Source organism: Magnolia sinica, chromosome 12, assembly GCF_029962835.1.
Source record: "Magnolia sinica isolate HGM2019 chromosome 12, MsV1, whole genome shotgun sequence".
Classification (NCBI taxonomy): domain Eukaryota; kingdom Viridiplantae; phylum Streptophyta; class Magnoliopsida; order Magnoliales; family Magnoliaceae; genus Magnolia; species Magnolia sinica.
The window spans coordinates 17,491,854-17,563,942 of NC_080584.1; the positions used below are offsets into that span (position 1 = coordinate 17,491,854).

Genomic DNA, 72,089 nt, shown 5'->3' on the forward strand with positions numbered 1-72,089 from the left:
AACTCATTGATAACTAAATTGAAATTGATCCACCAACTTGTGAGTCGGGCATGGTGGAATGGGACACTGTGTCTGAGCTGTCGACTTACGCTGGGCTGACAAGCCTCCCCATTGTGACCACAAGCGATCCCTTTTCTCTGCACTCCCCATGTGCTTAAAGTCGAAGATGGGGAACTCGACGGGATCAAGGATTGCGGGGTCCTGGCCTCGCACGTTGAGGGGCCTTGGCATCGCAACTAGTTGAGGGTATTGATACGTGGGGTGTACCAATTTTCCCAATCTGCTGGATGAACTGAACTAACTAAATACCCGAAAACATTTCTCATGCATTGCATTAGTTAGGATTTGGCGACTCAACAGTCGAGGTCATAATGAGGGAGTACTGGTCATGTGCGATCGTTAGACAAAGTCGCTCGAGGGAGTATTGTGGCGAGGTCATGCATCATATCATTTATCATGCATATGCATTAACAAGATTAGTTAAGGATTTATGAATGTTTGCCTTTCATTAAGTTCATAATATAATTGTTGTCTGATGTAACTTAAGACTAATAACACCTGCTGAGTTGATCACTCACTCCCACTCTGGGACGGTGTTTTAAAACACCACTAGACTCTCTCATAAATGCAGGTGACACAGAGTACGAGGAGCCTGGCGGCGCGAGTCTTCAGGAGGAGGATGAGTTGTCCTACTTCCATTTGATGGACAGTCCTCCATCGGCCTAGTGGACAGGTTTTGGATTGCTGAGTGGTGGACTCAGCGCACTACTCTTTTGGACTTCTCATTCTTTTGTGATTTTGTTGGGTAACGTCTTGGGCGACCCATTTACATTCTTTTGGACTTGTATATATATATTTAACCTCTTTCATTTCAGTAGACTAGTTGTGATTGTGTTTCATGTTTCAAGAAATTTCATGCTACGCATTTAAACTTGATTAAACGCAAACTAGTAAAAAATCAATATAAGTGATACCCAGGAATTTGGGAGTCGAGTGTATACACGACCCCCAATTTCAGGGCGTTACAGCTGATTTTACTCAAATTTCATGTCATCACTCTAGACATTCACACATCCTATGCACCCAGCTTGTGGGCCCAAATTGAGTGATCCTAGGCACCATCTTGGCTCAATATCTGCGATGGACATCAAGCCTAACAAGGCGGATACTATTTTATAGTTTCGGTTTTAACGGACCACTGTCGTGTAGGCACTTATGGGAGAAGTAAATCCTTAGTACTACTCACGAGCATCAGTTAGTGCTGGAATTAGCTAAGTTCACGACGTTAACACTTATGATTTGTGAAAATAGTTATTCGACCCTAAATATCCTAAATCCACTGATCATAACATGGTTTGTCATTTTAGTTTTTACTAGTATGGTCCCTTGACGGATTCACTCATGGACGTATTAGGGTTTCAATATGAAAATTTCCAGGACATTACAATATACCCCCCTTAAAAGCAAATTTCGTCCTAAGAATTTATACTTGCTCGTACTCCTCGAATATTTATAGGTAGTTCTTCCTGACATCGGCTTCAGTCTCCCACGTAACTTCTTCCTCAGTGCAATACGTTCACAATACTTTCACCAGCGGGATGACTTTACTGGAAGCATTTTCTCCCTCTTGTCTAGGACACATGTAGGCTGTAGGACATAGGTAGCATCTTCCCTAAGCTTCACCTATTCTCAATAGATGACATGTGTCGGATTAGGAACGTACTTCTTGAGCATGGATTTGTGGAATACATTATGCACGCTGATGAGCAGTGTAAGTAGAGCAAGATTGTATGCCACAATACCAACACAGTTCAGTATCTGGAATGGTCTGATGAAGTGCGGATTAAGCTCCCCTTATTGTTAAATTATAACACTCCTTTCATTAGTGAGATCTTCAGAAATACGTGGTCGCCAATCGCAAACTCTAAATGTCTTCTCCTCATGTCTACGTAACTCTTCTACCTGCTCCGGACTGTCGACAAACGAAGCCGGATGATCTCAATTTTCTCTGATGTCGCTTGCACTAAGTCCAACCCGACCAGGCTTCTATTGTCGATTTCAACCCAACAATGCAGAGCCTGGCATAAACGCCTATACAAGGCTTTGTAAGGCGTCATACCGATACTTGTCTGAAAGCTGTTATTGTACGTGAACTCAGCGTGTGGGAGGCAATGATCCCAATTATCCTTGAAGTCGAGTACGCAAGCTCGCAACATGTCCTATAGTACCTGGTTCACTCGCTCGATCTTCCCGTCGGTCTGAGGATGGAAGGTCATGCTAAACTTTCACACCCATAACATCTTGAATTCAGGTCCAGAACATAGAAGTGAATCGTGGATCCCTATCTAATACAATCTTCAAGGTACGTCATGTAGCTGCACTATCTCCTTGATATATACCTTTGCCAAATCATCCGTGGAGTTATAAATGCGGATTGTGAGGAAATGAGACGACTTTGTCATCCATTCCACGATCACCTAAATCGAGTCATTCCCATTTCTCGTCTTCGAAAGCCTGGAAATGAAATCCCATTTTTACTCAACTATGGGAATGGGTTACAAAAGGCCCAGTGGTCGACGATGTTCTGCTTTCATCTGCTGAAATGTGAGGCATCGAGACACATAATTCGTGATTTGATTCTTCATATTGTCTCACCAATAGGTTCACCTCACGTCTTGATACATTTTGGCACTACCCAGATGTATCGTCAACTTTGAGTTGTGGGCGACGTCGAGAACTTCCTTCCTCAACTCATGGAGGTTTGGAATGCACAATCGATCGTAGAAACGTAAGCCGTTATCAGTACCAATCCTCCTGTCTGAGTCCTTGTCATTGCTCGCTCGTCCTTTCATTCTTGACAGGAGTTCATCCTAACTTTGGGCCTCAATGATCCGATTGTCTATCTATACACGGAGGTGGGTTACGCTCTTGAATGGTTCTTCAATAATCAGTTTTAGTTTGAAGTCTCAGACGAACTCTACCATGTTCCATTCTTCCACTATCAACGGGGCCATAAGTTTTTGGAGCTTCTTATGGCTCAAAGAGTTAACTGCTAGTGTAGAGCTAACACTAGCTTAACTAACTGTCATGACCGATCTCAAAGGACCTGAATGACATGGCCCGGACACACAGAGTTAGGCACCCCATCAACGAATGGAGGATGCCCACAATTAATGTAAGAGTCGTCACTCAAACACAAGTGTGGAACGGTTGCGGTATCATTCCAATTTTATGTACTAGGCTCATAACCTTTTTTATTGTTCATTAGTCACTATGGGGAGGCTCGTCACTTTGGTATAGGCTTACAGCTCAGACACGATATCCCATACTACCATGCTCGACCCATGAGTCTTATGGATTGCACCACTAACAGTAATACATACACTCATTCAATGGGAACGAAGTATCCTAGATTATATTTGTTGTTGTCATACATCGTAAACATAAGCGGTCATTCGACTTTTATGCAGGCTCGATCGACTTAGAGCACTTTGGCTTGACTGGCATTGGGTGCGAGCATCCCGTTTAGTCCAGCTAGGGGTGTACACGAACCGAGCTAGCTCGGTTAGCTCGCTCGACTCGAAAACGCTCGAATTGACTCTGTTAGAAGCTGAGTTCAAGCTAAGTTGAGCTGATTTTTTGAGCTCGAAAATGAGTTCGAGCCGAGTTCAAGCAGGCCCCAGCTCGACTCGACTTAAATTGAATCCAGCTCAAATCAAACTCGGATCGAACTAGTTCGGTGACTCGGTTACTTTGCCATTGATGTTGCTCACCAATTGTTTGATAAAATGACTCAATGAAATGTGGCTGATGGCAAGAAAGGTTTGGCTGGTGGCAAGGAAGGTTTGGCTAGTGGCAAGGTGGCAATGAAGGTTTGGCTGGTGGTAAGGAAGGTATGTACAGGAAATAAAAACCTTTTTTCTCTTTGTTTTTTTTTTTTTTTGGTTTTTATGTTATTTAGAAGGTGTTTGAGAAAATACTTGTAAAACCATTGCCTCTGTTTGTAAAAGAGTGAGATTTTAAAGTTGCAATTAAGGTGTTTGTGGAAATGCCTCATTGGCGAACTCGGCTCGATCTTGGCTCGAACTTGGCCCGAGCTGCTGACCAAACCAAGTTGAGCTGGCCAGTCAGGCTCGAGGACCAAGCTGAGCAGAGTTCGAGCTGAGGTCAGCCACTGTTTGAGCCGAGTCGAGCGGAGGCCAGCTCGACTTGGTTCGACTCGATGTACACCCCTAAGTCCAGCTACTGTTGGTCGTCCATGTTCGATATGGATCGACCGAACAAGCCTAGGGTGGCCAACCTAACTTGGGCCACCCCTGTAATTCTGGCGGTTAGCTAACCGACCCAATATCGTAGCAATCCTAAGTATTGCTATGGACTAAACAATATGTCACACAATTGTAATATAAGTTCCATTGCACAATCACTTAGGCATTTCATCAAATATATGAGCATTCATAGATAAACACATTCACTAAAGCATTAAATCAAACATGTGAGCATGCATAGAGTAGTACGATCACTTAGGCATTAAATCAAGCATGTGGGCATCAATAAGCTACATATTTCACCACTTAAACATTTCAATAAACATGTGAGCATCCATATCCAATTAAGAGTATAGATTATCGTTAAATCAAGATGTAGACATACTAGCATACACACACTCATCTACAAACAACTAATCACTGACTGAGATCTTCAATAGTCGATAAAAAATAACCTAGATAATGCTTCGCACCTTTACGACGAGTCGTCCGAGTTAGTGTTCTTAGGGTTAGGGTTTCAAGGGAAATCACTGAGACCTATGCAATACAAAGGGGCTTATAAGGATTTTAGAGAAAAAAATTCTAATTGTTTTAAGGTTTGGGATTAAGGGTCGGATTTTACCTTATTGCTACCGGGAGGATCCAAAAAGGGTTCCGATTGCGGCACAAATAGCGACAGAATGAAGGAAGTGTTAGGGACCTTGCACAAAACCTTAGGATTTAGCCTCCCAAAACAAACCAAAATATGGGATAATAAAGCAATGAAATAAATCAAAGAACAAACCACACGACATAAGAGATTTTTACGTGGAAAACCCTCTAAGAGGTAAAAACCACGGGACCTTGTCCAAATCAACAATCCACTATGAAGTAGAACGTTACAACCTTCTTCACTCATGCAGGAGTGGATAAACAATAAGAGAATAAAAGAAAAAATGGAGAGATCTCACTGATTATGAGGACGTAGAAGCGCTGAGATGTCGAGTGCACAGTAGATCACCTCTACGAGCATAACCTCCCTTCTACAAGCTTCCTCTCTCTCTCACCTTCGATAGCCCTAAACCCTTTAGAAAACCCTTTTGTATTGACTAGAAAAGCCCTAGGCACCCCTATTTATAGTTTAAGAAAATCCCTTTCGCACCCCTTGCGAAAGGGCCTCGAATTTTCGCTGTCCACATAAGATCCGGACTCAAATCTGCGTAAGTTCGACTGGTCGAGCCAAGTCCTCGACCAGTCGATCAGCACCCTCGACCGGTCGAGCACATCCCACGACTAGTTGAGCACCTCGAAAATCCAAAACCACAACTCGCTGGAAAACAAGTCGAGCTAGTCCACGACTGGTCGTGCACCAGCCCTCTCGACCGGTCGAGCATGAGGAAAAAACTCCATCAAAACTCTTCCTTTTTTACCTAGGAGGGATTCACATTCTTCAAACCAACCAGGTTTCTGCAAACCTCAAACTTACCATTGAGCAAAGCCTTTGTCATCATGTCTGACTCATTATCGTCTGTATGGACCTTCTCAAGCTGTAACACCTTCTGTTCCAAAGTATCTCTGATCTAGTGATACTAAATCTCTATGTGCTTCGACTTGGAGTGCTGACTTAGATTCTTGCTCAAGTGTATAACACTTTGACTATCATAATAGACCACGTGCTGCTCCTGCTTTAGGCTAAGTTCCTATAGGAACCTCTTCATCCAAAGCATCTCTTTACATGCCTCTGCGACTGCAATGTACTCGGCCTCTGTCGTCAACAATGCTACGACATTTTATAGCTTGCTCTGCCAAGAAACCGATCCCCCAGCAAATGTGAACATGAATCCCGATGTAGACTTCATGGAGTCTATGTTGTCTGCCATATCTGCATCTGTGTAGCCCTCTAACACAGGTTTTCCGTCACCATGACATAGGCTCAACCTGGATGAGCCTCTTAGATATCGTAGTATCCATTTCACCGCTACCTAATGCTCTTTACCAGGATTGACAAAATATCTGCTGACAACACCAACCGTATATGTTATGTCTGGGCGTGTACACACCATAGCCTACATCAAACTTCCTACAGCTGATGCGTAGGGTATCTTCTGCATCTCCTCCACCTCTGCCTTTGTCTTAGGACACTGCCCGTCGCTCAATCTGAAGTGACCATCCAGTGGAGTACTGACCGGCTTCGCTACATTCATATTGAACCACTCTAGGACTTTCTCAATATACCACTTTTATGACAGTCAAAGCTTCCTGCTACTTTTATTACGGGTTATCTCCATTCCTAATATCTGTTTAGCCGGGCCCAAGTCTTTCATCACAAACGACTTGCCTAACTCCTGTTTCAGCCTGTCAATCTTCTTGATGTCTTTTTCCCATGATGAGCATGTCATCAATATATAAGAGCAGAACTAGAAAATCACCATCTGAGAACTGGCGCGTAAACACACAGTGGTCCGACTTCATTCTGTCATACCCATGCTTGAACATAAATAAGTCGAACTTCTTATACCATTACCATGAAGCTTATTTCAGCCCATACAAGCTTTTCCTCAGCTTACACACCATATGCTCTTTGCCCTTGACTTCGAACCCCTCTAGTTGATGCATGTAAATCTCTTCTTCCAGGTCACCATGGAGGAAGGCAGTTTTAACTCTAACTTGTCACGCCCCAAACTTGGAAACCGGGCTCACAAAATTTCTGATTGCCGAATCTGGCGCCGACAACCTCCGTAGAACCCCATTCTCGACTCCCAGCGCCCATTCGCCAGGTTCCGATCCTGGGATGCTACAAGGAGGATTTTCAACATCAGTTTGATTCGTAATAAGCATAACCAAAGGCATAACCCACAAACAACAACCAAAAACTCCATCACATTTCCACTATAATCAAAAAACTTTTACAAGTACAATGAGCATAAGGGAAATACAATGATGATAGACCAAAAGCTCCAAAAGAGATCAGCTACGCGCCCAAGCCTCAGCGCTGCTGCGATCCTACGTCACCTGCACGCAACGGTCGTGCATAAGCTTATGGAAAGCTTAGAGGGTGGTGAAAGTATATGCTCAAGGTGGTAATGCAGCTATGCAGTATCAGAGTAATGCAGAACATGCTGATGAATGCCAAGAATACCATTAGCCGTACCAAGGCCATGCGGTGCAAGGAATGATGTCGGCCATACCAAGGCCATGCAATGCGAAATGCAACTCAAGTATACAAATCCTCATCTAAGTCCACATGTCAATACAGCTCAAAAATCTGGAATATCACCGGGGTCTAGTACACTCCAAGCCAGATTGCCGCCCCATCGCGCGCAATAAGGTGAGTGGAAAAGACCTCACTATCCGCCTGCCAATATCGGGCTCGGCTCGTCAATAGCGAACCCATTCCTCGAGCTAGTCAGACTCAGCCTAGCATTGCCCCCTACTCTCGGGCGGGTAAGGCCGCACCCCCTTCCAACCGACCACGACACAGTGGAAAGCGCAACCGTCTGGTAATCGGCACTCAGCGCTCATGCATCCACTCGGTTTAGACGTTGGAGCAACCTCCTGGTACCATAAGGGTTTAGGGACTTTCACCCAGGGATATCTATCGCACCCCATGTAGAACAGTATTTCCGGTATCCAATCCTGCCAACCACGATACGTCTGTGGAGGCTACGGCCCTGATGTCACTAGGGCGTACAGTAACCATATCACACAATGCGAATGCATGGACCACACTATCCAGTCATGCGGCAATCCTGCGCGTATCGTGCGCTCATGTAGGGCAACACCCCCTGTACGGGAGCCCCTAAATCATCTGTCCGAAGGCCTATGCTATGATCAGTCATTTCTCATATCAAGCATACGTATGATGCATATGATTATGAATCATGGAATTAAACATGTTATATGGGATGGATGATAATCATAACAAAGATGGGCCTAGACGGCCTACACATTAGACGTACGAGCCTAACAATGGGCCCTAGGGAAAGTCATAATGCAGACATTTAACCACACTACACTTGCAATGTGGACGTCAAACCAACATTGCTCCCAAGGCACGACTGCCACAATTATCATTACATAAATCATATTGGGATTACACATTGCAATGGACCTTAGGTATATCCCATTGGGCCTTCAATATATCAAATGGGCCGTATCATATGGGCCTCATATTCATCAAGTGGGTTACATCAATGGGCCGCACCAATGGGCCTTATGTGCATTGCAATGGGCCATAACCCGTGGGCCTTAGAATGCATCAGATGGGCCTAATCTCATGGGCCTTATGTGTATCGAATGGGCCACACCAATGGGGCCCCAAATGCACATCAAGTGGGCCTCAACCCATAGGCCCCAATACGTCTTAACGGGCCTTAACCCATGGGCCCCTAACACATCAACTGGGCCTTACATATAAATCAAAGTGGGCCTCTATCATGGGTAAATTGTATATAAAACAATATATATATCTATATATATATATATATATATATATATATATATATATATATATATATATATATATAACATATAATATTATATATAATATAATACTATATATGTATATATATGTATATGTATATAACAGATAATATTATATGTAATATAATATTATATATATAAATATATATACACACACCAACACACACGCGCCCACACACACGCAGACGCACGCACCCACCCACACACGCACGCACACACATCACAGTGGGCTCCACGTCCACTGTCCAAGCGGGACGGTGAAACACATACATCATTGTGGACTCCATGTGGGGCCCACCGTAATGTTTGCTTTCCATCCAACCCGTTGGTGAGGTCAAGTATACCTAGATGGAGGGTGGGAACAAATCTCACCCTGATCCAAAACTTCTGTGGGCCCCAAAAGGATTTCAAAGGTAAAGGTTCAATCCCACTGTTTCCTACGGTGTGGGCCACCTGAGTCTTGGATCAGGCTGATTTTTGGGGTGGGCCCACTTCAGGTACTGGCCCACCCTATGAACGGATTAGATGGCGTATAAACATCCAGGTGGGGCCCACGGCTACAGCCGTGGGTGGCTGTGCGAACGTCCGTCCGCCCGGACGCCGTGCGCAGGCGCTGCCTGCTGCGCTTTCTGACACAGCAGCAGTAGCTGCTGTGTAGTAGTTTTTTTTTTTTTTTTTATTTCTAGTTTTTCATGGATTTTTGCAGGTGGGGTCCACATCTTGCAAATCCACTCCGTCCAATGGCTCTCCATGCCTCACGACAGTCAAAACAAGTCCAATATTGGGCCTATTTCAATGTATAGAAGTAATAGGGGATGTTTCAATGGCATGCCCATTGTTTGCCATGTTATGGCCCGCCTGGAAGTCTGATTGGTCCCATTTTCTGGCTCAACGCCTAAAACCACCTTGGGAAAGGAATGGACGGCATGGATTTAATACATACATCAAGGTGGGGCCTACATGAGTGGGCCACCCAAAGCTTTAAACCAAGCTAGTGTTTGTGTTTTCCCAAATAAACGTCCAGCGTCCAGGGACGCTGGACGGTCTGGCATACAAGGTGGGCCTGCTCAGGTGGGCCACCATTGATGAATGGTGAGGGTACTACACATATAAGGTGGGCCCCACTTATAAATGGTTTGGATAAAATACCTACCTCAAGGTGGGGTCCATTCAAGTGGGCCACACAAACTCATTATCAAAAAAAATAACAAAATAAAAATAAAATAAAAGAGAGAGGGATAGAGAGATAGAGGGTGAGATCCGCGTGATGGAGGGACCCCGGCACTATGGGCCCTCCCTTGCACTAAATCATACATCAAGTGGGTCCCATTACAAGTGGGTCCGTGGAATTGAAATCCAACGGTGGAGATCCCTTCTCCACTAAAATAAACGGTCTAGATGACCCTAAGCATACAAGGAAATAAACATCATGATGGGGTCCATGGAGAATGGCCCCATCATGGAACGATCATGATGATCCAAGTGGGCCATTGGCCACACCTTAGGGTCCAAAGTGAGATCCAAACCATTGATCGGTTGACCTCACTTGGCCCATCTTAAAAATACCAAAATCTACCCTATCAAGGCACCCACCACTTGATCTTCTTGCTCCCTTGGCTTCCTTAGCTCCTTGTGCTTCTCTTTGATGGAGGGAGATGAGGAATGGATGGTTGAGATGAGAGATCTAGGGATGGGAAGGTGGGCCACACATGAAACTTGGGAGAAATGGGAGAGGGCTCATACGTATGGAATTTGCTATGGGAGAGTTTGAAATGAGAGAGACTTGTAAGGGAGAGAGAGAGAGAAGGAGTGATGGGTGATGGAGTGATGGATGGGAGAGAGGGATGGGTGTAAGAGACTTTTTGACTTTTTTGGCAAAAGTTGTAAGAAAGGGTATGGGGGTTGTAAGAACTTTTTGACTTTGGGGGTTGCTTGGGAAATGGTGAAAGTTGATGTGTACTTGACATGATGAGGCTGATGGGATTGATTAATTGATGTGACACCTTGTAGAGATTCCCTCGAAATTCGCACGCGCAGCGTTTTCTTGCACCGAACGCTGGCCCACAACTCCCGACCAGAGCATCGCATCAGCGCGCGAGTCGCGGCATCGGAACCGCGGCGACGATGCGGTCGCTAAGGTATAAGTCCTGAGTTGAATCGACTCGGGTTGTCGGCACGAGAATCCAGGTCGCGCGCAAATACCGATTAAGGGTCGAAGGTTGCCGGAATTCGACCGGGAAGACCGCGGAAGCCTATGGAACGGTACGGTCTAGGATACGGGGCTTACATAACTGTTCTATCTCCAGATTCATGTTAGCCGCCAACCCAAGCAACACCCATATGGATGTCATCTTCACCATTGGTGAGAATATCTCCTCGAAGTTTATGCCTTTCCTCTGACCAAACCCCTTCACCACAAGTCTGGTATTGAACCTCGTCTGTGAATTCTTTGCTCATCCTTCTTTCTCAACACCCACTGGTTGCTCAAAGCTTTCTTGCCTGTAGGCAATTTTACCATATCATAGGTGTGGTTCTTATGCAAAGATTTCATCTCCTCTTGCATAGCTTTCAACCACTCCCCCTTATGCTCGTCGGCTAGGGCCTCAGAATAATCTTCTGACTCTCCCCCATCAGTCAACATAATGTACTCATGCAGCGAGTACCTCTTAGACGACTGTCTATCCCTAGATGACCTCCTCACCTATGGCTCAACAGGTGGATCAAGTGGGGGCTGATCCCCTGGTCCATCTTCTGTAGGAACTCCTCGTCCTCTGCACCTTATTATACTCCCCCATTATCAGGCACCATGGGAGGAATAACCGGATCCATATCCTCTAGTTCACCTGAACTAGGCTGGTTCTTCTCTAGCTCACCAATGTCTTTTATACACTGATCTTCAAAGAAAACCACATCTCTACTCCTGACGAGCTTTCTCTCGATCGGATCCCACAATCTGTAATCAAAATTTTCATCACCGGACCTCAAGAACACACACTGCCTGATCTTTATATCAAGCTTGAACCTCTCGTCCTTTGGTACGTGAACGGATGCCTTGCATCCAAACACCCTGAGATAAATGTACGATGGATCATGTCCAGTCCACACCTTCTCAAGCACTTCTCCATTCAACGGGGCTGATGGAGACCTGTTTATTAGATACACTGTTATGTGCAATGCTTCTCCCTAGAACGTCTTAGGCAATTTCGCATGGGATAACATGCATCTAATTCTCTCTACAATGGTGCAATTCATTCGCTCAGCCACACAATTATGCTGGGGGTCTTAGGAACCGTCTATTCATGTCATATACCCAGGGACTTGCAATGCTCATGAAAGTCACCAATATATTCACCACCATTGTCAGTGTAGATGCACTTCAATGATCTACCTGTCTCTCTCTCGAACATAACAAGAAATAATTTAAACACACCAAAGACCTCGTCCTTGGATTTTAAAGCATAAACTCAAACCCTCCTAGATGCATCATCTATAAAAGTGACAAAATACAATGCCTCACCCAAGGTTTTTGTCCTTATAGGACCACAAACATCAGAATAAACCAAATCTAATGCATGCACTTTATTGACATGAGAAACAAATTTAACAAATGAAACTCTATGTTGTTTCCTTGATAAACAATCAATACAGGTTTTGAGAGGTATACCTATCATGTTTGGAAGGAGCCGCTTCCTCGCTAATACCTGAAGCCCTTTTTTACTCATGTGGCCTAGACATCTGTGACACATGTCAATAGTTGAATCTTCCGCTACGTTCAACCCATCCTTGCACACACTGACACTTGTCTTGTAAAGGGTGCAACACTTCTTTCCTCTAATTGTGATTAACAAACCCTTGATGAGCTTCCATCATCCACTAGCAAACTGGCTTTTATAGTCATATAATCCAACCTTCCCGTCGAAGGTCTGGGATATGCCTCACATCCCTGAGAACCAATGTGCAGTCCACATCAGTTCACACAAATATCACCGACCCCTACGATCTTCGATACATCAAAATTTTCCATCTTCATGGTGCCAAAGTCATCTGACTTGTAGCTTGTGAAGAAGTCCTTGCGTGGAGTCGCATGAAAAGAAGCTCTCGAGTCTATCACCCAGTCGGTGTCCTAACTCGTAGCTGTGAGACATACATCATGATTTGCTGAAAGAATAACTACAATGTCGCCATCTGAAGCGACCGCAATGGAATCTGATTCATCTTCCTTCTCCTTTTCTTTTCCTTTCTTGTCGTTCTTTTGACCACAACATTTATGCTTGTAGTGGCCCTTCTTGCCACAATTCCAACATTCAACATCCTTCCTGGTGTTTGACTTGCCTCTTGATTTATCTCGGGCCTTCCCGCCCTTCTTGTTCTTTCCTCTCTTCTGTTCTTATGTCACAAGGGCCTCTTACTGAGTAGACCCCTGAGACTTCCTCCTTGTCTCCTCATTGAAGAGACAACTGGTTACCTGTTCCATGAATATCTTTCCATCTGGCGTGGAGTTACTTAGAGACACCACCAATGTCTCTCAACTGTCAGGCAATGAACTAAGCAATAGCAAAGCCTGCAATTTATCATCCATGACCATCTTCATAGCGGTGAGCTGCTTCACTATATTGCTGACCTCATTCATGTGCTTGGCCACAAAACCACCATCTTTGAACTGGAGATTCACAAGTTGTCTTATCAAGAAACTTTTATTACCGGTTGTCTTCCTCTCATACAACCCTTTCAGTTTCAGCCATAGGCTAGCGAATAAGGTCTCTGTAGACGCATGGTGGAATACGGAATCGTTCAACCATTGTCTAATAAACCCCACCCCCTTTTGGTTTATCTTCTTCCAATCATCATCAGAAATATCCATGGATTTTGTTGATATGCCTAAAATTGGAGAATATAAGTCCTTGCAATAAACCAAGTCCTCCATCTTAACCTTCCATATGGTCCAGTTAGAACCATTGAGGCTGATCATCCTTGATGAGCCACCTTCCATAATTCAAAACCGATCCCACTCTGTTCAATGAACTTAGCTCTGATACCACTTTGTTGGGGGCCTTGCACAAAACCTTAGGATCTAGCCTCCAAAAACAAACCAGAATTATGGAATAATAAAGCAATGAAATAAATCAAAGCACAAACAACATGACACAAGAGATTTTTTACGTGAAAAACCCTTCAATAGGTAAAAACCACGAGACCTCGTCCAGATCAACAATCCACTATAAAGTAGAACGTTACAACTTTCTTCACTCACGCAGGAGTGGATAAACAATAAGAGAATAAAAGAAAAAACAGAGAGATCTCACCGATCACGAGGACGTAGAAGTGCTGAGATGTCGAGTGCACAGTAGATCACCTCTACGAGCATTGTCTCCCTTCTACAAGCTTTCTCTCTCTCTCTTTCTCTCTCTCTCTCTCACCTTTGATAGCCCTAAACCCTTTAGGAAACCCTCTTGCATTGCCTAAAAAAGCCCTAGTCACCCCTATTTACAGTTTAGGAAACTCCCTTTCGTACCCATTGCGAAAGGGCCTTGGATTTTCGCAGTTCGCACAAGATCCGGACTCAAATCTACGTAAGTTCGACTGGCCGAGCCGAGTCCTCAAGCGACACCCTCGTCTGGCGAGCACATCCCACGACTGGTCGAGCTCCTCGGAAATTCAAAACCACAACTCGCTAGAAAACGAGTCGAGCCAGTCCACAACTGGTCATGCATCAGCCCTCGACCAGTCGAGCGAAGCTCACGACCGGTCGAGCTTGGGGAAAAAAACCCCATCAGGAAGAACAATCTCTACCGATCGACCATTCTCTCACACTCCTTTCTCCTCTCTCTCTCTCTCTCTCTCAATTTCAAGACTAGGGCACCAAATTTGTGTAAAGTGAGTGAGTGTAAGATAAGATGGTATTTATAGCACCAGCTTGTGCCTAAATGGCCCCAGTGGCACTTCGTCCATCATACTAACCATAGGGTAGGTCATTTATGACTAATAGGGTCATACATGAAGTATATGAGGAATTCTACGCCCTTGGATAGGTACCCCATTAAGGGATCTATGATCTGACACAACCCTCCGATGATTGAGTGCGCCAATCAACCAAGAGGGCCTTGATTCAAATTTGGTCGTCACCCAACGGTCAAAAAGCTACAACTTTGCGATTGAATGAGAGGTGTTGATTTCAATCAAATTTCAAATCATCACTCCAGACATTCACACATCCCATGCACTTGGCTTGTGGGCCCTAGTTGAATGATTCTATGAACCATCTTGACTGGACATCCGCGGTAGATATCAAGCCCAACAAGCCGAACACTATTATATAGCTCCGGGCTTAGTAGACTATAGTCATGTGTGGTCTATATATAATATGGTGAATCGGGGCACTTTCGGAAAAAAATAAATCCCAATACTAATCATGGATTAGATAAGTTTGCGAATTTAATCGCAATCCGACGAAATGGTTATTTGACTCTAAATATTCTAAATTTGTCGATTCTTGCATCGTTTGTCATTTTAATTTGACCTGATGGCTCCACTTGTGTACGTATTAGGGTTTCAGCACTGAAATTCTCATGACTTTAGCGTACCCCCGCGTCAAAGCTACCATACGACGGGCTGTTTCCACCGTCGAATGGCAAACTTATCATAAATCTTCGCCATTTATTTAGTGTATATTGCCAGCCTGACATTTGTCAAAATTCAGGTCCGTACGCTCATCAATTGAGCCACACGTGTGCATTGAATCAGGACCCTTGTACCTTTATCTTCAAGCATCCATTTTTCCACGAGAGTGTGATCTACCTCATCAGGGGACCCTTTTTTTTAAGGAGTGTACATAAGCTAATGAACGGCTGATCTCTGACATGCAGACCATCCAACGGTGGGAATCAGGCCCCGAATGACGACTCTGATGCGAGGGCCAGTGTTCTACTGTAAAACAGTATGTAAGATTATGAGAACTGACACAGATATGAGTGGGCCCCACCAGCTAGATGTACGGTATGGTCCCAGTGTACTTGATTAATGCGAGTGGGCCAGCATATCATGCAGGTGCTCTGCTCGATAGACGAGATATTTCTCCTAGTAACCGGTTCTCATGAGAAACCATGAGACCTTTGAGAACTCGTATCATTTGACGTTTGCACAGGAATCCGAACCGTTCACTACGTAAATCACCTCACAAAATTCCTTGGAACCGATAGTGAGTCTGATTAAAAAATCATGTGGACTATAGAAATGTGATATGAAATTTTCACCGAAATTACTACAAAACAACGTCAACCCTTCATTTAAGCTAAATAAAGAGCTCATATGACTTAGAATGCACATACATATCACATGAAGTGAGTTCCTAAAGACTGCTCATGAGAGTCGATTCTATATACACACACACACTAAATAAATGGTGTATGCCATACAGGCATGTTTCTCTTCCATGACTGTTCATAAAATAGTGCTAGCTCGTTTGGTATATGGTATTAAGTAAGATTAGTTGATATAAAATTACATTTGACTCTATGCAATTTCATTTTACATTTAAAAATGAATCAAAGGATTCGATCAATCCAGGTCATATTATCTAGTGCAAACAGCAGATATGCCCTTGGGCTTTTTTGATAATTTAAAATTCATTACATTTGTAGGCCCCATGTTGATGCATGTGTTTTATTCGTACTGTTCATCTACGTACACCCTTTTACACTGACATTCGAGTTACATCTGTACATTGGCGGCCAACATCAGTTGTAAAATCTAGTTTATTAATTAAATTGCATTAGTTGTAAAATTAAATCTAATCATTTGATCGCAATTCTATAGTCTACCAAACATAAGCTTCACTTAATATTATGTTTTTTTAAATGAAGAATTTGATCCCAAACATGACATTAGATAGCTAAAATACCATTGTATTTATAGCCATGCAATCATCTTAAAATAAATCATCTTAATTCCATTTAATACAATTTTATACCATTTAATCCTGCAACCTTCTAAGATTCATATCCCACATTGGTCTCGAGCTTTGAAAAAAAAACAATCAATAAGCTAAATCCACAACTCAGATGAGCCACATCGTATGGAACAATGCAGTTTAACCATAGATTTATACGTGCACCACCCCGAAGTGTATCTTTCATCAAACCCGGCAGGGATTTATGAAGAAAAGATGCAAATATCAGCTTATTAAAAAACATTAATAAATCTTGATATTTTGGGAGCAATTTAGCATTATTTTCATTATTGTGATCCATATGAATATTTTAATGAACTGTTATTTTATATGCATGATTCAAATAATGGCACTCACCTAAATGGACGGATTGAATTTTATATTAACAACATGATGGACCCCAAAATATTACACGACACCTCTTCACGTGAGCTGTCCACCAAGAAGATAAGTGAAATCTTAATTTTAAATAATTATATTTTCAAAATTTTAAATGTCTTTTCACATCCCTTAAATTCTGGCCGTTGGGTTCCTAATCATGGAGCAAAGATGTCCCCCATCAGTGATATAGATTGATTATTATGCTAAACAAGGATTTGAAATCTTAGTAGGGACGATTTATATAGTAATGGCATATAAAGCGCTATTATTATGTAGAAATGGGAACAGTGGTTCAAGTCATCCAGACCGTTGATCTTATTTTTTGTGCTGCTGATGAAGGATTTTTTATTTTTTATTTATTAGCTTTTTATATATAAAAAAATGATTTCCAAGATTCGAGGTGTCTAGTACTTTGATTAGTGGACCACGTAATGAATGGTAAAGGAAAAAGGGCAAAGATCCAGAAAATTGTCCAAAAGATTTGATGGATAGGATCTTTTAATCTGGGAATTTGGGTCGTGGCCTACCTGCAGATCCAAGAAATTCAATGGTGTGGATCAATCAACCGTTGGTCCCACTTGTACGAAATGTGCGCATCAGGACCAAAAAAATGTATAGGGAAACATTTACTGGGACGAGCTTTATTCGTAGTGGGTCCCACACCTTCAGCGTCTCCATCTCCCAGTCGTGGGCCCACTTGTGGAAAATAGGCGCATCAGACTATATTCATTAAGTTCTGTTGTATACGTACCTCATACATCCTCAACGATAATTCTGAGGAGTTATCCTCGGGCAGTGTATGGCGCTGTGCAGGAGTCTTACACGTGTAAGGTGTACATCGACTCGAACCGGGTCCAGCTGATCTCAGCTCGAACTCGGCTCGAGCCTGACTGGCCGGCTCAACATGATTTGGTCAACTCGAGTCAGCTTGGGCCGAGTTTCAGCCAAGATTGAGCTAAGTTTGCCATTGAAACTTTTCTACAAACACTTGACCCATAACTTCAAAATTATATTGTTCTACAGACAAAAACATACGTTTTACCTGGTACTTTATACAATACCTTCTCAACAACATAAAAATCAAGAAATACAAAGAGAAAAAGAATATTTGTTTCATGTAAATACCTTCCTTACCACCAATCACATTTCTTTGAGTTATTTTATTAAACGCTTGGTGAGCAACATCAATGGCAAAGTAACCGAGTCAGCAAATTAGTTCGATCCAAGTTCAATTCGAGAATCCTGATCCAAGTCAAGTCGAGTTGGGGCCTTCTCAAACCTGGCTTGAACTCATTTTTGATCTCAAAAAATTAGCTTGACTCGGCTTGAACTCAGCTTCAAACGAAGTCTAATCAAGCTTTTTCGAGTTGAGTCGAGTCCAGCGAGCTAACCGAGCTAGCTCAGTTCGTATACACCCCTACGGTGTAAGTACATCGAGGACCTGGATGAGAGTGGTTGCGTATTGAGTATCTATACTCTTTAGTTTACTGAATAAACTCTGTTGGGGCCATTATCATGTATGTATTTTATCCATTCTGTCCATCTATTTTCACATACCATTTTAGAGGATGAGGAAAAAATTTAAATATATAGAGATCTCAAGTGGACCACACCAGAGGAAACAGTGGGAATTGAATGCTTACCGTTGAAAAACTTTTGTGGCCATAGAAGGTTTGGATCAAGTTGATATTTATGTTTTCCATTCATCCATGTCTCTGTGACTTTATGAACAGGTTGGAATACCAATAAACATCACTGTGGGGCCCAAGAATGTTTCAACGGTGCACATCACTATCCTTCTGTTTCCTGTGGTGTGGTCTATTTAAGCTTTTGATATTCTTAAATTTTTTGATAATTGATTTAAATAATCTAATGAAACGAATGGACGGCTTAGATAAGACACATCATAAATTTATGGCCCACAGTATTTACTCAGTAAGCTAAACCGTACAGTGTTTCGTGCCCAGTCCGCTCTCTCGTTGTGGATTGCGTTGTGACACTGCCACCACTGACATCCGTATATGTGATTTATCCAAGCCGTCCATCCGATTTGCTAAAAAATTTTAGGCAATCAGCCTAAAATTAAGCATATCGAAAGATAAATGGACTCCAAATCAGGAAACAATTAATTCAGATAATGACATCCACCGTTGAAATCTTTGGATGGTCTACGGTATTTATTTCTTATCCAACCCGTTAATAAGGCCACGCATGCCTGGATGAAGGGAAACAAATATCAGCTTGATCTGAACTTCAGTGGCCCTCAAGAAGTTTTTAACGGTAGGCATTTAATCACAACTGTTTCCTGTGATGTGATTAAGGTTTTGATATGGTTTTTTTTTTTTTTTTTTTTGGGCTCCATGCATAAGGATGAATGGCGTAGATAAAACAAATACATTAAGGTGGACCCCACCGAATCGTGGTGGCAGGGTCATCACGCAATCTGCGTTCCCGTGGAAGCCTTATGACACTGTTATTGGCTGGTGTACCACACACCACCAAGATGGCTGGTGTGTTGTCATGCGTATTACATCATTAGGTATTTGGTATATCAAAACGGTCAGTACATTTGGTGAGCTCGTATTAATGTTTGAGCAGAAAAATAAGACAGATTCAAATATCAAGTGGACCACACTGCAAAACGTAGCAGGGGAGGGAACGTCTACCATTGAAATCATTTGGGTCACATAAGTTTTGGATCAATATAATATTTGTTTTTCCTCTTCATTTAGCTATATGTGATCTTATGAATAAATTGGATGGAAAATAAATATTATGGTGGGCCTACAAATGTTTTAACGGTGAGAATCCTTGTCTCACGGCTATTTTTTATGTGGTCACTTGAGTTTTGGATATAATTCATTTTTGGTTTCATAGTCTAAAATAATATCTAAAAATGGATAAATAGGGTAAATATTATAAATACATCGTTGGGTGGCCATGTAACTTTCCTTTGAACGGTTGGTACAATTGGGAGCTCGAGGGGAAACCGGTTGGTTACTCCCCCTCCCACCACCCTGTGACTGATGGTTGCTCTGTGGGCCCCACCATGACGTATGTGTTTCATTAATTCTATTAATCCATTTTAACAGATCATATTTATGGCTTTATACTGAAAAAATAGTGATTGGATATCTACCATTAAAATCCTCTTAAGGCAAAATGTACTGTTTATTTGACATCCAATTTATTGATTACGTGATAAAAACATAGATGAAGGTTAAATACAAATATCAACTTATTCAAAACTTTTATGGCCCCTAAAAAGTTTTTAATAATTGACCCTCATTTAGCACTGTTTCCTAGAATATGGTCCACTTGAAATTGGGATATACCTTATTTGTGGTCTCATACCCTAAAATGATATATAAAAATAAATGGACGAAATGGATGAAATAAATACATCATAGGGAGTAGCCAATCGGTTTCCAGCTCGAGGAACGTCAGCACTCGTTTCCGCACGACACGTACCGACACCAGCCATAGTGGTTGTGTGTACGCTTCCCGGATCCACCCACCAAGGTCGGTGAAATTCCTGAATGTCCGCCCACCTCAATGCAACGATGCATGTGTCTTACATCAATACCGTCCGTGCATTTCGCTACTTCATTTGGAAGCGGATTGGGTGGTGTACCACACACCACCAATACGGCCGGTGTGGGCACGTGTTGTGCGAAGACAAGCACTGTCAACTTCTCGAGCTCCAAGTCGTACCAACGGTTCAAATGAGATTAAAGCCAGATGGCCACACAATAATGTATTTATTATATCCATCCGGTTCATGCGTTGACTAGCTCATTTTATGACTTAATTTTAAAAAAATGAGTCATATATAAAGCCCAAGTGGACAACACCACAGATAACAAGAATACAATGATTCTCACTGTTAAAATCTTTATAAGGCTTCGTTTATTTTTCATCCAATCAATTGGTAAGGTCGCACATACCTGGACGAAGATTTCATCTAAAACTTCTGTGACCTCCAAATTAATTTAACTGGTTCAATGCCCACTACATTTTGCATTGTGTCCCACTTGATATTTGAATGCTCAAATTGCATCACCTGCCCATCTCTAGCCAGGAACAGGGCAGTTATGTGGGTGGGCCCACTGTGATGTATTTGTATATCCAAGCTGTTTATCTCTTTTCTCGTATCATTTTAATGCACAAATAAAAATTTGAAACAGTTGCAACGCTCTCAAGTTGACCACACCAAACAACAAGCTTGGTTGCATCAAATGCGAAAAGCATTAACTAGTTACACTAAATGTAAAAGTCATTTGTGTTTTGGTCCACTTGAGCGTTTGATTTACCTTGATTTTTTGTTAATGCCTTAAAATGATCCAAGAAAAGGGATGAATGACTTGAATATACGGATACATGGCATCTTGCCTGCTGTCATAATTGAGGATAGAGACTGGCAAGGTAGCACACAATCCAGTTCCCATGGTAAGATTTTGGGGTCGTAGATTGGCTATGACAGACTGAGTGGCAAGATTCCCTACTGAAGTGATGTCACAAGTTTTGTGGGTCCCTCCATGATGTATGTCGTATCAATACCATCCATCTATTTAGAAAGACCATCTAAAGAATGTGCCATATCCAAATTTCTAGTGAACCCCACCACAGAAAAAAAAAAAAAAAAAAAGAAGTGGGGAGAGTGACACCTACCATTAAAAACTCATAAGAGCTACAAAAGTTTTTGATCACACTGATATTTGTGTTTTCCCTTCTTTAATGTACCTTTTAACTTATTAACTAGCTGAATCTCAAATAAACATTATGGGGGATATTAGAAAGGTTTCAATGGTGGGTGTTAGTATCTCCATTGGTCAACTAAAGCTTTGGATTTGCCTTATTGTTTGGATCGTGCTCTAAAATGATCTTTCTAAATAGATGGACAGTGTGGATACAACATATACATCATGGTAGGACCCATATAACTTATTGACGTCACTACGGTAGCAAGTCTCGCTACTCAACCTGTCAGTAGCTAATTGGAGTCCAAAGTTTAGATATAACACAACTTATGATGTACCCACGTAACTTATTAGAAAAAATTAGCACCATAAACACTTCCTTTTTATGCAGTTAGTTTTTGAACGGCTGAAAATTTATGTTAACAAAGTAGATTTTTCAAATATAAAAGGAAGATTTTGGACAAAATTACTCTTAATTTCAGGTAAAAACAAATAAAAAAGTAGAGTTTTTTTTTTTTTTTTTTGGAATTGTCTGAACAAATAGTAGTATAATTTGGTTAAATAAATTTTACTTGGATATAAAATAGGCAGATGGATGGAAAGTCAAACCTAAAGTAAAAAATTATCCAACTTACTAACGTCAACACACCAGCCATATAAATTAGCATATAAATTAGCGCAGGGTACACCAGCCAATCCGCTTGCATCATTTTCGGGCTCCAGCCAGTGGACCATCTCACATGAAAGAGTGATGATTGATCATTAAAAACTATCAGTGGGCCACAAGTTTCAGAACAAGATGATATTTATGTGATCCAGATCCATGTGAACTCATCAACAGGATGGATGGCTAATAAACATTCCGTTGCCCTCAATAGTTTTAATGGTGGACATTCAATCACCACTAATTTATATGGTGTGGTCCACTCGAGATTTAAATCTGCTTCATCTTTAGAATTTCAAAGTAAAATGATCTCAAAAAACTTATGGACGGCGTGGATATAAGAAACATATATCAAGGTGGGCCCACAGTCAGGTATCTACCGACCTCGTTGGATCCGGGACGCATCCGATGCTGAGAATGATATATCAGGCAAGCGTAATTTTCGTTTTACGACAATTTCGACTGTTAAATTTGAATTACTTGTATGCCACACGTGCAATTTCACATCGCACTACGCCAGAATATCAAAATCTCTCTGATAATTTCATGATCAGAACCGTTCAGATTGAGGACCCCACCATGAATGGCCTAAGAGTAATTTGGCATACCCCACCATATCCTACAACCTGTTCTCTGAGTATAGACATTCTACATGCAGATATATCTTTTAAGTGGATTGGCAGGATGATACACTTGTTAGGATTTTGCACTATGGACACTACAAGATGGGCCCCACCAGATGGACGGCTCTAGTGGCAAGATGGCTACTAAACCCATCCCAGTAATTCTTTAACAGATTTCCCTGGTCAATGAAAGCACTAAAAAAGAAAAGGACTCATATCTGCCTGAAATAATATAAAAAATAATAATATTTTTTCCCTCTCACCTGAAAAATAAAAAATAAAAAATATTAAAATAACGACTCTCTCTCTCTCTCTCTCTCTCAAAAATCTTGTCGTTGGTTCAGATAAAAACCATAAAAATTCTGCAAAGACCGATCCTCTCTCCCTGCAAATTTTCATGTGTGTGTGTGTGTGTGTGTGAGAGAGAGAGAGAGAGAGAGAGAGAGTTTCAACTTCCAAGCTGTGGGAATTGCCATTCCAATGTCTCTGAAACCACTGTATCTTTAATGGGTTTCCTGGATTTCCATCATGCACTGCTTCTGTGATTGTAATTGACTTTTATTTCATCCTGTCTCTATCGAGGAATCCAGTTTCAGAGAGTAAAAAAGAAGAAAAGATAAGGAAAAGATTCCTGATTTTCTTTGTGGAGGGAATCTTCTGATGCTTTTTTGAGGTGGGTTTTTGTTCTTGGGTGGTTTTAGCATTAAATGATAGTTCGAATTTTTTGCTTTTTTCTATTTTCTTTTCAAAATTTCTGTTTGGGAGATCTTTTTGTTGCCTTTTTTGAGGTGGGTTTTTTTTTAGAGAGATTTGGGTTTTTCTTTCTTTTCTTTTTTATTTTGTAAATTCTGTGGGTGTGTGTGTGTGTGTGTGTGTGTGTGTGTGTGTGTGTGTGTGTGTATATATATATATATATTTTGCTGAGGTGGGTTTTTGTTCTTGGGTAATTTTAATTTGAAGTGTTTTTTCTTTTAAAAATCAATTTTAGCATGGATTTATCTTCGGATTCCTTTTCTGAGGTGGGTATTTGTTTTTGGACTGTTTTTAGGATTAGATGTTGATGGTAGTTTTATCTGAGAGCTTTGAATTTACTGCTGTTACCAAGTGGGACATCTTTCTTGCGGTTTTTTCTGATTTTTTTTTACTGTTTCTGTATGAACTGGGAGCTTTGAATTTTACTATTTCTGTAATGGAGAGAGAGAGAGAGAGAGAGAGAGAGAGAGAGAGAGAGAGAGAGTTTTCTTTTTTTGGGTTTGTGGTGGAAACTGAGAAATCGGTTTGTTTTTCTGTCACTGATTCTTCTGAGGTGTCGATTTTTTTGTTTTTTTCCCGGGTTTAACTTTTAAGCTGAAAGCTTTCAAGTTACTGTTTTTCGAAGTTGGGAGATGCCATTAAATTATTTTTTTTTTCTTTTTGAATTTTTGGTTGGGTATTTTTTTTCCTGAGGTTGGTTTTTGAATTTTACTGATTTTACCATTTCATTATGATCGAAGCATGGTCTCAGAGCTTTAAATTTACTGTTTTTCCTCATTTAACAATGTTTTCAATCTTTTTCCAAGATAGATTTTGATGGTTGGATGAGTCGGGAAATCTGAATTCTGTTTTACAGCCATTACTGGTATTGTCTTTTTCATGTAAAGTGAGATTTACTCCTTTTTTTTTGCTGCTTTAAATGAGGTTAGGTTTGTTATCTCCGTAGTTTTCTAGATTGCGATGGTAGCATCCGTCGAAAGCTTCAAAATTTACTGTTTTCTCAGCATTTCGAGAGTTTATGAGGAGTTTCTTCCTCAAGTAGAAAGTGGTTAATTCTTGTTTGTTTAGCCAAAAAGCCAAAAAATCGCCTGTTTTTCTCCTTGTTTCATGGGTTTGCTGATTGAGAATCGCTGTATTTTTGTGGGCTAGTAATAGAAAGCTTAACTTTTCTGGTTTTTTTTTTTTTTTTCATCTCATCAGTCTGAAGCATTTTTGGTATGTTTTCGTAGTGGAGAATTGATGGATTTCTTTGTGGGCTTGGGGTTTCAGTGATCTGCTATTGATGTTGGGATTTGCTTCGATTCAGGACGTGGTTGAGTGGCCAGGTATCGGTGTGAATTCCTGTTAATTTTGGGATTTTGATGGCGTTGACGCTGCCCGAAGATGAGAGTAATAAAGGGAGCATGTGGGTCTTGGACCAGAAGCTTGATCAGCCCATGGATGAGGAGGCTGGGAGGCTGAGGAACATGTATAGGGAAAAGGTGAGATGTTTGGTTTTGATTTTTTGAGAAGATTCTTATTCCATCTTTTGTCTGAGTCCAGACGATATGAGATTCCATGTTTTCTGTAACTTACTGTTTTTGCAACGTAATCTTCCTCCATCAATACAATTCAGTTGGATTCTTTGATTAATTGGGTAAAAGCAATAGGGTTTTCTTTAAGACTATTATTGGGTGATTTATTATCTGATATTCTATGGTTGTTGATTGGGTGATTTCCATAAAGAGATCTTAACATTTCTTTCCTCATTTCAATGCCTTTCCAAACATTCTTGTTAATGATTGTTGTCTTATCCATGTACTTCTTCACATCGTTAATGATAAAAAGAAAATTTCTTGAGCATTTATTTTCTCATTTTGAATTTTTGCATCCAAGGTTAGAAGCACCTCTCGTTTGTGAACATTTTGAAATGATCCCTTTGCCTTCTTTAGCCCATGCAGGAGCAGATTTAGGAGTACGGGTTGCTTTTGGATGTTGGTTTTAGGCAATCAAAACTATTTTTACGGGTAATGTGACAATTGAACCATATGTATGTACTGATTTGTTTCATTGTTTGTGCAGAAGTTCTCATCATTGTTAGTTTTGCGCCTTGCATTCCAGAGTCTTGGGATAGTCTACGGAGACTTGGGGACATCTCCTTTATATGTCTTCTACAACACTTTCCCTCATGGAAAAATTCCTGATCCGGAGGATGTGGTTGGAGCTCTCTCATTGATTATATATTCTCTTACACTTATTCCACTCCTCAAATATGTATTTGTGGTTTTGAGGGCTAATGATAATGGACAAGGTATGTGGTGCTGGATCCAAATTTTCTCTTAGCTCCTTTTTCTTTTTCTTTTTCTTTTTCTTTTTTTATTTTGGTAAATTGGTCAGAAGAATAGACGAAAATGATAATACAAAATTGGAATTTGCATATAGCCTACAAGAGACTCAAAATACCAACCGATCCCAAATTTACAACAAATGTGAAAAACATGGTTGAAAGAAACAGGAAGGTCCCACAATGATCCAAAATCTCCTCTAGGACTTTTGTCAATCTTCAGCTGAATGCATGCTAGGCGGAATCCTCTTTCTAACATTGAAAATAATTATGTTTTCGACAGATATGACATTTTCTGCTTTTTGCAAAAACAAAACTTCTTCGCCGTCGAAATTGACTTTCATTTCCACAGTTTCCCTCACAAAAGATCGATTTCCATTTCCTTATAAAAACCTGTTAAATGGATGTCTCCACGTTTTTTGAGAGACAATTCTCACTTTTTGACCATGAACCTTTTCACATTTCCATGGAAATTATGTTTGCTGAAACAAATAGGTTTAGACTTTAGTTGCATTCTTTTCCGCAGACTTCTATTTCCACAGATATCCTCAGATGTTATGTTTTCCTTTTCAAAACTTCCTTTGGATTCCACCAATCCAAACAGGCCTAGGACAATCCTCTTCCATGATTGATGGGCCCTTGAGAAAAGATATAAAAACATGAACTCCATAATGAAGAACTATTTCACCTTTTGATTGACCACTAAGTAACCGATTGGCTACCCCGAGAAAACCATCGAAACCCTACCTTCATCATGAATAAACCTGGAGACCTGGATTTCCAGGATTTCAGATTTCAGCTTGAGGAATCAATGGGAGATGGCTTCCGTCTCTTAATAACCTTGTTGTACGGTCACTGCATTCCTCCTCTGCTTTCCAATTTTGCCTTGCATTCCTTGTTTATGCATTGGAAACTTTTTTTTTTTTTTGGAATGCTAGCATTCCACTTTCTATCCACGAGTTGTAGGCTGATCCAAATTGCTCATATGTAAGGTCATGTTGGACGGCGGACCCCCCAAAAAACTCCTCCATCAGATGACTGTAATCATCCAGTTGGGCATTTATTAATCTGAACCATTTCTTGCAGCTACACATTTTCATTGGATGGCTAGGGTTATCTGATAGGGGAGATATTGGGGCATGGTCCCACCAAATAAGTGATTATATTACCAAAAGGTATGCCGGCACTTGATGATTGCTGAAAATGACACTGCTTCTTTCAATCTAAGCATCATATGGTACCTCTTTCTTTCAGTTGATGTATTTTTCAGTTTTACTTAATGAAGTTAAAAAGAAAACATGTATGTTTGTCTAACAAGTAAAACGATGATCCTCTTCTAATGCAATACACAGTCTATACATTTTGCTTGTGCAATTAGTGATCAAATCCTTATGCAAATTCCAAAAATTAAAGCATTTAAAGCAGAAAATAGGGAGCTACAGTCTATTCCAAAAACAGATCTTTATAAAGTCTATTCCAAAACCAAAAACAGATCCTTATACAGTCTATTCCAAAAACAGATCCTTAGACACAGTCTATTCCAAAAATTAAAGCGTTTAAAACAGAAAATAGGGGTTTGGAAAAAAGAGGTTCTTTTTGGCTGAGAGGAGGAAAATGATGAAATCCTTATGCAAATTCAGAGGTTAGATTCCAAAGAAGAGGAATAGGATCTCTCGGAGGATGAAAAAGCTTGGAGGGAATTTTTCAGAGCTAAATACAATGCTAGGTTGAGGGAGGAGGAGATCAAATGGTGTCAAAGATCTAGGGCAATATGGCTGGAAGCGGGAGATAACAATACCAGGTTTTTTCATGAACGGCTAGTGTGTGAGCACGTGTAAATAAGATTTCTTCGTTAGTGGTGGATGGTCAAAGGATTGAGTGGAAGTCAAAAATTTGCGACTCGGTAGTCCAATTCTATAAAGATCTATTATCAGAGGACGGGGGAAGTAGGCAGACGCTTGATAATATGCATTTTGAATAAATTTCGACCGAAGAGGCGAACTCCTAGGAACAACCATTTTCTGAAGATGAAATCAAGCAAGCAATGGCATATTTGGGGGGTGATAAGGCCCCTGGGCAAGAAGGTTTCCCGATAACTTTTTTTTTTTTTCTAGAAATTTTGGGTGTGTGTGTGAAAGGTGATGTCATCAAGTTCATGCAAGAATTCTTTGAGAAAGGCTTAATCCCAATTCAATTAGGAGCTACTTTTATTGCCTTGATTCCAAAAAAGGAAGGAGTAGAATGTTTGAAAGACTTTTGTCCTATCAGTCTGCTAGGGGGTCCGTATAAGATTCTAGCAAAGGTTTTGGCTTCTAGATTCAGGAAAGTGTTGTGCAATGTTATTTCAAAATCTCAAGGGGCCTTTGTGGATGGAAGAAAAATTGTAGATTGCTTTCTCTTGACCAATGAATGCGTCGACTCATGCCATTTGGGGGGGGGGGAGGGATGATGTGGCCCAAAATGGCGATTTGGTATTCGGATTTGTGTCAGTTTGGCAAAATTCTCCATATTGGTAAATGGTTAGCCAAAAGGTTTTTTTTTTTTTTTTCTTTTTCTTTTTTGCAGCTTCACATATATTGCGGCAAGGCGGTCCTTTATCCCCTTTCCTCTTCATCACAAGATAGGGGGTATAGGTGAAATTGATTAAAGGCTTTGGGGTGGATAATACGAATTTTCAGATTTCTCACATAGTATGCAAATGATACACTCTTATTATGTAAGGCGGATGACTTTTTTTGTAGAAAATCTACGTTCCATCATGGTAAGCTTTGAGGTGGTTTCCGATTTGTAAGTCAATATTTCCAAAAGTGAGATGTTAGGGGTAGGCATTTCCAAAGAGAGGGTGTGGGCGTTTGTAGAGGTGTTTGGGTGCAGGGAAGCTTCTTTTCCAACAACGTACTTGGGGCCTCCGTTACGTATAGGGAGACTAGCGAAGCACATGTGGGACGAAGTTATCAAAAGGTGTTAAAGAAAGATCTAAAAATGGCAGTTGAGGTACTTATCTATGGGTGAGAGGACGGTAATGGTTAAATCATCTATGTCGAATCTTTTGGTATATTTTGTCTCTTTTCAAGTGCCCAAAATCCATTATGAAGGCTCTTGAGAGACGAAGATGGGATTTTTTATGGGAAGTTTTGGGGGAGAAGCACAAGTTCCATTTAATGAAATGGGATGGAGTTTGTAAACCAATGGTTCAAGGAGCAGTGGGGATCTTAAAGTTGGAAGAGATGAATCTAGTTCTATTGGGGAAATGTGTATGGAGGTTTGGGTCAGAGGGAGGGGCTAGGTGGAGGGAGGTAATAGCGAAAAAAATACGGGGTAGAGGAAGGGGGTGGTGGATGAAGGCTTCATCCCCATATTGATGTTCTTACTTGTGGAAATCGGTGGCATCCTTGAATGAGAGAGTGTGGATGAGAGAATAAGCTTTCATTTGAGGGATGGTAAGTGAATTAGATTTTGGGATGATAGGTGGGCGGGAGAGGTTAGGTTGAGTGAGAGATTTCCATCTTTAGCAAGGCTAACTAGGGAGGAAGTCACATGGATGCCTATTTTAAGAAGGAATCTTTCAGATGGGGAATTTGAAGATTTGATGCTTTTGCTTGAGTGGTTATCAACGATTTCTCCTATTTCATCAGAAGTGGATTCCTTGAATGGCTCAAGTCCAAGACATGATCTTTCTATAGACTCTTGAGTGCGTTGGTCAAAAATTCTGAGGTGGCTGCAATGGCTTTCCTATGGCACTACAGTGCTCCGTTGAAGGTGGCGGCTTTCGGTTGGCTAGTAGGAAGGAACAAAGTGCTAACGATAGACAATCTTTGTAAGCGGAACATGTGTCTCCCAAATGTTTGCGTGATGTGCTTCAAAGATGCTGAATCGATGGATCACTTATTCATTCACTGTGTATTTGCTAGGGACGTGTGGGGTCTTCTTCTTCAATTCTTCGGGGTTCTATGGGTGTTCCCGAAGACAATGGAGGAATTTAGGTATAGGGAAATAAAGGAAAAGGGTGTGGCGATTAACTTTTCTAGCCACCCTTTGGGCTTTATGGTGGGAAAGAAATCAGTGCTGCTACAACAACAAAATGAGTGGGCCGGTGCAAGTTTTCAATAGGGCAATTCTTAATTTGAAGGATTGGGTCAAAGCTTAGATTTTTCCATCTTTTCTTCTTGCGTTTGAGGGGCTTTTGCTGGGGGGGGGGGTGTGTGTGGGGGTGGTGTACTTTTGTATATTTGTATATCTATATGCTTTGGCTTCAGCCTTTTTATAATATATCATCATTGTTCAAAAATAAAAATAAAAATTAGTGATCAGATTCTCCAATGGCTGTTTAAAGTTGTTATCATTCCATGCTTTTATTTAATTGATTTCATTATCCAAAGCTCACCATTTTTCCGTTCTTCAGGTGGAACGTTTGCCCTTTATTCGTTACTCTGTCGACATGCGAAAATAAAAACTATCCCCAACCAACACCGGACGGATGAAGAGCTAACAACATACAGTCGTCGCACATTTGATGAGAAGTCGGTTGCGGCGAAAACCAAGAGATGGTTGGAGGCATATCTACATCGGAAGAATGCACTTCTCATTCTTGTCCTTGTTGGCACTTGCATGGTGATCGGGGATGGGATTCTTACTCCAGCCATATCAGGTCCAGTGTCCTTCTTGCTTTACATTTTCCTGTAGTTTCTTCTTAACATCGGGAATACCAAGTTTGCTTTCTAGTCCAACACCCGCCATGTGTCCTTGCTATGGTAGGAATCACAATTCTTTCACTTAGTTTCTCTTTCATTGTTTGTGTTTGTTCATTTTGTGTGGAGTTATATGTTACTCAAGCTGCGTATGACGTTGGATAATCTGGCACTCAGAAATTGTACATGTGGCATGTATTAACTCAAATAAACCAACTAGATTGTGCATCCCACTTTCTCCAATTCACAAATCCAAGATCAGATTGGTTAAACAATCCTAACCTCTGATTCATGGACACTTTTTCGTGGAAATAGGAATGTTGGATATTTTTCATTTTTAACTGTCCAATAAATGTCTACCATCCAATAGTCAGATAATCAAATAAGCTTAACTTTTTGTTCACATACATCTACATTGGTTATCATAATCTGGATGGTTTAATTTGATTAATTGTATGCCATGCATGCAATTTCTAAGTTCATGTGTATCATCCATCACACTCTGCCAGAGTATCAAAGTCTTTTGCTTTTGTGTGACTTTTATTTTATTTTTCTCATCTGTTTTATATTAATGACATTTCTTAGAACTATTTGTCAGAGCTTTGGCCATTGCTGTTATTGTTTGTGGCATCTTCAATCTTCATTTAACTAAGTTCTGTATTCTACCTTTGCACCCTCACCTGTGCTGACTTGGCATTTTTTCTTGGCAGTTCTGTCAGCTGCTGGTGGGATCAAGGTGGACCACCCCCAGATGAGTAATGGTATGTCCTTTCCCTGAAATTATAGATTCTAGTTTACATTATATGTGCATGTGAACGCATGCGTGTTTGTATGCATGCATGTATTTCAGTATATATGTACACTGACACAGATTCAAAGGGAAAATCCCATGTATTCCTTTCAAGCCCATCTTTTCTACTTATCTAAAAGTGCGAAGTATCTAAACTACAAAGGGTTTTTCAATCCTCTTCAGTCTTCATGTCGCTGACCACTTGTAGAAACGTCAACCGAAATACTATTCTGCTTGACAGTAACTGGGTCTATCATTGTAGCGTTGTCTTGTTCTAGCCTTTTGGGGTTGGCTTTACAAATCTTATTGCACTGATGATTCATAAGTCTAAAAGGATTAGCCTTGGTAGGTGAAGAAGTCTTCATATCTGTTGGGCGTCTTTGCCTGGTCATAAAGAGATATGCCGGGGTTGGATCCCGCGCTCGTGGAGCATCATCTGGTTTTGGCTGAAGGGGTCAAACCAGTCGAGAAAAAGCTGAGAAGATTAAGGTCATCTTAGGTCTTCTCCACATCCTCTTTTCAGACTTCTTCTGTAAGCAGAGTTCCCGCCCTTACCGGGTATGTCTCTGTTTTTCATTGCATACAGGTGGAACCATCTCAATCTGTTCCTCATTTTCCATTGCTTGTTGGTGCAATTCTTAGGCTGCTTGATATGACCACATTTTTATTTGATCCTTATTAGTTTTCCCACATATCGATTGTGAAATCCTCACCTGTGCAGCTCATCCGCTTCTCATGTTTCTTCCTAAAGTATCCTATGCAGATACTATGGATCCACACTATTACAGGTTTTACACTCAAATTGAAGTACCAAAAGCAATATGATGCCGATATGCTGTCTATTTTGAAGTATCTGAGTTTGATAGCTCCTAGTTGCTCAACACCTATCTATATACCATATCCAGTCAAATAGCTGGTTCCTCTTAGCACCTTTCCTTTGTATTTAAAAAATTCCATCACTATCCACATGCATGAGATCACTTTGTGGCAAAAGGTAGTCCTTGGTGGCAAGGTCTAGTTCATCAGGATGTAAGAGACAAGTTAGGTAGTGAGGTATCTGTAGACACGCCACGTTGCTGAAGGAGATAGCATATGACAACATGAGAAGAAGATTTAGGGGAAAATGCCTAGCTTTCTCTTTAAGTCACATGACCGCTAGAAACCTAGGATCCCCTGATGCCTATATTATAGTTGCATGAAGTGTGAAGTGAAGAGGAAACAGATCGGGTTCAGGTGCCGAAATCGTCTGTTTCAAAATATTATTGACTATGAAAGGCTTAGAAGCAGGCAAGTCTGAAGCGTGATTCGAAGTGGAAGAGACACCTAGTTAAGAGGATCCTACAACTGAGGCGTGTATATAATGGCCAAGTCATGATGTAATTATGAAGCCGTCACTTTTTTTTTTTTTTGGTCATAAAAATACTACAGAAGGAATTATTAAAGAATTGTATGATAGGGATTTTCTAAAGCCAATAGTTCTGTTGAATTTTGCATGATGTAAAGAAAAAAGCCCATTACTTAGTTTGACAAAACTGAACTTAGGGCACATTCCAACCATGGCCGTGGATTGTCCCTGCATTCCTTTGCTTTGCCTGTCAAAAATGCAATTAAGGCAGTGCCTTCCCAAACATGACATAGTTGCAAATATACCCTTTTAGTTCTTTGGAAAGTCTATCATGTGAAAATATTTCCTTTGTTCTAGGCATTAGTGACTTTGATCCCATAAATGTGGAACACAAGGCTGGTTTCGTTCATCCAGTTGACCCAAGGTGTATGCGCCATAGCCTAAAATGTAAAATTGCGCCGATTAATGATCCTAACCATTGTTTGGAGACTGCAAATGGATAGTCAAAAGAGAAAAATGACCGACCATCTACAATTTTTGGAAGACATCCAGTCTGATGGTTAGGATCCTCAAAGGGAGAGACTTTATAATGTAGGGGCATTTTCACACTGGGCTCAAGTGGGGTCGCCTGTGGGATGTAGGGGCACACTCGGGATGGGTGACCCATGTGATTTGGGGCCCACGGGGTAGGTCTCGTGTTCGAGACTCCTCACCAGGGGTGATTAATGCGCATTTCACACTGGGCTCGAGTGGGGTAGCCCGTGGGATGCGGGGACACACTCAGAGTAGGTACTCTAACAATTCGAGCTTTTAGAGCAAGTGGTTAATTATCTTGCATCAAATGCGGGGACACACTCGGGGTGGGCTATGAGATAAATGGATTAATTCGCCATACTCTAACAATTCGAGCTTTTAGAGTAAGTGGTTAATTATCTTGCATCAAATGCAGGGACACACTCGAGGTGGGCGGCCCATGTGATTTGGGGCCCACGAAGGGGGTTCGGCTGAGGTCCTAAACTCAAGAGATGTGAGGCCTGGGCTATGAGATAAAGTGATTAATTCGTCATACTCTAACAGTTCGAGCTTTTAGAGCAAACGGTTATTGTCCTGCATCAAATATTAATGCAGGGGCATTTTCACACTAGGCTCGAGTGGGGTCGCCTATGGGATGCAGGGGCACACTCGGGGTGGGTGACCCATGTGATTTGGGGCCCACGGGGGAGGTCTCGTGTTCGAGACTCCTCACCAAGGGCGATTAATGCGCATTTCACACCGGGCTCGAGTGGAGTAGCCCGTGGGATTTGGGGATACACTCGGGGTGGGCGGCCATGTGATTTAGGGCCCATGAAGGGGGTTCGGCCGAGGTCCTAAACCCATGAGATGTGGGGCTTGGGTGATGAGATAAAGGGATTAATTCGCCATACTCTAACAGTTCGAGCTTTTAGAGCAAGTGGTTAATTGTCCTGCATCACTTTAGAAGGTCAATAGTTGGATGGTTAGGACTTGGGATAGAAGATCAACATGATTCTTTCAAGCCATGGGCAATCCAAGCTGGGGCCATATGATGGAGGCCCAGATCAGCGTTCTAATTGTCATATTTCCTGTGCAAGTGACTTGCATTGTAATATGATGCAAATGAGTTGCACTTTGTCATTTCCCTATTGGGCTTAGATCTTTCTGTACAAACAACAGCATAGCGATGGCATATACTAGTGTATATATTCTCTAGGCATTCAAGAAAGCATATGCTATATTCTGACTAGAGTTGGTTTTGCTCAACCTAACCTCACTACATTTTGGTTTTTCTCGAGGGAAATTGCTTTTACGTCATTTCTTTAAATTTACGAAACTTATTTCCTGGTCAGGGGTGTACTAAAATTATTCATGTTATTCAGAGCTTTGCTAAGTGCACACTTGTGTGCAGTAAAGCTCATGTACACGCCACACGTGCCAGTATGGCACATAGGTGCAAGATCCTATCTATCCATCAGGTTGGTCTGAACTTCTACATGTTTTCTCAAAAATAAATCTGGTCCACTAAGCATGTGGATCCCAATATTGGAAATTGGTGGATGGGTTACAAAACTTTAGCCAAGTTTTTCAGAGCCATATGTTTATTTTGCAAATTGTGGCCGCCTAATGAGTGGATCAACCTAATTCTTGGGCTAGGTCATCAATATAGTGGTTCCTTTCTGATGGATGGATTGGCTTTTAGACCTATCTTGACAGGCTGGCACATGTGTGGTGTGTACATAAGCTTCTTGCACACGCATGTGCACTTAGCAAAGCTCAATTAGCTTTAGAAAACTCGAACTTGTGCAGTCACCTTGGTTTACCTGCATTTGAAGTTATTAAACCTGCATATGACTAATTGCTGTTCCATTCTCAATGTCCCAGATGTAGTTGTCGTTGTTGCCTTAGTCATCTTAGTTGGTTTATTTAGCATGCAACACTACGGTACAGACAGAGTTGGATGGCTTTTTGCACCCATAGTGCTCCTTTGGTTTCTCTTAATTGGAAGTATTGGAGCTCTCAATATATGGAAATATGATAGTTCTGTTCTGAAAGCTTTCTCTCCAGTTTATATATACCGTTACTTGAGACGAGGAGGGAGAGAACGATGGGCATCCCTCGGCGGTATTATGCTTAGTATCACAGGTACTCTCATTTAGGATTTCATTCATTTTCCTTACAACCATATCTGTGAATCATTATGTTCACTTACACTCGAACAATGTCATTGCAGGCACAGAAGCACTCTTCGCGGACTTGTCCCATTTTCCTGTATTGGCAGTTCAGGTAAGTTGAAAGTCATCCATTCAAATGCGAATCGTAAGTTCCATGTATCAGAACATTTTTTAGTGTTTGGATCTGCTCAGTCTGTACATCAATAGGGCCCTCAGATTTGGTGATCTAGACTGTTGATTTCTTGGGCCCCATTTATTTATTTTTGGTAGGTAAACTGGGCTGAAACACGAGACTTAAAGTGTTGATACATACTTTTTCTACCATTGAGCTTCTTGATGGGGATGTTGAAAAAAAACTTCTAGATAGGAAGATCATAACCGTCCAAGACCATGTGTTTCTTTTTCTTTACTGCCTACCTGTAGAGAGGCAATTGAAGGATTTAATTATGCCTTCAAGTCATGGAGGTTTTTGAGCATGTGGTTATGAATATCGGTATTGGGGTGTGTATTGCTCAACCACGCCCGCCCCCCCCCCCAAAAAAAAAAAAAAAAAAAAGGAAGAAGAAGAAGAAAAGATGATAAGATACATTGCATAACAGGTTTGGCCCTTATTGGACCGCATCCATTGAAATTTTATTTTAAGCCAAAGAAGGGAAAAATATCAGAAAATGGGAAAAATGAGATATTTAAGAATCTATCTTTTCTTTCTTTGTTTTTTTTTTTTTTAAAAATGTATTTTTGAAATGCATATAATTGTCTATAAGGCCATTTTGATAAGAATGTTGTCTATCAGCTTGATATGTTGAAAGTCAATCAAATGGGTCCTAATTGACTGCAAATCAAGTGTGATTTGGTGAATTAGGGCGCATAACATCGAAATACAGCAAAGAGAAGATGAAAACATGAAAAAAAAAAAAGATAAAAGAAGCGATGGTTTTACCCTTTTTTTTTCCGATTTTTCTCATAATGGTCCACTCTGCTTCAAGTCATTGAATCCCACTCAAATCCTTTTGTTCTGATCCCAAAAGTAGGTCTAGATATCATCAAAAATGACTTTCTTAGCTTCCTCCATGGTGACATGAAAAATTAGAAGGAAAACAAAAGAAATTTGAAAAAAATAAATAAATAAATTCAAGTTTGGGCATTTATGGCCATATCAGCTATATCGGGCTTGTGTTGGTGCTGACACGTCTTCTATCGGCCATACGGCTTGATATGGGCCACTATGGCCAATGTTTTTTGGTTGGGCAGATTCGTTCAGGTGTCACATATTGTATAGTCAACATGGATCCAGTATGGCCAGATCTGCTGATATCTTATAGACATTCAAATCTATGTTTTTAAGGCATACCAAATCCATTGTAGGAGCATCAGATTGATGGACCGGATTATCAAACCATGGGCCGCACCTGTATGGACTTGTGCATGGGAAACTTTTCACATTGTAATGCATTGGGGCACTACGGCTCCTTTCTAAACATTAATTACTGCTATAATGAAGTCTCTCTTCTACACTGATATATAAGAGGATGTCTCTCTCTAGTTCTCAAAATTTCTGTCTTCTCATGCAGATAGCTTTCACTGTAGTAGTGTTCCCTTGCTTGCTTTTGGCATATTCAGGACAGGCTGCTTACCTTATGAAGAACACGGACCATGTGTCAGATGCTTTCTACCGCTCCATTCCAGGTGAGTGTCTATTCTTCTCATATTGTTTCCTAGAGGAATTATAGGAACCTCAACCGAGGCTATGCACAACATACTTGATTTTTCAGTTTGTGCAACTGGGGCCATGGTTCAATGGTCCACACCATTTATTGGATGGGAACCCAATGGATGGACCACACACCAAGAGATTTCCCAATTATAAGATCCTTGCCACCAGTCTTTGGCCCTTTCTTAGACTTCATCCCTTGTCTATTTGCAGGCCACAAATGGAAAGGGCCTTTCTTCAGTCATACTGGTGTGAGTTTTGGCATGGTCCAGCCAATACGGGTTCCAACAGATCAATGGTTTGGTAACTTAACCATGGCCTAGACTTGCGCAAACTGGAAATCTGACTACACTGCATATCCTTTACTAGAATTTCTATAATCGTCTGTTTCTCATTCAGAAGTTGTTATTTCCTCTTATGAGTGTTGTCAACACCCCCTTCTGTGTAGATGGAATATACTGGCCAATGTTTATCATTGCAACAGCAGCTGCTTGTGTTGCTAGTCAGGCCACCATATCTGCGACGTTTTCAATAATCAAGCAGGCTCTTGCACTCGGTTGTTTTCCACGGGTCAAGGTCGTTCATACATCGAAGAAGTTCCTCGGTCAGATATACATACCGGATATCAATTGGGTTCTTATGATTCTTTGCATTATTGTTACTGCTGGATTCAGAAATACCAGTCAGATCGGGAATGCTTATGGTGAGTTTATCCATGACATATTTCATTCAATTCCTTTGCTTTATACTCTGCTCATAGTTCTAAAGCATGGTGGTTTGACTTGAAACTCAGTTGAGTCAACTCAACTTGATGGGATTACGAGCCGAGTCTCTTGGAGACTCGCTGGAGCGCTTGACTCGATTGGGACTTGATAAGACTCGTTGAGTCTACTCGAAAACTTGGTTGACTTGATTTGTCTCTGTGTTGTTTGACTAACTGACTCGCAAAGTCAACTTATAAATGTTTTGCTTTCAAGATAATTCAAACAGTAACCTTTGCTCTAGAAAGACAGTGCTGCTACCACCACCCCATTGACATCAGCTTTGTTTTCTGAATATTTTACCATAGCAACTTCCAAGAAATTTAAGATTTTCTCACCTATCTACATACTTTAAATTTGATTGTTAAAATATTGAGTCGAGTTGAGTAAAGACTCAGTTGAGTCTTTGAGTTGACCCCACCGGGCTCGACATCAAGTCCAATCAAGTTTTTGAACTATGCTTCTGCTTTGTTTTCTCCTATTTCTGCAACTAGTTATGATTTGGCTAAAAACTATTGTCGTAGATATGTATGCCCACTTACCATGTTCGCATGATATTAAGCACATACCTTTTTTTGTGGAAATCTACTCCCTTTCGCTAACTGAATGGATTTTCTTGTTTTCTCCTTATTTTATTATTATTATTTTTTTTCTTTCAAAAAAAATCTTCATTGCAACTTTTATCTATGTATGGGCCATAATGATCAGGAAAGTGGTGGAGAAAAAATAATAATAAAATCTTGCCATGCTGTTTTGCTTTTCTATAGCCATGGAAGGTTAGCTCCTCGTGGAATCTGCAAAGCTAGTTCACCTATTTGAATCTCCAAATCAAGTTGACTGGATTGTAATATCCAACTTCTAAGCTCACCATATCTCTGACTTTGGCTGCGGAAGTGAATCGGATTTTGAACATTCAGTTTACTTAAGAGAAATGACAGAAAACTAAAGATGTTTCCTGGTACTCATAATTGGGATGTACAGGTACCCTTGAATCGCAGTCATATTTTTCTCAAGACCCAACTAAAAACATTGTAATTGCTAGTCGATCCAAACCCTTAATATGGGCGCCAAGGAACGGAATTATGAAGGGATTTTTGCAAATAACTACCTAAATAATAGGGTTCGTGTAGATCACATAAAAAATGATACGTTGCAAATAACTGTTTTTTTTTTTTTTTGTGGTAATAGTACATACCCATTGTCGGTTAGTTTTTTCTCACGGCTATTACCCTTCTTTTTTTTTTTTTTTTTGCATATTTTTGAAAGAAAAAAAGAAAGAAAGACAAAACCATCCCTATTCTACAAACTCATTAATGCAGAGGCATTTTCACATTGGGCTCGAGTGGGGTCGCCTGTGGGATGCAGGGGCACACTCGGGGTGGGTGACCCATGTGATTTGGGGCCCACGGGGGAGGTCTCGTGTTCGAGACTCCTCACTAGGGGTGATTAATGCGCATTTCACACCGGGCTCGAGTGGGGTAGCCCGTGGGATGCGGGGACACACTTGGGGTGGGCAGCCCATGTGATTTGGGGCCCATGAAGGGGGTTCGGCCGAGGTCCTAAACCCATAAGATGTGGGGCCTGGGCTATAAGATAAATGGATTAATTCGCCATACTCTTAATAGTTCGAGCTTTTAGAGCAAGTGGTTAATTGTCCTGCATCACTCATTCTCTCTCTGCAACTAAAAATTAAAAAAATTAAAATTACTTCGTGATATGTTCCATACGGAGGAGAATTAAAGGGTCTATGTTCCTCCCATGGAAGGAGAATTTTATGGTATGTTCCATATGGGCATTTTCATCATCTTCTAATGGTTGCCAATGGAAGTTTTGAAAAGCTAGTGGAATGTTGGTATTTGCAATAACGGCGAATTAACAATATGGTTATTTTGCAAATCATATATTTTTATGTGGATATTTGCAAATACCCCATTATTGATGTGGGAATCTGCAAAGACCCAATTACAAATTGGTTTTCCACTTTGTTAATCTACTTGTTGAATTGCAATTCAATAGAACATCCAAACTCACCCTTTAGGTTGTAATGGATCTCCATTGAGTAGTTTCGCTATTTGGTCATAGGTCTGCTCATTCTTCCATAAACCAAGGGACCACCTCTAAACTTGGTGGTTGAACCATTGCTAGTGTTGTATTCCTGAGTAGGAATGAAAAAGGTGGAGAGCTTAGTTGCATGATCCTTTGAAACAGGTGCTGCTCCGCATTGAATCGCGCTTTGGACTCCTCCTCCTTGCATTTCCTAACTGTTTTAATTATGAAAATTTTGAAATAGATGGTTCCCCCTTCTCGCCCCGAATCTGTTGCCGCTTCTATTCATGCTTCGTGCAACTATAGTGGAGAGCCCTGATGGGTGTTTGAAGGGGTTTTGTGAAGGTCCATTTGCACTATTTACAAAAGGAGTTTTGAAGGTGTGAGAATGATCTGCGGGTTATACGCTTCAGTCAACCTTGGAGCACCTTGTACTTACCTGAGGTAGTTGATCCACTCTCTTTATGCACCCTAGATCTTTAGGGGCCTCTTGCTTCTACCTTCTTTGTCATCCATCTTTGGCCTACCCTTGAGGTCAAGGATCACCATTCACCACAATCGGCCTTAGCGACTTGCTATTGCTGCCACCTCTTTGAATCCTATTTAAGGATGGTGCCTTTAACCTTTCTGTATCAAGATGATTCTCTGGAGATTCATGATGATAAACTAAGGTGGTTACCCTAAGAGCCTTGTCACCCTAAAGCATGTGAGCTGCTAAAGCATATAGCTTTTAAGACAGCATGTCAGCTTTTGAGAAAAGCATGTCAACCTCCAAAAAGCTTTCATTGTGGGATGTTTAAAGGCAGTCAAAGAGAGGGAAAAAAACCTTTGGAAGAGAGGAAAAAAACTCTAACTAGGGCCTGAAAAACAAACAGGCCCTAAGTGATGTCCTAAATTGCATACAATACCTTTGGAACAAAGGGCAAAAGATGAAAAAAAAAAGAAAAAGAGATGACCCACGGTCTAGAGAAAGGGCCCACGGCCCTTGAAGACGCCCCGTATTTTTCTATAGGTCAAGGGAAGCATAATTCACAAATTTATGGTTTTTCCTATTCCCGTTCTTGAGTATTTTGACCTTAGATATTTCTGGACCGTAGGCCTTTTCTCTCTAGACCATGGGCCGTCTCTTATTCTCCTCCTATTTCTCTTATTATTTTTTCTTTCTTTTGTTTTTCCTCTTGTTGCTCTTGGTTCCAAGGGCATTTTATGTAATTTGGAACATCATTTAATATAAATAGGAAGGAGGGCTAGACATCTAGCCCTAGTTAGATTTTTTTTCCCTTCTCCCAAAGGTTTTTTTCTTGCCCTCTTTGACATAGTATCAGATAGAGGGCCCACGGTCCAGAAATATCTACAAAAGCGTTTTATGAAGGTACACTGGTGCTCATCACCGTGGACTCTTAGCAAGTTTCTAAGATCAAGTTGTTGCTCCAAGGGCTACCAATGCTGGGAACTCTAGGCCCATTTTACTTGATGACGTCAATTCCCTTTCTTTGGGATCTGGGTATCAAGGCATTTTGGAGACTAAACCTTCTACTTTTGTTGAATTCCCCATCCTATACCTCTGGGCGTCTCTCGAGGATGAGAGCTTCATTATGACTTACCTTAGTGACCCCCTATCTCACCCACTCCAAAGACCCTCCAGATCCCGCCTAGGATCCCATTTCAGCCTTTTGTACCTGATGATTGCAGATTCATGATAACAAAGTAAGGCGGTGACTTGAGAAGCCTTGTCATTCCAGAGAATGTGAGTGGGTAGAGCATACCTGGAAGAACTCATCACTTTTTTAGAAGCTTTGTTTGTTAGGTGTTTCCTGTTCATAGCCTAATAGGGCAATAACAACTTAGTGATATAAGAAACCTTGCCTCTAAGTGGATCAGTTGTCATGAAGCTATAACCTTTTTTCAATAGGGGGATGGCTTCATCATGAGCATGTGATATGGCGACTTTGGAGTTATTATAGTCAGGTCATCAAAGTTCGATGCATCAAGTATGGTCCATGAAAAGATTTAAATATTGGACAATATCGAGTTTGAGTCGTCCTTTAATGAGCTTAGTTTTGTCCTGATTCGGTTTGTTACAGAAAATTTCGGCCCACTGTAGGCTTTGACTTGTTTGGTTTGTCTGAGAGAGTGATAGTCTGAAACCAGGATTTAAAGCTTGGTCCATGGTTACCTGGCCTCCCCTTCCAGGGAGATAAAAGAGCTGTCAACTTGAGCTAGTGATTAGGAGAAACCGAGGGGTCATTTGTGTTAGAAAGGCTCACATACCTTGTATAGCTAGTATACCTTGTATAGTTCATTTCCATAGGTAGAAGATTCTGATTTTATTATTTTCCTTGTATGGATGATTGTAATCTTTATATATTCAACTTCTTTGGGTTGTCTCAAATATAGAAAAGCTTCAGCTCCTCTCGGCTTTCATGGTATCAGAGCTTCCCTGATCCGAAACCGCCCCTGCGTCGTCCGGTCACCACCCTTGCTGCGTCGTCCCCCATCCCTGCTATGTCCGGCCACTGTCTTTGCTCCTCCGATCGTCCCTGCGTTGTCCGGCCACCCCTGCTGCGTCGTCCAGCCATCCCTGCTGCATTCGGCCACTGTCCTTTCTTGTCCAACCGCCCTTGCGTCGTCCGGCCGCCCCTGCTGCGTCGTCCGGCGACCCCTCTGCTCTAGATCTGCTTGTTCGAACCCTGTTCCAGATCTGCTGTTGCTCCAGATCTACTCGTCCGAACCTTGCTCCAGATTTGCTCGTCCGAACCCTGTTGCTGTTCGAACCTGTTGCTGTTGCTCCATATCTGCTCATCCGAACCCTCTTGCTGTTGCTTCAAATCTAAGTTTTCTCCCTATTGCTGTTGTTATTCCGCCATATCCAGAAACTGCAATTGCTTGGGTATCTCCTGTTGTACGGTACATCTAACACCTTCTTCTGCTACAACTCTTTGCATGCTTTACATTACTTCAGATCAATGGACAAGGACTTATCATGGACAGAGGCCCCACGTTGTAGTTTTGATGGTACCAAATATTCTCTATGGGCCATCCATTTTCAGAACTTCCTCAAGGTTCGTGGTTTGTGGGGACTCATTGATGGATCTATTCCTATCCCCACTTCCACAGATGCCGACAAATTAACTGATTGGGACATGAACAATGGACGGATTATTACCTAGATTCTCGATTCGGTCGATCGATCCATTGCTATTGGCCTCACACCTCATCGCATTGCTAAGGCAATGTGGGAGCATCTCCAGACAATTTATCAATAGAGTAATGCGGCCCGGTTATACCGCCTGGAACAGGATCTCGTTAACCTTATTCAGGGTGATGACATCATTCAATCATTTTACTTCAAAATTGTCACTATTTGGACAGAGATGGCTATGATGGATCCAACATTTCCTCATGACTTTAAGATTTTCCAATCTATGCGCGAGAGTGGGCAAGTAAGACAATTTCTTGTGAAGCTACATTCGGAATTTGAGCATTGTTGGGCTGCTCTCTTGAACCGTAGCCCTCCTCCTTCCTTGAATTCGGTTATTAATGATTTATTGACTGAGGAATAACGACTGAAAGTTCTCTCTCTTCCTTCCTCAACTCCTGGATCATCTGATATAGTGCTCGCTGTGTCCACCACTACACCAATACGTGGTTCCATTCCTTTGACTTGTCGCGGCTGCAACAAGGTGGGTCATGTTGTTGCTCAATGCAAAGAATGGTGTGCTTGTTGTCGACGGACTGGTCATGGTATTCAGGACTGTCGTACACGTGCCTATGCATCTTCTTTCGGCCGTGGTCGTGCTCTTTCTGCTACTGCTGCCAGTATTTCTTCCGAGCCATCTGTTAGTGATTCTCCATTTACTGTTTCTGCTGAAGGTCTTTCATCACCTTTGACTCGTGCAATGCTCTAGCAAATTGTTCAGGCCCTTTCTGCGGCCGGGATGTCAGGTATATCCCCATCTTCTACATGGTTCTTTGATTCAGGTGCTTCCAATCATATGACTGGTGCTGTATCCCATCTTCGTGATATTCGTCCCTACACTGGAAATCAGGCTATTTCTACTGTGGATAGCACTAGACTACCTATTCAGTTCGTTGGATCATTGACTTTCTCTCCTTCTACTCATCGCCAGTTCACTCTTCATGATGTGTTTCATGTCCCTAACCTTTCCTCCAATTTAATTTCAGTTGGTCAACTCACAGCCAATAACTGCTTAGTCATATTTTTTCACAACTGTTGTTTTGTGCTGGATCTGGCAACGGGGAAGGTACTTGGGATGGGTAGGCGGCATGGTCGTCTGTACGTGCTGGACTTTGATCCATCTGTCACTCCGGCTCGTTGTTTCTTTTCTCCATCTTCATCAGATATTTGTTCAGCAAATAAATTGTGAAAACTGTGGCACTTTCGCCTGGGTCATCCACATTCCAATCAGTTAAATCAATTATTTTCTTCTGGCATGTTAGGAAACGTTTCTCTTAATAAAAAAGATTTGGATTATTCTTATTCATCTTGTTGTCTTTCAAAAAGTAAGTGTATTCCTTTTCCTCTAAGTATTACAAAATCATCTTCTATGTTTGAACTAGTTCATACAGATGTTTGGGGTCCTTCACCTATCATGTCTCTCTCTGGGTTACGTTACTATATTATATTCATTGATGATTTCACACGTTACACCTGGATTTACTTTCTGCACTCGAAGTCATAGGTTTTTGAAAAATTCAAGATATTTCACTTTATGGTAAAGACTCAATTTCAAGTTCCAGTACAAACTCTCCGCTCTGACTTAGGGGGGGAATATCTCTCAACCGATTTTCGTACATTTCTTTAGAGTCATAGGATTATTCATCAGACCACTTGTTCTGATACTCCACAACAGAACGGGGTGGCTGAATGAAAAAATCGCCATATTGTTGAAACTGTCAATACCCTAATGACAACTATGATACTCCACAACAGAACGGGGTGGCTGAATGAAAAAATCGTCATATTGTTGAAACTGTCAACACCCTGATGACAACTATGAGTGTTTCTCGTTCTTTCTAGGCGGAAGCAATGTTACATTCAGTCTACTTGATTAACTGGATGTCAACCAACGTTCTGAACAGTAAATCTCCATACTATGTTCTCAACGGCTTACCTCCTACATATTCCACATTTCGTGTTTTTGGTTGTGTCTGTTATGTTCACCTAGCTTCACGTGAGCGTAATAAACTATCTCCAAAATCGATCAAATGTATGTACTTGGGATTTGGAGAAACTCAGAAGGGTTTTCGATGTTATGATCCGGTCATGACATGTTGTTTTTCTTGAATATATTGCCTTTCATTCATCTCTTCCTCCTCCGCATGCCCCAACATCTCCTGGTCTAACCACCTTTCCTGATATTCCTTTTGCCTCGAGTACTCTCCCTCGTCCGTTGCAGGTTTACTCGCGTTGAGCACGTACAACTCCACCACCTATTACTCAACCCAAACCTACTGTACCTGTTGCAAATCCTGAACCTACCTCGATACGTCGTTCCGATCGTGTACATCGAGTGCCTGATCGCTTGATATGCTCTATGTCTGCCATGAATGCTACTCTGGATACTGTTTCTATTCCTACTTCATACTCTCAGGCAGCTACTCATGATTGTTGGAAGAAGGCTATGGCAGAAGAACTTGCGGCATTGGATGATAATCATACATGAGACATTGTCACTCGACCCGCTGACCAACAGCTAATTGGTAGCAAATGGATTTATTTTGTTAAGCTCAAGTCTGATGGATCATTGGATCGATACAAGGCTCGACTTGTCGCTCAGGGATACAAACAGGAATACAAAATTGATTACGATGAGACATTCGCTCCCGTGGCCAAGATGAAAACTGTTCGTACTCTTCTGGCAATATTTTCCGTCCGCTCTTGGCCACTTTCTCAGATGGATGTGAAAAATGTTTTTCTTCATGGAGACCTCCAAGAAACAGTATATTTGAAACCTCTTCCTGGCTCCTTAATCCCTGACAATAAGGTATGTCTCCTGAAGAAAGCCCTGTATGGCCTCAAACAGGCACCTCGGGCATGGTTCCAACGCTTTCACGATGTTGTTACGGGTGCTGACTTTACTCAAAGTAGTCATGACCCATCATTATTTTTGCGCACCACTGCTCGCGGAATTGTCATTGTTCTCGTCTATGTTGATGATCCACTTCTGACTGATAGTGATGCTACTGGCGTCTCGGCTTTAAAGGAAGTTCTACAATCCTCCTTCAAGATGAAGGACCTTGGCCATCTCACATACTTTCTTGGGCTTGAAATTTCACGTTCTAAACGTGGGATCCTAGTCAGCCAGCGTAAATATACCAAGGATCTTCTCGCCTTGGCATCATTGACGGATCAAAAGACAATTCAGACTCCCTTAGAACTTAACGTTCAATGTGGTCGTGATGATGGTGATCTCCTTGCACAGCCTGACTTATACCGCCGTTTGGTTGGGAGTCCGGTTTACTTAATTATGACTCGCCCTGATATTGCCTACGTTGTCGAAGTCGTCAGTCAGTTTGTTTCTACTTCTCGGACTCTTCATATGAATACGGTGTTGCGCATCCTACGGTACTTACGTGGAACTCTAGATCAATTACTATTCTTCTCTTCCACGGCGACTCTGGACCTTCGTGCTTATTCGGATGCTGATTGGGCCAGTTACGCTCTCACACGACGATCTACCACTAGCTACTGTGTTTTTCTCGGTACTTCTCTTATCTCTTGGAAGTGTAAGAAGCAGGCTACTGTTTCCAAATCAAGCACAGAAGCCGAGTATCGAGCGATGTCCACTATGTGTAGTGAGCTTATTTGGTTACGTGGACTTCTTTCCGACTTGGGTGTTCCTCTACAGAATTCTACTCCACTCCATGTTGATAATCTAAGTGTCATTCAGATTGCCTCTAACCCGGTTTTTCATTAACGGACGAAGCATATTGAAGTTGACTGTCATTTTATCCGCGAGAAATTTCAGTCTGGGCTCATTTCTCTTCCACATGTTGCATCCCATGATCAGATTGCTGACATTCTCACTAAGTCCCTCACTTCTGCACATCACTCATTTCTAGCTGGCAACCTAGTACTCGTCGATGACCCGCATTAGTTTGAGGGGGGATGTTAGACAGGCTCACATACCTTGTATAACTAGTATACCTTGTATAGTTCATTTCCATAGGTAGAAGATTCTGATTTTATTATTTTCCTTATATAGATGACTGTAGTCTCTATATATTCAACCTCTTTGGGTTGTCTCAAATACAGAAAAGCTTCAGCTCCTCTCGGCTTTCAGTTTGGATGCATGGATATGGTTGTCATGTCCATATATCTCTAAATCCCATTCACGGACTTCAATATGTTGGTATGTCGTGTTTGTATGTATATAAGGGTGAGATGTTGTGCTCGTATTCATGGATAAGGGTGTCCATGGATGATGCCTGCTGCCTGCTGCATGTAGTTTTTGTGATGAGAAATCCAACTTTTACTGCAGAGATGCATATTGAAGAGGTTAGCTACAACACGTGCATGTGTGAGAGACCCGGGCCCTATAATATGGGTCCTAAAATGTGAAACATGTTGTCCTGGAATCAGGCTGTGTACTGTTGGGTTGCATTTGGTGGAGTACAGTTATTGTAGGGATGTGACGTGAGAGCATTTTGTGTGGAAGCCTTTGTCCATGGACAATTGCATTATAGCCTCCCAGGTGGTCACCACAAGTGGACCCCACGTTGTAAGTGATAGCTGCATCCTAGTCTGGGAAGTTCCCTTGGACATGGACATCCATGTTTTGAGTAGAGCTTACTACGCGTCCAAACAGCCACCAAGTCAGATCAGTTATCACTGAGCTTGGAGCTCTTTCATTCACCATTTTAAGCTCTGAATGGTTCAATCAAGCCCCGATTTGTGACGGTCAAGTGCTCCCCTCCATTTTATTTGTATTGCTAGGAGTCCTAGTCGAGTCTTCCCTTACGACATTTGTTCACTATCTCACCTTGGTATCTGGTCAGCCTCATTCCTTCTTCTTCCTCGGGCATGAAGGTTGATTGTTTGTGCCCCTTTGGCTCTGATCATCATCAATGAGAGAATCCTTACCCCATAAAGCCCTATGCATGGATGAGGAAGTAATGGCAACCGCTTTGTACGGAACTTGTCCTTCGACGAAGGTCTTTCTATATGTTATAGAACTTGGTAGAGAAAGGTTATGACCTAGCTGCTTAAAAGCCTCCACATTATATTCTGATGATGGGATTGCTCCTGTTTGGCAAAAATGTTTATGGCCTTCTGCCTGCTAGTGCTACCAGAGAAGAGGATCAACTCCTGAAGGTAAAACGAGTCTAGGGTCCTTGAGGCTGACTAGAGACCCTCACGGAATCTTGGGGCGATCTGAACCCTTGAAAACTTCTTTTGAAAATTGTGGCAGTGGTTAGGGTTCACAGTTGTTGCTGCATGTGGACCTTCACAAAACACCTTCAAATGGAGTGAAATGGCCTTCTTTAGGCCAGAAGGAATTGAAGAAATTTCGCCACCTCATCGAAACCTCGGATCTTGTACATGTTTGCCTTAATGGCACTTGGGCTCGCATGTGTATGGACAGGGCTCCATGTACATGTGGACTCCGCAAAACTGAAGACCATAGATTTGAAATTTTAGTGAACCATGATTCGTACAGCTGGCCCCGAATACTCAGGACGTAGCTATTTCGATGATGATGATGATGATATTTGTTAAGAGTGGGCCTCGGTCTTCAAGATTGAAAACCCATGCACACTCTACAAAGATGTGGCCACCCATCTGAGTATCATGTCTTTTTCTACTCTGGTTGAATGCACATCTAATGCATATCTTTTTAATTATTTATATGTTAGGAAACCCTGAAATTAAATGTAGAGAACCCCAAAAAGAAGAACAGCAATAACAAGAGGCTGAGTTGCCTGTTTGTGATTAACAGGGAACTTCCTGTTATGCATTGAGTTTGTGCTTGTGGGGCCCAGGTTGTTTTATTGAATCCATTCATTTGATGCTCCCCATCAGTTGGTCAGCTCTAATCTTTTCGTTGTCAGCATGAAAATGCATGGTTAAGAAGAAATGGACCAGCTATCAGTGGAGGAAAGGCCAAAGATTCAATGGCTAGGATCTTCCAATTTCGGTGATTTTTTGGGCATGGTCGGCCCCCATCCTGATGGGGGCCATCAGATCAAAATGGATTTAGATAAACTTTTATTACGAATGTGCAATAACGAAATTACTTTGCAGTTTGCATTGTTTCTTTATTTTTGTTTTGGAGTTCTGTTGAGTATACTTTCAGCTAATCAGCGGACACTGACAGCCATGCTTCAGGTGGGCCACTGAATGTGGGTTGTGCAGATGATCATCAGCATCTTCTGAAATTGTCCCTGTTATCGTATGTGTTTGGTACAATGGATTAGTTTACCAGACTAGTTTTTTTGTCAGGTCATCTACATAGCTGGGTGGTCCACCTGATATACGGCTTGATGTTTCTATACACATGATAGGCTGTCCTGTTTAAGCTTCTCTCCAAAAGCCAAAAGCATTTAATAATCTGTCCCTTGTGAAACAGGAACGGCAGTTGTGATAGTTATGCTGGTAACGACGTTCCTGATGATCCTAATCATGTTGATGGTCTGGCGGAGCCACTGGATTCTGGTCGTGATCTTCACTGCCCTATCTCTGGCGGTTGAACTTACCTACCTCTCGGCTGTGCTATTCAAGCTGGACCAAGGTGGGTGGGTCCCGCTCGTGATCGCTGCATGCTTCCTTGTCATCATGTATGTCTGGCACTACGGGACAGTGAAGCGGTACGAGTTTGAGATGCACAGCAAGGTATCGATGGCGTGGATCCTCGGCCTCGGCCCAAGCCTAGGCCTAGTCCGCGTTCCTGGGATTGGTCTTGTGTACACCGAACTGGCTAGTGGGGTCCCTCACATATTCTCCCACTTCATCACCAACCTTCCTGCCATCCATTCCGTTGTCGTGTTCGTCTGTGTGAAATACCTCCCGGTCTACACCGTCCCGATTGAGGAACGGTTCCTCGTGAAACGGATCGGGCCCAAGAGCTTCCACATGTTCCGCTGTGTTGCGAGGTATGGATACAAGGACCTCCACAAGAAGGACGACAACTTTGAGAAGATGCTCTTCGACAGCCTCTTCGTGTTTGTCCGGCTTGAGTCAATGATGGAGGGCTGCTCTGACTCGGATGAGTATAGCCTCTACGGGCAGCAGACCGAGAAATCGGTCGACTTCCTACTGCCCGAGAGCAGCAACACGGCCTCGTCATCCAATATCGAGATGACCCAATCGTCACAGGACTCGATCATGCCCGTCAAGTCGCCATTGCGGGCCAACAGCCTGCTGAGGTCGTCGGGGCAGACGAGCAGCCAGACGGAGGTGGATGAGTTGGAGTACTTGAACAGCTGTAGAGATGCCGGGGTTGTACATATTCTCGGGAATACGGTGGTCAGGGCGAGACGGGATTCGGGTTTGATTAAGAAGATCGCCGTCGATTATATATATGCATTTCTTAGGAGGATTTGCAGAGAAAACAGTGTTATTTTCAATGTTCCCCATGAAAGTTTGTTGAACGTGGGGCAGATTTTCTATGTATAGATTTCCTTAGATCAATGGCATCCTCATCTTTATTTTTTTCATGTTTGCTGTGAATGTGTTTGCTTTGTTGAGTTCATAGATTTAAAACTCAGTGAGTTGACTCAAAAGGATTTCAAGCTGTCTCAAGGAAACTATCTGAGTGGCGTGACTCGGTCGGGTCTTGACAAGGTTCGTTGAGTTGGATCAGAAATTCAGCAAACTCCATGTGACTCAGCACAACTTGACTGAATCACTGCATTGTCAGTCGGGTTTTGTTTCGAAAAACATCGCCTTGTATGTGGTTTGAGTATTTTTATTATTTTATCACTTTCCAACAATTTTAAGTACATTAACTAATAAAAATTCAATTATTAAAGTATAAAAGTCGAGTCATTTGAGTCTTTGAGTTGACTTGACCTGGCTATATATTGAGTCGAGTCGGGTTTTTGAGTTTTTGGACTATGGTTGTGTTTACTCTAGTAGTGATATAGCTGTGGTTTCAAGACTGACATGAACCAACCGTCTAGTTCGGAGTTGAGTCATGACTATGACTCGGCTGAGTTGGGTAAGTCGACCACTATTTTCAGTTCTATCTCACAATGTCGAATCAGATTGGTTATAACTGAGTTTGAGTTGAACTCATCCGAGTCTTAAAACCTCAAATATAGCGGAGAAAAAGTTTCGTAGGAAGGCTCTCTCCAAACCACATGATCCAGGCGGTTCATCTGGAAAACTCGAAGATTCCCACCGATCGGGATCGGAATGTGCTAAAGCGAGTTGGAAAGTGATTTTTTGAAATGTTGTTTTTTCAAATATTTATTTAAAGAAGAAATATAATTTGTAAATTAACAGTTAAATATGTTCAATGAAGGAAACAAGTAAAAGAAATTGTAATCATTATTTTTCTTTATCAAATGCAACAATCATTTTTATATTCGTGTTTGAGTAAAACAAATAATAGTAACAAACTCATCATCGCAGTCAAGTATAAGTGATATTAATCATTGCCCATCTCCTATGAATGAATTTGAAAACTAAATAGGCCATAAGTTAATTTGTACCAATGATGAGATTGTCTGAATAGTGATGCTTTTTCCACATGAAGCATTTATGGTGGGATGATGAACGGCTTTGACCATAGTTCAACGACTCAATGCGTTCTATCTGTTTGGGTTGACTTTGAAGATTAGGATGAGTGTTTGCTTGACTTGACTCAGTAAATTGCTATTTGGAAAAAAATAAAAATAAATAATCTTTTCAAGTAACACAGTATTAGTTGCATCACATTGACCTTGTCATCGAGTCAACTCAACGAGACACTTCTAGTCTCATCAGACTAAATGACTCACCTGAGTTAACTTGGACTTGGCTGTGTCCGATCTGGTTCAGCACCATGAATTAGAATACAAATTGTTGGACGTGGACCCATGTGGTGGGGCCCACAAGAATGCCCACATGTGTGGTGAGTCAAATGTAGATTGCCAGTGTGTTAGGCTCTAAATATGATAAAGGCTCTATCCATAGCAATTGGATAGCTAGCCGGTGGAAGAGATTCTTGCCTTAATAAGGGGCAAGATTTCATCCCATTATTAACTAGGGCTTCTTACTGGAACACTTATATTTGAAGCCAGACATCTAAGAGATTGGTGTGAAAAATTTTCTCTCACGAGAAAAAGTTTGTCTAAGTATGAACAACTTTGTTCCTCCACTAACAAAAGTAGGCCATCCTTGGTTCATGATTACGTGGGTCCTCCATCTTGGCCAGAGTTGCTAGAGGGGTGGAACCTTTACTGTTCTCTTGTAGAACGGAATGGATTGGAGTTTTGTTCAGGTCATCACCGTGAGGTATGTGATATGTTGCCTGATTTTGATATTGCTTTCACTACATTGGTGATCAGTTGATATACAATGGGACGTCTTCCATTACGCAGAGATAACCCGAAAACTACCCTGTATATTAATAATATGAATTTCTTATCCGATCCATACACTCCATATGTTAGATCGTCCATGCACTTGGTGTGAAATGATTCGTTTATATTGTTTGTTATTTTTTATGGATTGGGTGACCCAATGTGTAGCCACATTCCAGACACCATGTTGACTTTCTTTGACAATCAATATGGTGATGGGATTGGATTCTTTTTTTTTTCCTTTTGAATTAATGTTTAGTTTGATTGGGATATTTTTTGTGATAGGGGCCTTTGTAATGTGGAGCGATCACAATTGTGTTTGCATAGGAACCGTGATGTGATCATAATTGTGTCCACTCTATCCGAAATGCTAGTCTCTTGTTTATTATGCTATGTAGATTTGTAATGCGACTGTGAATCGAATCGATATGTACAACCACATTATCAGTATAATTTGTATATACCATATAGATTTGTAATGTGATTGTGAATCAACCCGATCTGTACAACTGCATGATCAAAGTGATTTGTATACACCATATAAATTTGTAATATGATTGTGGAAACACTATCTTTTAGGGCTAGTATAGTAAAAACCTAGCCCTCAGGGCAATTTGCACAAAGTCTGGTGTTATAAATAAGGATTTTGGGGGCATTCCTTGCCCCATCCAATTTTTTACTCAAAGAAGAGAGAGAGAGAGAGAGAGAGAGAGAGAGAGAGAGATTGGGGTGCGAGGATTGGTGCACCTCCACCCTCTCATCCCCTCTATATCCGCCTCGCCATAACCAGAGCCGTCATCTGAGCTTTACCGATAATGATTGGAGGTAGGTGTTGAATCCCACTTGTAATCTAGAATTTCAATAGTTGCTTGTCCCTAATCTCACAAGCTTATATGCTTGTTTAGGCCTTTTAACGATTTTCTCTAAGACTCTAACCCTACGAGTGCCGTGAATCGGGTGAATCGTCACAAGGTGCGGATCGTTATTCCTAGGTTGCCATTTATCGGCCCTTGAGGGTCTTAGTTAATGATTTGTTGTTGTAAATAGCTTGGTGTATGTTAATATGTTCACATTTCAATTTGATCACAACATATGTTATTGCTTGTTTATGGATGCTCACATGTTTAAAAAAATGCCTAAGTGATGTGTTGTTCTATTGATGCCCACATGTTTGATGGAATGCTTAGATGAATGTGTGGTTTTATTGAATCTCACATGTTTGATGAAATACTCAAGTGAGTGTGTTTTTTCTATTGTTGCTCACATGTTTGATGAAATACCTAAGTAATAAATATACTAGATTTATGGTTATGCGAAATCTCACTTGATTGCCTAATGTATGCTTAGTTCGTATTAATATTTAGAGTTATGTAAGTTGTTGGGCCAGTCAGCAAATCGCACGAACTAAGGGGTGGCGCTAGTTAGGTCAAGCACCCTAACCTTGTTTGATCGACCCGGGTTGAATATGTATGATCGACAGTAACTAGGCTACACAAGTTGCTCGCACCCAATGCCGGTTGAGCCGGAGTTTCCAAAGCCGATCGAATTAACCTAAGAGTAGACTAACTACGTGTGTTCACTATGTATAACAACGACAATTAGAATCTAAGATACCCCATTCCCAGCGAATGAGTCTATTTATAACCATTAGCAATACGATCTACCAGACTCATGGGCCAGACATGGTTGTAAGGGACACTGTATCTGAGTTGTCAGCCTAAGCTAGGGTGACGAGCCTCCCTATAGTGACCAATGAGTAATCAAGAAGGGTATGAGCCTATTACATTAAATTGAAATGATGCCGCGACCGCCCAATAATTGCGTTTGGGTGAAAACTATTACATCAATTGTAGGCATCCTCCACATGTCAATGAGGTGCCTAACCCTGTGCATTCGGATTGTGTCATCTCAGTCCTTCGTGATAAGTCGGGCTAGTGTTAGTCCCTCATTGGCTGTGGAGTAGTCGCTTGGGTGATGAGCCTAAAAACGGATTAAGAGATACTGGTAAGAAATCGCTTTGGCTGCCTTGATCCTCATGATCCGGTTGAAACCATGATATAAAATGAGGGTACCTTAGCTTCCCCAATATGTTAGATGAATGGAACTTAATAACTACTCTGTTAACATACGCGTTCACTGCATTGTATTAAATAGGATTTTACGATTGAGTGGTGGTGTTGCTTGTAAATAAGTGTTGGCATATGTGAAATAGGTGTTGAAGTCGCTTGTGAGGGAGTGATGGTTGGAAAGGGTATGCATCATGTCATAACCTCATATGCGCATTTAATAAGAGTATTTAGGAAGTGATTGATTTCTTATTTCATCATTGTCTGTACTGATTGGGTTAATAACATGTGTAACTTATAACTAATGGAACCATTGAGTTATCTACTCACTCCTACATGTGACAGTGTTTTAAAACACCAATTAAGCATTGTTGTTGATGCAGATTCTATCGAGGCCTTCGGCAGGTATGCTTAGATTGACTTGTACTTTCATCGTGATGTCTTGAGAGTGTCAGGTGAAACTGAAAGACCTTGCATTTATTTAGTTTTGTGCTTGTATATGTTGGAGTCCTTGACTGGGTGTTCTCATTTTGTTGATTTGTTATATGTTCAGTGTAGCTTGTATAATCTCCATTTTCGGCGATCACCACTATTAGAATTGTAATTTTGGTTGTTAGCCATATATTTTTGAATTTTTCATTATCTCTACCTTGCTTTGGATCTACCGAGTTGAATTGTGTTACTCTGATTATTTATGTGGAATTAATGTGAATCTAAACAAGGTCACACGTGCATTTTCATTTGGTTCACATTCAAGAACTTGGGATAGGGTTCTTTGTACTTGGGTGCTGATTTTCAGGGCGTGACACCACAAGAAAATGGTGTGGCTGAAAGACAAAATTGCACCTTGATGGATATGATAAGGTCGATGATGGCGTAAGCCAAGCTCCTGTTCACCTTTTAGGGAGATGGGATCTTAAATGCCACCTACGTCTTGAACATGGTACCTTTCAAATATGTGTCTTCGACCCCAAACAAACTATGGAACAATAGGATACCCAATCTGGACAACTCTGTGGGCTTGCGGGTTGACTGGCTATGTTCGTCTCCCATCACTAGAGTTTTACATGAGTCGAACTGAGTCGAACTTGGCACAGCTCGCCTCGACTTGGCTAGTGGCTAACCCCAGCTCGAACTCGGCTTGGCTCGGTCCTTGAGTCTGTTTGGCCGGCTCGACTCGGTCAGCAGCTCGGGCCAGTTCGAGCTGAGTTTGAGTATATGTGACATTTTCTCAAACACGTAGAACGCATCTTCAATTTCTCACAAAATGCAAAATAGTAACAACACTTTACAGGTATTTCATCAAACACGCGATGAGCAACATCAAAATCAGGATATGAGGGCAGTCACATACACTTCATTGAGTCATTTCATAAAACACTTAGCGAGCAACATCAATATCAAAATAACCGAATCACCGAGCTTATTCGATCCGAGTTGATTCGAGTTAAGGTTCAATCAGAGTTGAGTCGAGCTCGGGTAAGCTCGAACTCGACTCAAAATTTTTTCGAGCTCCAAAAACTAGCTCGATTCATTTCGAATCCAATTTCTAGCTAAGGCGAGTTGAGCTTTTCCTAGTCGAGTCGAGTGAGCTGACCAAGCTAACTTGACTCGTGTACAGCTCTACCCATCACAATTGATTAGGAAGTTAGATATGAGAGTTAAAAAGTGCACGTTTATATGATATCCAGAGCACTCGAATGGCTATATCATTATCTATAAACTTGGAGAAGGAGGAACAGTTGAGGTGGATTCATGAGATGTGGACTTTATAAAAGATTAGTTTCCAAGTAAGGCCAGGATAACTAGTGAACTTTATGAAGCCATAGAATCAGACACTAATGACGAGAGGGTTCCCACCTCAAGAGATGATAGTGAAGACCTTGGCCCTATGATCATCAAGGATAGTGGCAGCGAACCTCCAAATCGTACTGAGCCTCGGAGGAGCACACTTGAGCGTATCCCACGTCGATATTTTGATATTGAAGAGGAAGCATTCACATGCTCCCGCATCAATGATGATGAGCCTAGGTCTTACTGGGCAGCATTGAAATCCCCTGCTTGTAATCATTGGATTGCAGCAATGGAAGATGAGATTCGCTCCATGAAAAAAAATAAAATTGAGTTTGGGAACTCGTTGATCTTCCTCTTAGTCGCAAGACTATCAGGAATAAATTGGTCCTGAAAGTCAAGTATAAGGCCGATGGGAGCATTGAAAGGCACAAAGCCCACCTTGTGGCGAAAGGATTCACACAAATTGAAGGTGTGGATTATGAGGAAACCTTCTCTCATGTGGTGAGTTTTGCCTCCATTCACCTAATTCTAATAATTATCGCGTATTTGGATCTAAAACTATATCAGATGGATGTTAAGACTACATTTCTCAACGGTGACTTGGATGCGGAGATTTATATGGATGAACCCACCAATTTTGTGGTCAAAGGGCAAGAGTGCAAAGTTTGTAAGCTCAATAAATCCATTTATGACCTGAAACAGTCATCAAGACAATGGTACTTGAAATATAAAGAGGCCATCTAATCAAACGGCTTCTCAATGATCGAAGAAGAGCAAATCGTGTACATCAATCAATCTGAGAAGAGTTCTTGATCATCTCTCTATATGTCGAAGATATTCTATCGCCTGAAAACGACACAGAAATGATTGTTGCCACCAAAGGGTGGTTGTCCTCCAAATTTGACATAAGGACATGGGGTGAGGCAAATTTGATATAAGGACATGATCTAAGCAACTTTTATATTTATCGCAAGAGACTTACATCAAGAAAGTGCTCGAGCATTTCTATATACATAATTCCAAACCCATTAACACACCCGTAGAGAGGGGCGTAGGCATAGCCTTGCATCTCGATCTTTGTCCACAACTAGATGCCGAAAAGGAAAAGATGGCATCCATTCCATATTCCTGTATTGTTGGGAGTCTGATGTATGCTATGATGTGTACTCGACCTGATATAAGTTATGACGTGGGGTTGGTTAGTCGTTATTAAACCAATCCGGTACCAGGCCATTGGCAGGTGGTAAAGAGAATCCTTCGATATTTTTGAGGGACTGCATACTGCATGTTGTGTTATAGTGGAGCCGATCTTCGGCTTCGAGGCTACTTCGATACAGATTGGGGTGGTGACATAGACAGATGCAAATGAATCTCTGGATATGTTTTCTTGCTTGGAGGTAGTTAAGTCTCCTGGAGCAGCAAGAAACAGAAATGTGTTGCCCTTTCAACAACGGAATCAGAACACATCACCAGTTGTGCTGTTACATAGGAGGCCATGTCACTTAAGATATTCCTTTTATATCTTGGCTTTGTCTTGAGTGTCGTATTCCCTATTGCTATACATTGTGACAACGAAGCTACATTGGCATATGCAAAGCATCCTATGTATCACAGCAGGTCAAAGCACATTGATATAAGATATCACTATGTTCAAGACATTATTGCACAAAACTAGGTGGTCTTGGTGCACATCTCTATTGAAAAGATAATAGTTCTGATAACCAAGTCTGTTGTGCGAGATTCTTTCAGATCGCATGTTCATGAGATGGGACTTCGTAGGTTGTGATGGCTTTTAGTGTTTTACATGATGTGGACTTGTTGACATGCATTTACGATGATTATCAGTTCTTGTTTATGGCATGTATAGTTTGCGTATATTGTTCGTTTTATTACTTATTGGGATGCATGATTTACACCGACAAATCTAATTGACCATTTTTCGCACGGCTTTGATCACCCTCACATCATAGACGTGGAGGATGAGAGACACGTGATAGGCGATGTCGTCACCTCTGTTATACAACCAAGATAAGATACTCCTAGGATTGAGTGTGATTACCTCACCCATTGGGATCACATAGTTTGTACGTAGCCAGATGTGAGTATTGGGGATACTGAAATTAGGCGTTGGATAGCGATTAGACTTAGATTCATATGGAGTAGATTAGACTTAAATTCATATGGAGTAATGGTTTTGGCGTTGACCCCAATTATAGTACTCCATAACGTGTGATTCATACCGCATGTGTTAAGTATAAAGAAGTAGCGAAATTGGGTTTTTATATATTTCTTGTTTCTCACGTACATATATTTATACAAGATTTGAGATCCTATAGTTTAGGATATAGATTGATACACCAGCTATAAGATCTTATCTTTTAGGATCAACAATGTAAACAGATACAGCTGTGAGTGATCTCATCCTTCTGTGCGCTCATTAATACTCCCCCACAAACTGGACGGTGGTAGATCGACTAGTTTGGTAGATAGAGAATGAAATCGCAGCTTAGGAAGGCCCTTCGTAAAAATATCTATGTTCATACCCCAAGTATAGGGTGGTGATGTAGTAATAATCTCGGTAAGACTGAGGTCGAATCCACAGGAACTAAACCTTGTACATAATTTAAAAGTAACTTGAACTAAAACTAGGCGAAGATGTAACCTAAATCAGAAAATTTTAAGGAAATAGTGGTAAAATTTTAAACTAAAACTTGTAAAATTCAAAGGTGGGAAACTAGGGTGCCAAGGATCCACTTGTAGAGATGAGGCAGATCTATGCTTGATTCATAAACACAACTGGATTTAGAGTCCCATCTCCATCCAGTTGGAAGATAATTCATTAAAACACAAATATGAACTTCCTTTGATATAGTTTTCAAGAGATGAGAGGTATGAGAATTAGAATGGATTCCATCACAAAACTATGCCCATGAGACAAAGCAAACAACGGAATTTAACCAATCCACAACCAATTTGAGAGATGTATAAATGTTAGGAAGGATTCCATCATCCAACCATGCCCAGGAGACGATGGTAAACAACAGGGACTCCTAAATTCACAATCCCTATAATGCTAAGAACATGCTCAAAGCTATTGCAAATCCATTGTAATTTAAGTCATAACAAACCATTAAAAACTGAAAGCATTCCTTAATATCAAACTATAATCAAAGAGAGTTCAATGTAACATAAATCAAAGCAATAGAAGCCCCATCATGCTACAAGCTTCACCTCTTAGCCCTAGCTAAGAGGTTTAGCCAGACGTGGTCAAGCTAAATCTCTTAAAAGAAAAAGAAAAAGAAAAAAAAAACCATTACGGCAGGGAAAACTAAATAAGAAGAAAAATCTGCATGAAGACGGCTCTCTCTTGTGCTCCACGTCCAAGGAATTGATGCATTTTCTCTCCTCTTCTCCTTTATATAGGCACCAGGGGTCGGTGGCGTAAGGAGATAGTGCTTTCGCAACACATACATGCTGTGCAGCGACACGCAAAGCAACCTGCGTTTGGACAGAATTTTCGGCCGATGGACGTCCAAGAAACACTTTTTGTCTCCATGGCTGGGGTAAAGACCCCATGCCCGATCTTTTGGATGGTCCAGATCATCCAACCGACCATTGTTATGATCACAAAATGGCTCACGGAGAAAACAGCGTTCGACATGCGTATTTTGAAAATTTTCTTGCGCTGACGTGTTCGGTGGGCCCCACAATGATATTTTCGGGGAAATCCACCCCGCTTATTAGATTTTTGGCGAAAAATCAGTTGGAAATGAGTGGTTTTGGTTGAGTTTTGGTGCGGTCTACTGTATCAAATCAACTCCCCATCGGAAAGGAGTGGTTTTGGTTGAGTTTTAGTTTCGGTTGATCAAGTGATCCTAATCATCAAACTGGTGGACATTGAATTGACAGTTAAAAGCACGGCCCACCCTGGCTTTATTATGGATGATCATTCATAGCCCAAAAATCACACGACGGAGCCATCCTAAACATCCAATTGGTGGACATCAAATTGACACATAGGAAGGAGTTCAGGGGACTGAATCTCATGGCCAAAATCAAATGGTTAAGGTCATATGGGCACAACCCCCAAAAGCACAAAATCAAGCAATCCTAACCATGCAACGGGTAGACATTTAATTGACAATTGAAAAGGTGGCCCATTATGGCCTTATTCTGGATGGTCAGTCATGGCCCAAAAACTAAAATGAGTGATCCTAATCATCCAATTGGCAGACATTGAATTGATGGTTAAAGGGTGTCTGTGAGCCAAATCAAAGGTCAGATGTTTAGGGTCATCTGATCAGCCCGATCTTTGACCTACGCCCAATCGGCACTAGGACCAATGATATGAACGGCTTGGATTGGCATAAATCCACATAACATGTACAGTGGACAAGTCAACTTCATTTAAAACGTTGCAGAAAATCCAATTCAATCATTTAAACAGAAACCATTAGTAAGTGATAGTGGACATTCAAGAACCGACCCAAAGCAATTTTCAAGATATTCGGGGCATCCTCCATCCACGGTGGGCCCCATCATATCAGCGGTCCGGATCAATATACCATGGGTTCCACATGCACGGAATCCTGCGCCTCAGCAAAATATCTATTTGTTGAGGCTCAGGACCCAATGATTATTCCCCTACAGCAAATAATAATAATAATAATAATAATTCAGCTCTCCACTCTGCAACAAAAAAGCCCAGTTTTTTAATGAAATTTACAAAATTACCAGACTATAGAAACGGAAAATTGGCAGTAATTACCGCCAAAGCCAAATCTTGTGAAGGGACTATTTCGAAAAATAAAGTACAAAATTTACAATTTAAGTCCTGTATTTTAACATAATTTACAAATTAACCCTGGATTTCGCAACAGTAAATCAGTGTAAGTTCTTAACCGAAGGAGGGATGGAGGCGTAGGTTAGGAGGGATGGAGGCGTAGGTTAGCATTTCTTCGCCTTGAGACGTAGAGAGGAGCAGCAGCAGCAAAAACCGCAGTCCCGTTCCAGATGCATCCACTTTCATTACCGCCAACCACTCTCTCTTCCAGCTACCCATCAGCATACAACAGTGTTTGTGCACCAACCATAAATCGGCACAAGTCCGGACCTCTATTTGTAGTAAGAAGAAATGTTGGGAGAGGAAGAGAGTCTGGATCCTCTGTTACAAACAGAAATATTGGGAGGGAAGAGGGAATGTTGGGAGAGTAGTTGAGAGGGAAGAGGGAATGTTGGGAGAGTAGTTGACAGGGAAGAGAGAGTTGGAGAGAAGAGGAAGAGTTAGGAGAGAAGCCGACGCAGGCCCTTTCTTTTCTTCTGTTATTTTTCCTTTCCTTTTCTATTTTCTATTTTTTTTCTTTTATTAATATTTTCAGAATTGTTTTTTCTTTATTTATTTTTTAAAATAACAGATGACGTGGACCAATAGTAAAGCTACAAGCAGAGAATCCCTGTTAGAATATAACAGAGGATCCGAACTCCCCCATGAAATGAAGAACAAGTTCACCCTTTTCAATGCAAGCCACATACCTACATGTGCACATCACGGTTTTTCATCATGCCACACAAGAAGTTACAGGAATCCCCTATATAGGGAATTTTTGTCATACTGATGCCCAGATTACATCCTCCTCCTTTCGATCCAGTGGTTTGGTCATAGTCCCACCATAACATGCAATTCACAACTGTCCCGGTACCCAAATTACATAATCCTCTTTTTGATCCACTAGTTGGGTCAGTCCCACCTGGCTAGACAAATCCCGTCCTTCCCAATACCTAAATGATATCATCCTCTTTTCAATCCACTAGTTGAGTCATAGTCCCACCATGCACGGCAATTCACGTATGTCCCAATACCCAAATTACATCATCCTTAGTTCGGAGACACTGGTTGTGTAAAGCGCATGTACACATGGGTTGACACGTGTCACATACAAGTTCTTAAACATGAAGGTTGCACATATAGAACAATTACCTCATGCAAATATCACGTTCCAACTTGCACCGTACAAATGTTTTAGTATACATATGGTCTAGTCTTTTCAACCCTTTTACTAACAATAGACCATCCTTGAGTAACAGTCATATTGACTGTACATGTTGTATTAATTTTCCTTTCTTTAAAAATGCATTTAAAATTTTTTTTTTTTTAAAAAACAGAGATTGAAAAACCACCAGCATGTTTTCATGTAGTATAGCTTTTAAATTACGACCTTGATTGCATCCAAATAGCCCCTCGAGAGTGTTAAAAATTTCAGAAATAAAGGATAACATCAATCAACAGAAGTGAAGGAACAGCCGAATTAGGAGATAAATTCTTCAAATAAACTAATATAACCATATAAGATCATAAATACTTACATAGAACCCCCACATATAAAGAATACCTACCAAGATATTATGCTTAGACAACAAGGACCCATTTGGATCATCGCATTTGTCAATTCAGGATTGGCCAATACAAGGACCCAAACAGCTCTAATGCATAACATCCTACATCCACCCTTAGCAGGGAAAAATAAATAAATAAATAAAACTCATTGCTACATAAAAAATTAGAGAGTTAAAAATCTATGAAAATAAAGCATAAAAATCAACCAGCAGAAATCAGGGAAACTCAATCAAATTAGGAAACGTACAGAGCTATTTAGTTGATATGGACAATTCCTAATAGAAGTTTGTTTTCCTGGAAGAAACAAATGTGATTCAGATAACTGCTGAGCAAAAGAACTCCATATTCCATTAGAATCAGAACGAAAACAAATAAATCAACCCAAAACCAGCCTACAGTTTACAACAAGTTGAGCAGAACTTGTCATACAACGTAATAACAAGAAAACCACTACAAATCAAAACAAGAAGATCTACGACAAATTCCCACCACTTTGTTGCCACAAATTGATGATATCAGTGGCCTGATTAAGAAGAATAATCATCCTCTTCTGAGAAATCCATGGCTTATTCTCTAGTTTAGTTTTGAGTTCTTCCCATGCATCTTTTCTTGGCCAGAAATAGTAAGGACTGAGAGGGATGGTGCCATGGCCCGGTATGACCTGATCAAGGGCAAGACCAATGTTCTTCTCCAGCCAGATGAATTTCAGAACCAGCCTTGGTTTCTCAATCGGCTTCACTACCACCCCAAGCTTCTGTAAATACAAGTAAAATAACACAGAGAAAAAGGACACATGAGAACACCAGTAAGATTTCAAGGAACAGAGGTGAATGAATGAATGAACAGAATTAAGAAAAGAAATTATATGGCATTGAAAAAAGTTTAAACCTAATTGAACTAGATAAAAGGTAAGTGTGATAGGTCAAAGAGATGAAGACAGAAGGAAACCAACAAGAACTGATTATCAGAATTGTCAACCTTCTGTGTTTCGTGGTGGCTGGGCCACGATCTAATAATCACACAGAATGGATGATCCTAGCCAATGATATGTGGAGTTGATTGTGAACCGATGGAAATTTAATTTATAAATAGTCAGAATCAACTGTTTGTTATGGGGCCCAGGACATGGACAGGTATGATCATCTGATAATCTGTGCATGAAGGCCCCAATGGGGTGATGCATGCTACAGAGCTGTATCAGCAAAACAAATATGATTAGAAACAATTCAAAAATAAGTAAATAAATAAATTTATAAAAATAAAAAATAAAATAAAAAAATAAAAAAACTGAAATGGTTTAGTGATTTAAGCAAACCACCAGTCCATGTGTCCCACATGGTCAGATGTGTGGGCCTCACATGGCCATACATGGCTCCACATGGCCCATACATATGGTAGTAGGGCTTGGACTTTTCCATTTGTTTAATGTTTAAAACAAATAGGGAAGAAGTCTAAACTATCCTCACTTTTGGGCCTACTAGTGAATATTGCTTGAGGGCCTTTTGGTCCTTTCACCTTTAGGGTTTAGTCATTTGTTTCAAGATATAAATAAGCCCCTCTTGGGCATGTGATTCAACATGTAATGAATTATTTTTTTCACTTTTTTACCAATAAAAAGTGTTTTTCTTTTTCTTTTTTTTTTTTTTGAGAGAACTCTTGGTGCGTTGTTGGTGGCATGGCTTGCCTCTTTATCTTACCATGTGTCGCTAGATCTTTCCCTTTCATCCACATTCATAGTTTTTTTTTTTGGTGTGTGTCTGTCTGTCTGTCGAATCATGAGAAGGCTGCCATCAACCTAGATTTTTCTTCTTCTTTTTTATTTTAAATCAAGATGGTTTAGGGTTTGGGATCAGATAATTGGATTAGGCAAATCAGGGTAGAGAGGGAACCAGGCGTTGCATTAATCAGTACTGGAGCAAGTTCCTCTTTTTTCCATTGCTTTTCTTTCCAATCCCGAAAACTCTAGCCGTCCCTCTTTCCCATCCCCCAAAATCTAGCCGGCCCTCTTTCCCATCCCCAAAATATATCCCTAACCATTTCTTTCCATCTCCAAAACCCTAACAGCCACTTCTCCCTTTTAATCGGAGTCTTAGCTGCCACCCAAAAGACCCTATGTCTAATTTCCTTACACCCACCAATCCTCTGATCCATCACATCCAAACCCATATCAATTCTTAAATCTACACCATAGTCATGATCAGCATTCATAGGCAGTGTAGATCAATCGGATTTGTTGATCCCTGGCATGATCACTGTTTTGATCAAGGTCATCATTCAAACATTGCCTACAAATCGAATAAGACATCCGTGGCCAAATCAACAGTGGGATCTACCCATATTCAAGATTGACATTCATATGTTGTCCATAAATCGATCTGCTTATTTGAGACCATATCAATGATTGGATCTAGCCCATATTCAAGATCAATGTTCATCTCTTGTTCACAAATTGGATTTTCTTACCCATCTGCCCTGAAATTCAAATATTTTTTTATGTGACCTTCAAGTCGGATCATGATCCATAACCAATCAATAGTCAGATCTGCCCCAAATTTCATATACCTGAACTATTAACCATCTTCAAGTCCATTTGGTGATCCATAACCTGATCAATGGTGAAATATGCCCCAAATTCCAAAACTGCATGATCTTCAATCGATATGTCATCCTTAAACCGATCAACGGTCAGATCCTTCAACATTTCATGTCTGCATTTCATGCACAATCTTCAAGTCAAATTGGTCATCTGAGACCTGATCAGTGTTCAGACCTGCCCCAAATTTAGATTTGCATTCTTATACCATCTTCAAGGCAGATTAGTGATCTGTGACCAATAAAGAGTCCAATCTGCCCCAAATTTCAGATCTGCATTTTTACATGTCTTCAAGTCAGATCTGTGAGCCATAAGCCTATCAACAGTGCAATCTGCACATATTTCAGAAAAGCATTTTTACGATATCTTCATGGCGGGTCAGATCTCCCAAAATTTTGCAACTGCATTTTTGGACGATATTCAAGTCAAATTGGTTGTCTGTGACCTAATCAACAGTCAGACCTAACCCAAATTTTAGATTTGCACTATTACATGATCTTCAAGTCGGATTAGTGATATGTAACCCAACCAAGAGGCAGATTTGCTCCAAAATTCAGAACTGTGTTTTAATACGATCTATAGCCCAGGTTTGTGATATGCGTTCAGATCTGCCATTATGCACAAGAAGAAGGCATTCTTATAGTCGTCAGACGGAGGGAGATGAGCCAAATGAAATACCTTTGGGACATGATGGAAATGATGACGAAGCAAATGAATGGCATGAGTGGCAACTAATCAAATGAAGGGGCCCTGGGCTGATGGAGATGTTATCTCTTCTTGAAAACACATGCATCCCAGTTCATGGCTCGGACAGAAGAATCTGAGCCTCAGATTCAAGGGGAGGAGAGGAAGTGGTTAAGTGTCCTGCATCAAGGGTTCTCTGTTAAATCTGTTTTAATAATTTGTCGGGTGGAGAAAGTTCACCTACTTCCCAAATCTGGGCCAACTGAATCCCATAAAAAATTGGGGCATTTGTATGGATAAAAAATTTTTACAAGATCATAACCATTAATCACATGAGGAACTGCAAATGATATCTCTGAATATATGTCGCTATGAAGCAAAAGTGAAGAAAATGTCCATCGTCTACTTGTTCATTGTCTGTTTGCACAACAAATTTGGGCACAGATATTAGATAAATTTGGAATGTCACATGGGTAGCACGCACTTGGCATTCTGTTGGCTGAAATCTCTGGGGCATAGCAATTCATGCAGTTCAGGCACGATATGGTTAGAAAGAAACTTGGCAGTTCTCGACAGAAAATGGCTTCTATTGGTATCATTTTTCAGAAGATCATCTCTTTGACGAAGTAGGGGGCAGATTTGGACAGGAGGCTCAGAGTCATCCCTTCTAGTTATGCTAATTCGGATTAGGAGGAGGTTTTATAATGGTCTCTAAAGAAAATCCAGGCTTCTCCTCAGTGGTCCGCTGCAGCTTCAAGAGTCATCAAAGTCAATTTCAATGGTATTTTAGTAACCCATATAAGTGCATATGTTTGTCAATCACAGGAGTCAGTGTATTAGTGAGTCGGTTGAGCCCTTTGGAAGCTGAAGACTAAAGACACATGAAAACTTAAAGCATCAAGGAGTGAACAAACAGGTAAATTGAAGTGCCTTGGTGTAACCTAATCCTTAGAACCCTTTAGGTCCAAAACAACCTAGCCTTTAGATGATATACTTCAATAGGAAAACCTTATTTTATTATTCCAAGCCTTGGGAATCAATTTAATCATTAATCATCAAGGTTTATAGAGGACTAGAGAATCTATAGACCTCTAGATCGAATTGACAGATCTATAGATCGAATCGACAGACCTGTAGATCGAATCGATAGACCTATAGATCAAATCGACAGACCTATAGATCAAAACAACAAAACAGTCAATCAAATTGACAGCCCATCGATTCGAGTCGATCGAATTGAAAACGGCCATTCCACCGAGCAAATTGGAAATTTTTGGAATTTCTCGATCGAATCAAAAGTGCGATCGATAGAATCGATAACTAGCCTTTTTAGATTCATTGGAGCACTTTTTCTATATATTTGGCATTCGGATCTTTGCAAAGATGGTGGGTTTTTGGTAAAAACAAAACCTAGGTGATTCCTCACTCTTTATCCCTCTCCTAGACCCCAAACCAAAGAGTTTTATGTCTCTCTTCTTGTGATTAATCATTTTAATGAGCATTCCAAGCTCCATTATGAAGGTGTGTTTGAACTCTTCTATTTCTAGAGATTAGATACCAAACATATAGGAAAATCCTTGTTTATATCCTCTAGAATACCCATCTAAGTGAATCTCCACTCAAAACCAACTAACACCATTAGTTGTAAGAGATTCAACCAAACTCCCATTACCTTGGCATCTCAATAGGAAAATCGTTGCCGGTAGCCAATTTGAGTAAGTGGAAGAAGATCAACTTTAAAGATCGGGGGAGCACCAAAAAAGCAGATTCAAGATTGAAGACGCATCTCAAAGGCGCTACAAATGGGCTCATCTAGCCAAGTAAGGGTTATTATTTAGAGTCCATTGCATACTCTTTTCCTATGTGGAATTGAGTATAGAGTTTGTAACCCAAACTTGAATTCACCGGACACGGGTTTGTATGTGTTAGTCTCCGTGGGAGTCTCTGGCGGGAGTATACGTAGGTACTTGGATTAAGACTGGGTAGGTTCGTAGTTAGCCTATAGAAAACTAAGTTTCCAAGAGAGACACGAACATGGTGGATACGTGTGGTTAGCTTATAGAAAACCATTACAGTCGGTTTTTTTTTTTGAAAAAACTGTTACTGGACCGTTACGGCTCGTTTTTTTGTAACGGCCGTTTCGACCCCATAACGCATAACGGTTATGATCGTTACCATTATGTAACGGCTGTTACGTAACCGATTTTGAATACTTTAGTAGGTCCTTATGTATGACCGTCACCAACACGGGTGTGTACGTGTAGATCTTTGTGTAGGATTGTAAAGGTTTGTGGTTAACCTATTGAAGGCCATCAAGATAGTGAAATCCGGTACACTCAAGTTTGAGTGCGTCCGCCGAGAGTAGAGTAGGTACTTAACCGAACCACTATACATCATTGTGTTTGCGATTGCTTACGTGGATGCATTTTTATTCTTGTTTGTGATTGTATTTGTTTAATTCATATGGATGCATGATTAGAGTGTACGCTAGGCACTTAATTTGCAGCACGCGCAATTGATATTTTATATCTCACCCCTTAGATTACTTTGCTCAATTAGTTGTCTCTCTTGTAGTCTATGCACTTGGATTCACTTAATTGAATTATTTGGTAAATAATTTTAAGTGGTCCTATTCACCCCATATCTAGGACTTAGCCATAATTTTAAGCTCTGTAAGCTTCCATGAGCTGTGATATCGTGTTAAATAATCCATACAATTTCAACTTCGACACTACAAGAGTATTTGGAGTGGTAGGAGATAGCACCAGTGTGATTTTGATTGAATTATCCAAGTCTATTGGTATAAGGGATTCCAATTTTGCCAGGGGGATGACCCTTAGGCAAGCTGTAAAATCTATTATGGATTTTAATCTCATACTTGCAATCATTGAAGTATATATTCCTACAATGCTATTAATTAGGCTAAATCCAAGGCTGGCCCATGGAGGCATTGTTTGAATTATCTCCAATGTTATCGAAATATCTTCGATATTATCGTTATCTCTAGCTTGGCGATACCGATAACACTGGTAGTGATACCGATAACACCAGTAGTTCAGAAATTTCAGACATCAACAATGTATCTCTAAATATCGGCAATGTATCGACATCGCCAATATTTTCAATTGTGTAAATTCCAGGCATCGCTTATATTGCCAACGTACCGTCAATATTTTTGACTATGTAATCATGCTTGTATCACAAGTGTATTGGCAATATTTCAACAATATCATCAATGTAGAAATATCACAGAAAGTTTGCTTTTAAATATATATATATATATATATATATAAACGTCTATTTCAATTTTTTTTATGAGCACATTGTTGTATGCAGTTTTTAATTTATCGTTGCTAATATTGATAATATCTCAATATTATCATTATCGCAACATGCTCGATATCAAGACCACAATGTTTCATTTTTTTTTCCAGTTGTTGATGATTTCTTGGCAAAATATTGTGAGTTGTTGATATTTTGCAATATCAATGGAAGGTTGGATGGATGATTGGACGGTTAGATGAGATCGATGGGATGGTTAGACTATTTCTTACGACAATACATGCTTTTAAGTCCTCATTAAATGAAAACTTATTGTGTATGCATTCTTTTTGTAAATTTTTTTTTTTAAAATATGCAAATATGTGTATTTTAGCATCTCCTGAAGTTTCACTAAAAATTCTACCATTTTTCTATGTTTTCCTGCATTTCCAGTTAACAGCAATATCAATATTGCTTCCGTATCCCTAGCCAGCGAAACTTGTAGCAATACCGATACTTTGAACACTGCATAGAGGTTGGAGTTTTTTTTCTAGTGTACGTGTGTGTTTGTGCGCGCGCGCGCGGAAAGGTTGGATGATATCATTGACAATTTGTGGGATTTAAGTGTCAGGATAGCCATCTCATATGTTTTAGTTCTCAAAAGTACCAATGAAGAGACATATGTTGGCAAAAAAAATGGCTTTAAGAATGAGCTGATCAGTGGGATTGGGCACAGATGAAGCTTTGGGTGTGGGTCGAATTCAAGCAAAAGAAATGAGGTTTTACACACCATGAGTGTCTCAAATTGGCATACGCGTGGGAGGTCTAATCCATCCATCAGGTGGGCCCAACCATTTAAATGCTCTTATCTTTCCCGAAAGCTCAATCCAAAGACTGGTGTGTACCTAAAGCTGACCTGATTCGTGTCTAGGTCTTCAAGATCTAGATGCAGACCTGAAAGGACCCAAGACTGGCAAGAACCACACTCGGTTAGCCTAGATATGGGTACAATAGGACCCGACCCATTGACAACCCTACCTACAGCCGCACAACCCCTATTGGCTGCCCAGTTATATTTAGAAAAGGAAGAAATTATTCCTCATTTGATCTACTTCTTGACATTATCCAAATTACTTGTAGGGTAGACGGAATCAAGCAATAGATATGGGAAGCAAGGACAAATACCATCTGAGTCGTGGTCTCTTTTGCAGCTTTATGTACTCATGCGATATATTGTCATTCGTATGAAGCATTGAAGACAAATCAATTGAATGAAGAACCTTTTTTCGGTTCCTACATTTGGAATTTCTTAGAATTGGGACATTTCTAACTCGAGGGGCAAGATTCCTCCAGCTTCTTGTGGCAAGACTCCATGTGTTTATTTATCCTTCTTTATCCTACGATCCTATTATTATTCCCTATCTTCTTTACTTTGCTGCAACTGAAATGAATTATCTAATTTGTGGCAATTCAAGATGGATTTCGAGTTTCAAATGGGAAGTAGTCATATCCTATAAAGTGACCTTAATTTCCATCAGGATGATTCATTGAAACCCCATTGGTTTTAACAACAGGGGGTGGTTTATTCATATAAAATGCAGCAAAAAGGACCATGTAACCCTATATAAAACATTACTCATCCATAATTCAAAAACCTATTGTGTTTCACTACTTCATTGTTGCCTTGGGTTCAAGCGAAACTCATTTTGAAAACAAATAAATTGTTCAGAATAATTTCAATATTACATTTCTATCCCCTATTTTTTCCTCAATACAATGCAATCATACATTTCACTTCAAAATGGAAACCTACAAAGATTTTGAGGTGCATTACTTTCAACAACCTAAAATCAGAAATACAACCTCAACAACGAATTAAAGATCCAAAGAAATGGAGAAAAATACACACAAAAAGGGAAATTAAGAAAGACCTCTGGGGCATCAACGGTGACGGCCCTGACAACAAGACCTTGGAAATGCCTCCTGTTGAGCCCTACACTGCAAGGCCCGACCGAAGAAACCCTAACCATGGACGGGCGGAGTCCTTCATAAGGTGGCAAGCTCCTTGTTGCAGAAGCACCCGGGAACTGTACAGTAGCCATGGAAATCCTACAAGAAAATTCTCAAAAGACAGAAAAAATAACAGATATGAAGAAGAATCTCATAGCTTACGTGATGTAAAAGGACAAAAGCAAAAAAACAGAAATCGAATCTAAATAGTAAAAATCGAGAAAATGTAGAATTTCAACTACTAATGGGAACTCCGAAAGAAAATAGAAGAATTCCAGCGATGAATTTGCCGATTTCTGCAGTAGGATCTGGGAAAATCAAAGAAAAAAAAAGAAAAAGAAAAAAAGAAAAAAGAGTTTCTCAGAGAATCTAAGCGCCAGGAAACTAAAAAATCTCAAGTTTTCGACTCGAAAGCTGTCGACAATATCTGAAAGAGAGAGAACATGAATTTTCGAAATCAAGTAAGAAATTCCAGATTTCTCCTGGGAAAAAAGTTCAAACGAATCAGAAAAACAAGACCCGCGCGAAAATAATCATCCAAACAAGAGAGGGAAGAAAACCGAAAAAATCCACCTCATTTGAAAGAAAATGCAGATGAAATCGGATACAC

The 72,089-nt window shown here is 40.8% G+C and overlaps 2 protein-coding genes across 9 annotated transcripts in view; one reads left to right on the forward strand and one right to left on the reverse strand.

Moving 5' to 3' along the window:
• Window positions 1-23,431: 23,431 nt before the first annotated feature.
• LOC131221034 (probable potassium transporter 11) lies at window positions 23,432-50,826 on the forward strand. Of its 7 annotated transcripts, none has more exons than XM_058216111.1 (10): window positions 23,434-23,715; window positions 25,065-25,276; window positions 25,857-26,085; window positions 30,521-30,766; window positions 31,517-31,567; window positions 35,339-35,599; window positions 35,688-35,740; window positions 37,200-37,314; window positions 37,788-38,042; window positions 49,740-50,826. In XM_058216111.1, the coding sequence occupies exons 2-10, from the start codon at window positions 25,157-25,159 to the stop codon at window positions 50,783-50,785; spliced, it is 2,376 nt and encodes a 791-aa protein (XP_058072094.1). In that variant the 5' UTR covers window positions 23,434-23,715; window positions 25,065-25,156; the 3' UTR covers window positions 50,786-50,826. The 7 variants fall into 7 exon arrangements, with proteins under 7 accessions (XP_058072100.1, XP_058072094.1, XP_058072093.1 ...); XM_058216110.1 differs by having other exon boundaries at window positions 25,102-25,276; XM_058216115.1 differs by lacking the exon at window positions 23,434-23,715 and adding an exon at window positions 24,045-24,061 and having other exon boundaries at window positions 25,102-25,276.
• Window positions 50,827-63,259: 12,433 nt separating this feature from the next.
• LOC131221035 (small ribosomal subunit protein cS23-like) overlaps window positions 63,260-72,089 on the reverse strand; it is a 9,029-nt gene continuing 199 nt past the window's right edge. Inside the window, exons 1-3 of one of the 2 annotated variants that reach the window (XM_058216118.1) lie at window positions 72,053-72,076; window positions 71,401-71,578; window positions 63,260-63,685 (exon numbers count right to left, since the gene is read on the reverse strand). In XM_058216118.1, the coding sequence (XP_058072101.1) occupies window positions 63,404-63,685; window positions 71,401-71,578; window positions 72,053-72,057 (465 nt within the window). In that variant the 5' untranslated portion in view covers window positions 72,058-72,076 and the 3' untranslated portion in view covers window positions 63,260-63,403. Of the gene's footprint in view, window positions 63,686-71,400; window positions 71,579-72,052; window positions 72,077-72,089 lie in introns of those variants that run through there. The other variant, XM_058216119.1, reaches the window with a different exon arrangement.

Coding starts and splice junctions, on each gene's coding strand:
- LOC131221034 (XM_058216111.1), top strand. CDS start 25,157: ATGGCGTTGACGCTGCCCGAAGATGAGAGTAATAAAGGGAGCATGTGG. Junction 35,600..35,687: donor TATTATGCTTAGTATCACAG/GTACTCTCATTT, acceptor ATGTCATTGCAG/GCACAGAAGCACTCTTCGCG. Junction 37,315..37,787: donor TTTCTACCGCTCCATTCCAG/GTGAGTGTCTAT, acceptor CCTTCTGTGTAG/ATGGAATATACTGGCCAATG.